This window comes from Raphanus sativus, unplaced genomic scaffold (genome assembly GCF_000801105.2).
Source record: "Raphanus sativus cultivar WK10039 unplaced genomic scaffold, ASM80110v3 Scaffold0128, whole genome shotgun sequence".
NCBI lineage: Eukaryota > Viridiplantae > Streptophyta > Magnoliopsida > Brassicales > Brassicaceae > Raphanus > Raphanus sativus.
The window spans coordinates 1023-62562 of record NW_026615448.1 but is presented as its reverse complement, the minus strand read 5'-3'; the positions used below and the strand labels follow the sequence as shown (position 1 = coordinate 62562).

At 36.1% G+C, this 61540-nt stretch overlaps 12 protein-coding genes, 1 long non-coding RNA gene and 1 other non-coding gene across 20 annotated transcripts; 7 read left to right on the top strand and 7 right to left on the bottom strand.

Moving 5' to 3' along the window:
* Nucleotides 1-3953: 3953 nt before the first annotated feature.
* On the top strand, nt 3954-5173 carry LOC108857522 (uncharacterized protein At3g17950). Its single transcript, XR_008939580.1, has 2 exons — nt 3954-4264; nt 4492-5173. It is a non-coding gene; the product is annotated as an uncharacterized protein At3g17950 (transcript).
* Nucleotides 5174-8642: 3469 nt separating this feature from the next.
* On the top strand, nt 8643-10785 carry LOC130501212 (uncharacterized). Of its 2 annotated transcripts, none has more exons than XR_008939581.1 (6): nt 8643-8745; nt 8883-9039; nt 9134-9335; nt 9418-9651; nt 9732-9968; nt 10054-10785. It is a non-coding gene; the product is annotated as an uncharacterized LOC130501212 (long non-coding RNA). The 2 variants fall into 2 exon arrangements; XR_008939582.1 differs by having other exon boundaries at nt 8678-8745; nt 8865-9039.
* Nucleotides 10786-13843: 3058 nt separating this feature from the next.
* LOC130501216 (outer envelope protein 64, chloroplastic-like) lies at nt 13844-17618 on the top strand. The gene is made up of 13 exons (XM_056996103.1): nt 13844-14118; nt 14301-14453; nt 14548-14672; nt 15194-15319; nt 15503-15685; nt 15770-15914; nt 15985-16153; nt 16243-16377; nt 16513-16713; nt 16810-16937; nt 17025-17076; nt 17157-17226; nt 17324-17618. The coding sequence occupies exons 1-13, from the start codon at nt 13916-13918 to the stop codon at nt 17404-17406; spliced, it is 1773 nt and encodes a 590-aa protein (XP_056852083.1). The 5' UTR covers nt 13844-13915; the 3' UTR covers nt 17407-17618.
* Nucleotides 17619-17753: 135 nt separating this feature from the next.
* Nucleotides 17754-18881, top strand: LOC108856193 (protein C2-DOMAIN ABA-RELATED 4). The gene is made up of 3 exons (XM_018629944.2): nt 17754-18063; nt 18144-18239; nt 18335-18881. The coding sequence occupies exons 1-3, from the start codon at nt 17917-17919 to the stop codon at nt 18623-18625; spliced, it is 534 nt and encodes a 177-aa protein (XP_018485446.1). The 5' UTR covers nt 17754-17916; the 3' UTR covers nt 18626-18881.
* Nucleotides 18882-25565: 6684 nt separating this feature from the next.
* Nucleotides 25566-27918, bottom strand: LOC108859792 (WUSCHEL-related homeobox 1). Of its 2 annotated transcripts, none has more exons than XM_018633701.2 (4): nt 27567-27918; nt 27064-27423; nt 26916-26977; nt 25566-26209 (listed from the first exon to the last, which is right to left on the bottom strand). In XM_018633701.2, the coding sequence occupies exons 1-4, from the start codon at nt 27700-27702 to the stop codon at nt 25730-25732; spliced, it is 1038 nt and encodes a 345-aa protein (XP_018489203.1). In that variant the 5' UTR covers nt 27703-27918; the 3' UTR covers nt 25566-25729. The 2 variants fall into 2 exon arrangements, with proteins under 2 accessions (XP_018489203.1, XP_018489205.1); XM_018633703.2 differs by having other exon boundaries at nt 27064-27420.
* Nucleotides 27919-30710: 2792 nt separating this feature from the next.
* Nucleotides 30711-31719, bottom strand: LOC130501213 (uncharacterized). The gene is made up of 2 exons (XM_056996098.1): nt 31594-31719; nt 30711-31489 (listed from the first exon to the last, which is right to left on the bottom strand). Exon 2 carries the CDS (start codon nt 31358-31360, stop codon nt 30956-30958), a length of 405 nt encoding a protein of 134 aa, XP_056852078.1. The 5' UTR covers nt 31361-31489; nt 31594-31719; the 3' UTR covers nt 30711-30955.
* LOC108858893 (actin cytoskeleton-regulatory complex protein PAN1-like) lies at nt 31582-33405 on the bottom strand. Its single transcript, XM_018632748.2, has 3 exons — nt 33097-33405; nt 32093-33007; nt 31582-31677 (listed from the first exon to the last, which is right to left on the bottom strand). The coding sequence occupies exons 1-3, from the start codon at nt 33403-33405 to the stop codon at nt 31582-31584; spliced, it is 1320 nt and encodes a 439-aa protein (XP_018488250.2).
* Nucleotides 33406-37466: 4061 nt separating this feature from the next.
* On the top strand, nt 37467-39252 carry LOC130501214 (uncharacterized GPI-anchored protein At4g28100-like). Its single transcript, XM_056996099.1, has 2 exons — nt 37467-38195; nt 38709-39252. The coding sequence occupies exons 1-2, from the start codon at nt 37533-37535 to the stop codon at nt 39051-39053; spliced, it is 1008 nt and encodes a 335-aa protein (XP_056852079.1). The 5' UTR covers nt 37467-37532; the 3' UTR covers nt 39054-39252.
* A 571-nt stretch (nt 39253-39823) lies between these two features.
* Nucleotides 39824-41779, top strand: LOC108857591 (peroxisome biogenesis protein 3-1). Its single transcript, XM_018631588.2, has 7 exons — nt 39824-40030; nt 40133-40294; nt 40394-40584; nt 40656-40786; nt 40886-41013; nt 41097-41324; nt 41405-41779. Exons 1-7 carry the CDS (start codon nt 40017-40019, stop codon nt 41646-41648), a joined length of 1098 nt encoding a protein of 365 aa, XP_018487090.1. The 5' UTR covers nt 39824-40016; the 3' UTR covers nt 41649-41779.
* A 2-nt stretch (nt 41780-41781) lies between these two features.
* On the bottom strand, nt 41782-44060 carry LOC130501215 (WAT1-related protein At3g18200). The gene is made up of 6 exons (XM_056996102.1): nt 43734-44060; nt 43534-43596; nt 43327-43443; nt 42841-43234; nt 42616-42767; nt 41782-42535 (listed from the first exon to the last, which is right to left on the bottom strand). The coding sequence occupies exons 1-6, from the start codon at nt 43919-43921 to the stop codon at nt 42397-42399; spliced, it is 1053 nt and encodes a 350-aa protein (XP_056852082.1). The 5' UTR covers nt 43922-44060; the 3' UTR covers nt 41782-42396.
* A 1428-nt stretch (nt 44061-45488) lies between these two features.
* LOC108856560 (2-oxoglutarate and iron-dependent oxygenase domain-containing protein CP2) lies at nt 45489-47931 on the bottom strand. 3 transcript variants are annotated; one of them, XR_001950220.2, is made up of 10 exons: nt 47336-47931; nt 47121-47168; nt 46847-47023; nt 46611-46761; nt 46447-46533; nt 46239-46363; nt 46032-46150; nt 45855-45966; nt 45688-45774; nt 45489-45618 (listed from the first exon to the last, which is right to left on the bottom strand). XR_001950220.2 is itself a non-coding variant. In XM_018630392.2 (9 exons), the coding sequence occupies exons 1-9, from the start codon at nt 47636-47638 to the stop codon at nt 45739-45741; spliced, it is 1158 nt and encodes a 385-aa protein (XP_018485894.1). In that variant the 5' UTR covers nt 47639-47927; the 3' UTR covers nt 45489-45738. The 3 variants fall into 3 exon arrangements, 1 of the variants encoding a protein (XP_018485894.1); XR_001950221.2 differs by having other exon boundaries at nt 45489-45596; XM_018630392.2 differs by having other exon boundaries at nt 45489-45774; nt 47336-47927.
* Nucleotides 47932-50738: 2807 nt separating this feature from the next.
* On the bottom strand, nt 50739-52318 carry LOC108859764 (reticulon-like protein B9). The gene is made up of 5 exons (XM_018633671.2): nt 52046-52318; nt 51699-51879; nt 51458-51599; nt 51254-51323; nt 50739-51164 (listed from the first exon to the last, which is right to left on the bottom strand). Exons 1-5 carry the CDS (start codon nt 52155-52157, stop codon nt 51016-51018), a joined length of 654 nt encoding a protein of 217 aa, XP_018489173.1. The 5' UTR covers nt 52158-52318; the 3' UTR covers nt 50739-51015.
* A 445-nt stretch (nt 52319-52763) lies between these two features.
* Nucleotides 52764-56821, top strand: LOC108862676 (CRM-domain containing factor CFM3, chloroplastic/mitochondrial). Its single transcript, XM_018636884.2, has 8 exons — nt 52764-53768; nt 53960-54431; nt 54523-54653; nt 55137-55481; nt 55591-55747; nt 55846-56138; nt 56220-56279; nt 56376-56821. The coding sequence occupies exons 1-8, from the start codon at nt 52860-52862 to the stop codon at nt 56550-56552; spliced, it is 2544 nt and encodes an 847-aa protein (XP_018492386.2). The 5' UTR covers nt 52764-52859; the 3' UTR covers nt 56553-56821.
* Nucleotides 56822-56914: 93 nt separating this feature from the next.
* LOC108862677 (NAC domain-containing protein 92-like) lies at nt 56915-58948 on the bottom strand. 3 transcript variants are annotated; one of them, XM_056996100.1, is made up of 4 exons: nt 58801-58948; nt 58501-58695; nt 57626-57891; nt 56915-57533 (listed from the first exon to the last, which is right to left on the bottom strand). In XM_056996100.1, the coding sequence occupies exons 2-4, from the start codon at nt 58652-58654 to the stop codon at nt 57051-57053; spliced, it is 903 nt and encodes a 300-aa protein (XP_056852080.1). In that variant the 5' UTR covers nt 58655-58695; nt 58801-58948; the 3' UTR covers nt 56915-57050. The 3 variants fall into 3 exon arrangements, with proteins under 3 accessions (XP_056852080.1, XP_056852081.1, XP_018492387.1); XM_056996101.1 differs by having other exon boundaries at nt 58808-58948; XM_018636885.2 differs by lacking the exon at nt 58801-58948 and having other exon boundaries at nt 58501-58772.
* Between the last annotated feature and the right edge of the window lie 2592 nt (nt 58949-61540).

Here is a 61540-nt window from a genome sequence, read left to right as displayed (position 1 = left end):
CTCTAGATCAAGGCTCGCTGCCAATTCAAGCACAACCCCGAATGATGACATCTTCACAACAGGAGAAAAGATCTCATCATAATCAATCCCCTTCTTTTGGCTGTAACCTTTCACAACCAATCTAGCCTTGTATCGAGGTGGCTTTCCATCCTCATGCTAATTCTGTACACCCACATATTAAGCAAAACCTTCTTGCCCTTAGGCAATTCCACCAACTCAAAAGTGTGATTCTCTTCAAAAAGAATCCATCTCCTCATCCATGGCTCCAAACCACAGATCCTTGTGCTCATCCTCTAAAGCTTCATAATAGCTTTCAGGCTCTCCCCCATCAGTAAGTAGCACATACTCACTAGGATCATACCTTGTCGACGGCTTAAGACCCCTTGTGGATCTTCTAACAACAGTAGGTTGGTTCTCAGCAGCTGGTGTCTCTCACCATGATCGTCACCATGATCACCATTGCCATCTTCATGTGCGGGAGCATCTGCACCGGGTGTACCATCCTGAACCTCAACCTCAACCTCACCGTGGACTGATGTAGAAGGAGTAGCCTCTATATCGATCAACCTTCATAAACCTGAGTTGGAATTTTGGACTTTTCAATGTCCTTAATCGTTTGATCTTCCATGAACACAACATCTCTGCTCCTTACGAGCTTCCTCTCAACGGGATCATAAAATCTCTGTACCCGAACTCATCCAGACCATAACCGATGAACACACACTGCCGCGACTTCATCTCAAGCTTCGATCTATCAACCTTGGGAATATGAACAAATGCCTTACACCCAAAGACCCTCAAGTGACTGTAAGAAACATCCTTACCAGTCCAAACCCTCTCTGGAATATCACCCTCCAATGGAGCACTTGGTGACAAATTCAGCACATGAACCACCGTGTTCAAAGCTTCTGCCCAGAAAGTCATCGATAAGCCTGACTGTGAGATCAAACATCTCATCCTCTCGACAATCGTCCTGTTCATCCTTTCAGCCAACCCGTTCAACTGTGGAGTATAAGGCGGCGTGAACTGATGCCTTATTCCATGCTCTTTGCAATAAGCATCAAATGGTCCAATATACTCTCCACCATTATCACTGCGGATACACTTCAGCTTCTTCCCCGTTTGTCTCTCCACCAACGCCACAAAATGCTTGAAATATTCCAGCACCTGATTCTTCGTCCTCATAGAAATACCCACAACTTCCTTGAATGATCATCAATGAAAGTTACAAAATATGATGCGCCGCCAAGAGATCTTGTCTTCATTGGACCACACACATCTGAGTGTACCAAGTCCAGTACCTCGGGTTTCCTAGAAGGCGCAGAAGACTTGAAAGATACCCTGTGTTGTTTTCCCGCAAAGCAATGCGAACACTTCTGCAGGTGCAAACCAGAGATTCCTGGAATCACCTCATTCTTAGACAACACAGCCATTCCCTTCTCACTCATGTGACCGAGTCTCTTATGCCATAGCTCTATGGCATTATCATTCTCCACCGCATTAACAGCATCCTTGGAGACCTTAGCCTGCATCCAATAGAAAGATGAAGACTTCACCTCGAGCCACAATCAAAGAACCACGAGAGAGCTTCCATTTACCACCACCGTGCAAACTGAAATAACCCTCATCATCAAGTCTTCCCGTCGATATCAGATTCATCCGAATATCTGGAACATGCTTAACATCTTTAAGCACCAACCTAGTACCAAGACTAGTCTCCAAGCAAACATCACCAATGCCAGCAACCTGAGCCATCGCATCATTCCCCATCTTCACAGAACCATAATTACCCGTAGTATAGGTAGAAAACAAATCCCGCTGTGATGTGGCATGAGTAGTAGCTCCACTATCAATCACCCAACTGGTGTCCTGGCATGCGACATTAATGGCATCACCCTCAAGAAGAATGAGAAACTGATCTTCGGTGACGGTCACCCGATCCACCTTTTCTTCTTGATTTCCTTGCTGCTTGTTTTTCAACTTCCAGCAATCTTTCTTCATGTGCCCTTTCTTATGACAGAAATAGCACTCCATATTTGCAAATCTATTAGACTTGCTCCTGCTCCTGTTCTTATCCCTCTTGGGATCTCTACTTGAACTCCTCCCCCTTGACTCAGTAACAAAGACATCTGAACGCGAACTGCTAGCATTCGACTGCCTTCTTGCTTCCTCATTAAGAACACTGTTCTTCACTGAATCCATCGAAATAACACCTTCCGACGCGGAGTTACAAAGAGACATCCTGAAAACCTCCCAAGAATCCGGTAAAGTACCGAGAAGCCATAGACCGTGAATCTCATCATCAAACTTGATGCCCATATCAGACAGCTTGTTGAGTAATCCCTGAAACGCATTCAAGTGATCTGTCATCGGAGTCCCCTCCTGATACCTCAGCTCAATCAACTTCTTGATCATGTACATCTTGTTATTTCCGGTCTTCCTAGCATATAACTGCTCCAGCTTCTTCCACAAAGAACGAGCATCCGTCTCAGTCTCAATATGATGCAACACATTATCATCTACCCACTGCCTTATCAACCCACACACTTGGCGATGCTGCAGCTTCCACTCTTCATCCGTCTTCTTCTCAGGTTTCTTCTCTCCTCGAAGACAGGAACATGGAATTCTTTAACAAAGAGCAAATCCTCCATCTTGCCCTTCCATAGATGATAGTTAGCACCATTCAAGCTTATCATCCTGCCCATATTTTCCATCCTGCCCATATTCTCCATCATTCACACAAGCAACAATAACCCGAAGTTATCAAACCCAAAGCCCTAAAACCAGAAGCTCTGATACCACTCTGTTGGGGAAATAAAGGCACACGGCGCAGCGGAACTTAACGGTCGTGTTTCCCCTGACCTTGGTGTGAACCTGTGAGGAAAATACTTCGACGATAGCAGAATATAGTATAAGCAGAAACTAAATGAGACAAGCACTTTTTACGTGGAAACCTCCTCGATGTGAGAAGGAAAAACCACGGGACCGTAGTCCACTCAACAATCCACTATATAAATGTATGTGAGTACAACCACGTCCTCCCTGTTCAACAACCTGAACAGAACAGAGACTCTAGCTACAAAGAGCTATCTCCAACACAAGATACTACAACAACAAGAGAGCAACACAAAGCTTCAAAACGGCAGCAACAAGACGACCTCAGCTCACAAGGATTCCGGCAACCAGAGACTAATCCCACCGTACAAATCCAAGATGAACAAGTCCACAACACCTCTGCCAAATCTCAGCTCAATCAGAGAAGATCTCACCGTCGGATTTACCAAACACTCAAGACAGCTCTGCTGAAAAACTGTGACGACCAGCTTCACGAAAACCCAGATAACAGAAGATCCAACCGTTAGAATCCAAATCCCTTCGGTGAACCTCTAACCCACTGACTGAAGAAGCTTCCCACAAAATATCAGCCCGATCAGATCCGTTTGACCCTCCAAATCTGCCTTGACAAACCCAGACGAAATCTGCCTTCTTCTCTCCTTTTTCTCTCTTTTGTCTTAAGAGTCTTCTTGAGTACTCTTCTTTCTTTTCTTGTGTTATGTCTGCTGTCTAGCACAAATTAGGTTAAGAGACTTTATATGGTATCTCACTAACCCTAATAACCTCCAAGGCCCAATACTAATCTCATGGACTAATACCAATGGCCCAACTTCCAAGTTTGGTTATCACCAACCAAACCCAATGGGTTTCCTCCATCTAGAAGGAACCCAACACTATGAATAAAAGATACAACAACCTATAGTAAGTTCATTTAATTTTTTTTGTAAATTTTAGTAAGTTTCAATTTGTTTGCAGATACTCCAAAGTTGAACAACAAAAGTTTCGTATGAATAAAAATAGGACCTTTTCTACGCAAGTTTCAATTTGTTTGCAAATACTCCAAAGTTGACCAACAAAGATGTTCGCATATAACTTCGGTATTCCCATCTAAAAATAATTAAATATATTCACATATCAAAGCTCAGGCAATATTCGAGTAGTAGTAAACAGATGGCAAAGAGTTTTTTCAGCTTTTAAAAAAGAATCATTTCAAAAAACAAATCATTTGTCACTTTCTCATCCTCCTTTACCTATCATCCAAACCCAAAGCAAGCGCTACTTTCCTTTTAAATATATTTAGTGTCACAAATCTCCAACATCATCGACAGGCGACTACACAGAAAAAGACTGAAAAATGCAAGATCCACGCAATCATGTTCCATCCTCTCCCACCATCTCTTCCGTCTCTTCCTCTGATCTTGATACAGAGGTCGGTTTCTTGAATTCTAACTTTAATTTTGATTAATCTAATAGATTGAACTTTTTTTTTAATACCCAGAATCAAAGTTTTCTCATTTCATTACAATAACTATTAAAGTTTTCTCATTTCATTACAATAACTATTAAAAGGTTGTGTGTTTTGAGAACTGCTACAGAAACATATATTGTTTTGTGTTCTTGATTGTGTTTCTTTAATTGGTGATTGGAGGATATTAGTCTACAGGATCCTTCTTCCATGACAGAAGCATCACACTCTCGGGACGCTCATGGGACTTAGTTTCTCAGCAACCATGCCCATGATGCCCTTCAGAGCTTCTTCCCACCGACACGTGTCACCCTCCCTTACAACCTCCGACGCAACAACTCGCAACCAGAGGAAACGTCCTTCTTCGAACTCAGCTGAGCGGCAGCGACGCCGCAAGTGGTGGCGCTTTTGCCGAGACGACGACGAGGTCCCAGAAACGTGATGCAACGCGGGGCCGGAGATTGCAGTAGACGTTCGTCTCTCGGGGAGTATCTGGAGGTGGAGCGGAGGTTTGGAGATGAAGCCGTCTACGGCTCAGCCGAGGTGGAGCTAGAGGATGCGGTGGCGCGTTACCGGAACAGCAGCCTGCGGTGGCGGAACGGGCGTTGTTCGCCGACGGGAGGGTTCTTCCTCCGGCTGAGATTGTAACCGGAGAAAGTACACCGGAGGCTACGGCACTTTGTAGATTCCCGGTTTCCTTAACCGGTATATGCAGCGGAGGAGGGTGATATATCCGTCGTCGGTCCATGTGCTTATTTGTTTCTTTTAGAGAAATTGTGTAATCAATTATCTTTTTAGAATTGTCATTAATCATATTGTTCGTGGGAAACAATGGGATGCAGTTTAATAACAGCAACACATAGTCAAACTAAAGTATTGAGAAAAGAATGATTGGCAAGGCAGAAATGAAATATGGTTACAGAAAAAGTAATTTGCGGTAAACTGAGATTAAATGCCTCTATCTAATACTGGATTTTTTTTTTGGCAAGCAACAAAGAGAATATTAGTTCTTGGCAAAACCTGAGTCTTAATTTTGTTGTAGAGCAATGGGAAGAATCTGAGAGTGTTTCCAACATGTCTAAACTAGTAGATACAACATGTCTAAAGAAGAAGCCATATGAGGAGCTCAAGGATATTACAGATAGATCATGGCAACAAAAGAAAATACAGTAGTGACAAAAAGAGAGGACAGTCTAAAGATTTTCATACTTATGGTTGGTACAAGTTTCGATGAATTGTTTTTCTTATGGTATATTGCTTGTGACATTTTTTTTCCTTTTGTTAAAGAATTGCTTGTGAGTTGTTGCGACTAGTGATGGATAACATTATATGGGACGGTGAAACTTATTGGAGTTGTGATATGCTATTTGTTTTATGAGATCCCTTGTTTATAAAGTATGTTATTTTGATATTCTTACTGTTAATAATTTTTTCCAAAATTATATATATATGAACTTTAGTATTTCTGTAAAATACTTTAACCTTATAAATATATTAGTTATTTCAATTTCACTAGATAAATATAGTTATTAGGGATATAAATGTTTTTTTTTATAAAACAAAATTGTGTGGAGAGGGCATAACATATGAGAAACTATTAAGCAAAAAAAAACAATTTGACTAAAAAAACACAAGTACATTTGTTTTGCTTATAACCAATTAATAAATATCATCTAAACATTGTTTAAGAAATGATTTGTCATATGTCATCTAAACATTATTCAATAATGATGATATGATTTGAAGATAATTGTATGACACAGATTTTTATATTTAATGTTGATTTATATTTTTGATAATTTTTTTACAATGTGGTAATATAACCTTAAATAAGAAAAATAATATATATAAAATATAATAATATTTACAATATTCGAAATATTATTTAGTTATTTTATAATTATATAAATTTATTATTAAAAAATCTTATGCAGCTTTTAGAAAATTTTAAATTTTTAATCTCAAAATCATTAGTTTTTTTAATATCACATTTTTAAAAAATATGATTTATTCTACTTTTGATAATTATATACCTAAGAAAATTTTATCTTATTTTATTAAATTAAATTTAATATATGGTAAGCAAAAGAAATAAATTAACAAAAATTTCTAATGATATAAATTTAAATGTATACATATGTACTGCTAAATATAAGTATTTTATTTTACATTAATTATTACATTGAAGTCACTAACAAATTCAAACAACTAAAACGGAGTTAAGAAGCAATTGGTTTTCTCGGACACTTAATTTTGAAAAATATTTTTAATTTTGGATAACTCTTATTTTTATTAGTTTTAGTTATTTATCTAATTAAAAAAAAATTGTTTTTTATTTTTTTTTATCTATACTATTAAAAGCTAAACTAGATTTTGATCCGCGCTTAGGAAGCGGGAGATTATTTTTGTTGACATATTTATTACCCTATTTATTTGCTCACTAATATGTTGTACGCATTTGGTTTTCAGTTTGGTTCTAATTTGTATTTTTTTTTGTTTTCAGATTCATTCCAGTTTGATTTCCATTTTTCGATTCAAGAAATATAAGAATCGTTCGGTTATTTATGAATTTGGATTTGATTTTGGTTTGGTTAACTTAGTTTTCGGTTTGGTTCGAATAACAATGTTAAGAACCCGTTAAATTTTTGAGTTCAATTCGACTATGGTCCGGTTCTTGTTTTTAGATAATTTAGAGTAATTGGGGTAAAAATGATCGAATTTTTGGAAAAATAACGGAAAATTCAGATAAATATAGATATTTTAGCTAAAGAGTAATCGAGTGATTCTATTATAGCAGAAAATTAAAATAATTTTAAATATTTTGGATAAAAAATAGTATAAAAATTCATCTTTTGGGTAGAAATATAAAGAGTTGTTCGGTTATTTATGAATTTGTATTTGATTTTGGTTTGGTTAATTTGGTTTCCGGTTTGGTTTGGAAAACCATTAAAATTTCGAGTTCAATTCGACTATGGCCCGGTTCTTCTCTTTTTTGGACAACTTAGAGTAATTAGGGTAAAATGATGTTTTTGAAATTTCAGAAAAAAATAATGGATAAGTCGGATAAATTTAGATACTTTGGATAAAAAAATATTCGGGTGGTTCTATTTTAGCATAAAATTAAAAATAATTTCATATATTTTGGATAGAAATAATAGGGAAATCTGTTTTTGTGTAGTTCAGTTTATAGATAGTATTTTAGATATATTTTATCATTTTAAAAATTAAATATAATAAATATTTAAAAATATATAGACTGTATTTTGAATATTTGGATATCCATTTGGTTTTTAGTCTCGTTTTGATTTGGTTGTAGTTTTCTGTCCCAAGATATAGGATTTGTTTAGATATTATAAATATTAATCCGGTGTTGATTTTATTTTATTTTTATTTGGAAAATACTATTACTAAGAACATAATAATAAATAAATTTATTTTAAATGTTTGGTAAATATTATATCATATAATAGATACTTTGGTTAAAAATATATTCAGGTGATTCTATTCTAGCAGAAATTAAAAATAATTTCAAAATGTTTGAATAAAAGTAGTAGGAAAATCCTTTTTTCTGTGTAGTTCAGTTTATAGATAATAGTTTTAGAGTATTTTATCATTTTAAAAATATATAAATTTTTTTGTTTATCTCGATATCCATTTGGTTTTTTATTTTGGTTTTAATTTGGTTTTAGTTTTTATGTCCCCAAGATATAGGAATTGTTTAGATATTTATAAATACTAATCCGGTGTTGATTTTATTCTTTTTAATTTGGAAAATATTATTACTAAGAACATAATAATAAATTAAATTTATTTTAAATGTTTGGTAAATATTATATCAAATAAGTATACTATTATAGTAATATTATTATACTTATAGAAATCTGTACTCAATTATTCATTTAATTAGGATTACATATTGAGAATAGTTGATATATTCTGAGGTGGACAATAAATACAAAAAAATTAACATATTATAACTTACCATATATTTTCGATTGTAAATAAGGTGGAGTCTGCAATTTATTTGGTTGTTATAACTAATTTCTATAACTTATTAATTAAAATTAAATGATAATGGCACTCTTTGTAAATAGTTTAAAAAACCAAAGGGATGTCCGAAAAATGTCTGATGTTTTAATTGTATTGATGCATCATAAAAACTAATGAAAACCGATCGGGTATTTGACACTAACCGAACCCAAACCGAACCACTTACTTCTGCGCAGCCCTAATTAAATTGTATGATTGTAGATAAATTAAAATAAATTACACGTACTTGAACCCAACCAAAGCCCAATAATATTATAAACCTAAGTCTCACTCAGTCTTGTAGGGTTTTTAAAAAGCTTCCCAGAAGAAAGAAAAAGTGAAGCAACTAGTTGTTTACTCGCTCGCTCTCTCTCTCTCTCTCTGTGCGCCTGTTTCTCTCTTCCCGCATCTGGAAGGTTAGGCCTTGCTTACATGTCTTTCTCAATCTGGGTTATAACATTGCAGAGACTTTCCTTAGATTATTCATATAGTATGAATCTGTTGAGAGTGTGGCAAAGCTTACTACTCCAATCAGTTTTGCTAATCATTGCAGATGACTAGGAAGAAAAATAAAAGTACCCCGGTGACATCAATGAAAATCCTCAAAGAGGAACCGACCTCAGTTCCAACTTTCAGTTGTTTTAGCAAAGTAAATCCTCCAAGGTACAACATGCTTCCAACCGAGACAGATCTTCATCTTCCAAAAAGAGGTAGCTTTTTCCACACACCTCCAGGATATATATATGTGATGTAACATCACTTATTTGCGTTGCAAAATTAACAATTTTGTATGTTAATGTGCAGAAGGTACATCCGTTGCTTACGAACTAGAACTTGCTAGTGAAGAACTTGTTGTCAACGCTTTAGTGGAGTGCGAATCCCAGCCGCCGAACGTGATTGCCCATCTCGCTCCTCTCAAGCAACTATTTGCCACATCATACTCAGACGATAAATTCTCTATAGCTGTGCAGCGTTTTGGCGATACCATCGTGTTGAGTCCTACTCTGTACGTTTTTTTTTCTTGTTTTTGTTTACACATTTTCGTCTACTGAAAAGTGTCAAGTCAATGTTATATTGTCTTCATGCAGAGGTGACATAAATGTGGATGAAGCAAATTTGCTTTGTAATTTTAGGACGCTGAGTTTGGTGCAGTCCTGTCGTTGTGATCCAAATAGTCACCCACTGATAGAGAGTGAGCCGCCGCCAACCATGCAGGATCTACTAAATTGCGAATTCGAGGGCTCACACTTTTCGTTGTTAACGAGTTGCTTCTGGCTAAAAGCGAAAATGGCTTAACAAGCTTGCATTTGTGGGATGAAAAGGTACAATTGTTCTTATTTTTTAGTATAATAATTAATTTCCAAATTGGTTGATAATTTTTTTTTAACCTTTTTCGCTTCAGTTTACCAATGCCACGACGTGGATGGATGCTTGGATTGGAAATGTGATAGCAAACGTGCCAGAAGTCACCGTTTGCTATCACGAGAAGGGAACAGTCATTGATTACTTGTCGTTGAAGACATCTGAGATACCTTCAGAAAAAGGAATCGTATCTGCCGATGGTATGGTTCTGCATCACGGGCTTAAAGTGCTTCGGTTTCTGCATCTGCATTGCAAAGAAGAGCGTACAGTTTATAGGGTAAAAAAATTCTTATTATTCTCTACTACCTAGTTGGAATTTGGGGTTTTTTACTTCTTCTTAGCTCTTAGCTTTCTCTCTTCAGCTTTTCCGAAAGGATGATGAGCTTTTCCTCGAGCTTCCAGGAGGCAAGATTCGTCAGTCTCCTCTTACTATACGTAGTAGTCGGGTTTTTTCAAAGATTTGCGGATAAATATTTGGACAAGGAAGATTTTGATCAAGCTAAAACGGCGTATTGTAATGCTCTGGCAACCTGCAAGAATTTTCCCCCGTCCAGGGTCGCTGTACTAGCCAACCTCGGTCTAGGTCGAGTGGAAACAATTCGAGCCGAACAGTTAGCTACCAAGGGGGCACCTGCCTACATGCAAGTTTTGATGAAGGCATCATCCTATTACGAGGAAGCGATGAGTGGTGTTCAAGCCTATCCAGACGATGATGAACTGAAGCAGGTTATTTACAAGGAGCTTGGTTCGCATTATACCAACTACGCACTTCTATTATCAGTACACACAGCGGTGGTTGGAACAGTGGAAGCTGCCTTCCAAAAAGCATTCCGTATATACGAATCAACAACTTTGAAAGAAACATGCAGAACAGAAGCTTCACAATGTTACGATTACTATTCTGTATTTCAGAGACGTATTTGCTTACAATATTTGAAGAAGAGCAAGTCGAGTAAAGCCAGCAAGGGAGCTAGAGTTGCAGAGATATATTTTCGAAAATCATTGGAGTGTATTGCAGGACCCGAGACTGACCACCTACTCTTCTCGTCCCGTCTAATAGAGATGGCTTCGCATTACTGTGACATGTACGACATGCAACCATCCCTAAGGTAAATTCTAATCAATATGAGTTTTTTATTTACTGTGCAATGCGACTGCTAAACTAGTGCAACTTCCCTTTTGCATCTGTTTTTGCAGACTCTCAAGTCAGCCATGTCAATTCTTCTCGACTGTGCTAAAATTCCGGAGGAACATGAAGATGCATGGAAAAGCAACGTGGTCTCTCTGTGGACCGTTTTGCAGAGGGTCCTAGAGGAACTATCGACCAAGCATGAATCGGGTACTAAGAAACTGTATGAAAAAGTGATGCAGGTCTCACCAAGTGTGAGCGAGTTGAAGGAAATTGAAGACATGTGGAAAACGTTGTCTAATGCATGAATCTTGTAGGCACTAGAAGCATGATGTTTATGCGTAAAGACAAAAATTTGCTCTGTTTGGTTTTCACATTTAGAAAAACATTTGGTACCTTTCTCCATAGTAACAATGGCTCACATCAAATCATTTGTTTTACTTCTCTCGGGTTCAGGTTTCGTGGGGATTAGGCCCTGTTTCAGGAGCGAAATTAACTCGTGTATACCGCCGCATTTTTCACACGTTACTTCCTAGAACTCGTGTATAACTCCATAGTAATAGTAGAAAGACACTTGTTGAAATATTTTAAGTATCTTTTAATCTAATTTATTTTATAATGAAAAGAGACAACTCTTAAAACTAATAAATTTTCAATTTTTGCACGAAAAATATAGTTCAGTTTCTTCATGAAAATACATAATTGTTAATTATATAAAACAAACCTTTATATGAAAAGACTCAATTTTATTATTAATTGAGATTCTTATTATTAGTTTGTCCTTTATAATAAAAAGACACAACCCTTAAAACTACTAATTAATTGTAAAATATATCTATTGAGATATTTCAACTACTTTTTAAACTAATTGATTTTTAATAGTGAAAAGTTTAAACTCTTAAAACTAATAGATCTTTTTTTATAAAAAGACACAACTCTCAAAAACAATAGAGTTCAGTTTTTAGTGAAAAGACATAACTGTTTTCTTATAATAAACCTACAAAAACTATGAAATATATAGCTAAGACAAATAAGTAAAAATGTAGATGAACTTTCAGACATAACTGATCGTAATAATATTTTCTTTGTAGTACTTGGTATTATAAAAAGACATAAACATAGTAATATATAAAGAATTAGAGATAACCCATTAAGCAAAACACGAGATTTTTATATATGTCAAAGGAAGGACAAGAAGACGATGATAGAGACTCTTTTCAATCTTCCCAGGCCAAGCCAGAGAGATCATTTTATCTCGAGGTGAATGGCTGTCTTGTTTAAATGCTTTGGCATTAGTAAAATTATGCTTTGAGAAGGTATGGACATATGCTAGTTTAAATGTTGCTTTTTTAAATAATACTTATATAAAGTGTCATAACTTTTCAATATAGATGGTCACATTTTTTAATATAAACAGTTATTTTAAAATAAAAGGACACAACTTTTAATTGTTGAAAACACATAATTTTTCAACTTAAATGAAGTACACAACCTTTAGAATTAATTATCAACTAGATTTTGACCCACGGTTTCAAACTGCAGGATAATTTTTCGAAACAATCTAAATTTATTTGATATAAATTTGTATTTTTTTTATTGTATCTACATTTGGATGTTATAAATGAAATATTATATTGAGTATTTTAAAAATCCGTCCCGACCCGCTGTTAAATCGACAAATTTTGTGGTCTCAATATATAATCCGGTTTAGTTTTTAATAAAAATATATTTAAAGTTCCTATAAAACCCATAATAACAGCTAATACCTAGGATTTGGCTATCGGTTGAACTAATAAATGACCCAATATCATTATTTATCACATTAATAATTAAAATATAATTAATTTATTATTAAATTTCTTATTAAATTAAATTATATTCATTAGTTTAAAATAATAAATTAGTTAGTTAGCTCCTTAGTTTTAGGCATGATGTATATTTAATATTAATTAAGTTAAATATAACTAATTCAAAGTTACAAATAATTATTTTCAAAAAATAAAAAGATCAAATGATCATATGGATTATAAATATATTAACAAAATTAGTTGATGTGATTTAACATTATTTTAATTTGTTATAATTTATTACAATTTATATATTACTTTTGGTTTATTTTGAATAAATTTTATCTTTAGTATTCACATTATACATTTAAATACACATATATTTTAAGTCTTGATATGTTTTATTTTATATCACAACTTTTAACTTGTTTAAAAAAAACTTGTTTTTAATATATTTTGTATGTGGAATCATAATAAAAACAAAAAAAAACAAAGCTAAGTATTTTTTTCAAATGTTTTTAAAACATAAAACGCTTTTTATATAAATATTTAATCAAACCGATTTTCTTTTGCACGTATGTAGGAATCGGTTGCATATCGAATAATATCTCATTATTAATAGATACTTGTTAGATTAAAAAAACATTATGCGATAATAATTAATGTATTTATTTTAGTTAGACTGTTATAACTTTTTTTGTAGTCTAAAACATAGTCGATAAATATTGCTTCTGTTTTAATAGTATTGATTAGATTAGCGAAAATTTTATTTTCAGAAAAGTATAAACATGGATTATTTATAAATTTTGAAAAGCTCTCTTTGAAAAGTCACATCTTTTTAATTTAAATAGCTGCAACTTTTATTAAAGAAAAAACACAACTTTTTAAATAGTCGCATCTTTTAATAGTGAAGAGATACAACATTTTATAAGAAGACAACTTTGACGAACCATCACAATTTTTCACAAGATTTTAGATACCTATAAAAATACACACTCTTTAGAATTAACCATGATTACTATTATTAGTATATTATTACATAATTAAACGATAATTCAAAATCAAATATTATTAGTAAATAATCAAAACTAAAAGTTGACAAAATTTTATTTTTAAATATAATATAAATTTTAAAATTTTTATTTTAAGTCTTTTTTTTTTTTTGGTAAAACGCCAGTAACCTCAGGAAACGCAACGCAACGCAACACGCAAAACAAAACAAATGAAAACTCCTTTTTTTTCTTTTTGAGTCCGTCTCTCTTATCTTAAGCAGAGCAGCAATAGAAGCGCATCAAACGAACGTCATCGATGGCGTCTCAAGCTTCGAATCTGTGGGTGCTTCTAGGTCTAGGCATCGCGGGGATTCTCTTAGCTGCTAAGAAGCTGAAGAAAACCATCCGAGAAGACTTCGGCGCCTTCATCGATAAGCTCTTGCTCCTCCCTCCGCCGCCGCCTGCTCCTCCCAAAGCACCTCACCCTCTCACCGGTCTCTCCTTCGCCATCTCCGACCTGTAAGTCCACCGCAAACTCGTTTCCCCCCACTCCACTCCTCTCGACTCCATATGTGTATTACTTTAGAGTGAAGGTTTGGGGGATTTTAGATTGAAGAATTTGCTCACTGGATAAAGTCAAGATTGGAATCTCCGTTGACTCCCTTCTTTGTTGTTTTTAAATTTTGTCATTTGTTATCCAGATTCGATGTTACAGGCTACGTGAGTGGCTTTGGTCATCCAGACTGGGTCAGGACGCATGAACCTGCTTCTTCGACGTCTCCTGTGGTTTCAACTCTCGTTGATGGTGGAGCCACTTGTGTTGGCAAAACTGTTGTTGATGAGCTTGCCTTCAGGTTTGATCTCTCTTATGTGAATTTGTACCTATATCAGAATTTCAGATACATAATTCCTTTTGTTATTTTTTTTTTTTGTTGTTTTTCTTTTCAGTATCAGTGGAGAAACCAAGCATTACGAGTCTCCCACAAATCCTGCTGCTCATGATCGTATTCCTGGTGGCTCTTGCAGTGGAGCTGCTGTTGCCGTTGCAACTAACGCTGTCGATTTTGCATTAGGTGAGCTCACTAGTTACTTTTATTTTTCCACCCCAGGACAATTTCGTGACCTAAGTTTTTGTAACAAAACATGGTTGACAGACAGTTATATCTCTTTAGGAAGATCGTGAACGGGGTCATAAACATGTTTAGTATCTACATGACATTTTCAGCAAAGCTACCACCATTGGCGTTTCTAAACAAAACGCTGTTATCACTATAAATTACAACACTTCTGCATTCCTCGTAAACGTGATAGTGAAGCTTTAGAACGGACTTTATGCATCTCAGGAACATAGCGCACGTTTTCATTAACTTCGAGTTATAATAGACTTCCGAAGAGAGAATCACACCCCCAATTTTTCTGTCTTAGGCTCTTAGCATGATATATTATTATCAAACAGCTTACTTCTAGAGGAGTCGACCTCTAGTATGATTGCTTACTTAGTTTGTTCATTGGCACTCCCATCCACTCTCAACCGTTTACTGGTTCTGGTTCAGTTTTCATAAGAATATGATTCTGATAACTTGCATCATTTCAGGCTTCGATACAGTTGGAGGTGTAAGAGTACCTGCTGGATACTGTGGCGTTCTTGGATTCAAATCTTCCCACGGGGCTATTTCAAACACAGGGATCATACCAGTATCTCCTAGTCTTGACTCTGTTGGTATGGATACAAATACATCTGTAAATTGACCTTTGTCGTAGAGAATGATTTGAATCTTTATACATACCTGATTGTTATATACGTATATTGCAAGATGACTTCGTTCATATGATAATTTACATTTTTAGCACTGTTGTTATATCAGCATTTGGTTGATTCTGATCATTAGATATTTGCCTTCAGGATGGTTTGCTCGCGATCCAAACACCCTACGTCGCGTTGGCCGTGTACTCTTGCACCTTCCAGTTGCTACACAACGGAATCCAAGGCAAATCATACTAGCTGATGACTATTTTCAACTGTTAAAGATTCCTGTGGACCGGATTACACAGGTGGTGATCAAATCAGCTGAAAAGCTTTTCGGAAGTATGCCCTTTACTCTTCCTTAGCCTTCTCCATCTCCTTCATACATCCTGTTATAATAGAGTTATCCTTTGTTTTGTTTTGTAGGACAATTGCTGAAGCATCAGAATCTGGAGAACTATTTCGAATCTAAACTTCCTAGCTTGAAAGAGTTCGCTAGAACAAAAGCCATCACTAGCACGAAGGTCCCTACATCGAGACTACTGGCAAATGTGATGCAACTTCTTCAAAGGTGTGCCTGTTGTTTGTTCACCATCAGAGGATGAGAGCATTCTATATAACAATCTAGGCTTGTATTGTAGGCACGAGTTTCTTCAAACCCATGGGGATTGGATTAACACAGTGAAGCCAGCGATTGATCCTCTGATTTCTTCACAACTGAGTGAGAACCTGGAGCTAACTAATGAAGAGATTGAGAATCTGAATGCAATCAGAAACCAGACGCGAGCTGCTATTAATTCACTTCTCAAGGTATTCCTGCTATTCCATGCGATGTCCACAACTTGAGCGACTTTGTTTATATGTCTCTTGACTAAGCTTATGTGTTCCTGTGAATAAAGGATGATGGCATTCTGGTTATCCCAACAATGCCAACTCTTCCTCCAAAACTTGGTAGCAAAGAGATAGTCTCTGAAGACTATCAAAACCGAGCTTCCAGTCTACTTAGCATTGCCAGCATATCGGGTTGTTGTCAGGTTAGATCTCACTCTCTTAGTCTCTGGACCCTCAGATAAATCAACAACAAAGCGACCACTTACCAGACAATATTTGCAAACACAATCCACATATTATATGTGGGTCTTAACAATTTTATTGGTCTGATAATTCAGGTGACTGTGCCGCTGGGACATCACGAGAAGTGCCCTGTCTCAGTGTCTTTCATAGCAAGACATGGTGGTGACCGCTTTTTATTAGATACAGTGCAGACAATGTATGCATCTTTGCAAGAGAACTCCAGCGTTATTGCAGGTCCCAAATCATCTAAAAAGACTATCAGCCCAGAAGAGTCAGCTGAAATTGCCAAAGAGAAGGTCAAATAATTTACATTACTGGTCTCATTTTAGCAAAATCACATTATGTTTTTTTTAGTTTATTTATTATTATCTCTTTGTCCTTGTACACACCAGGGTAACCAAGCATTTAAAGAGAAGCAGTGGCAGAAAGCTATTGGCCTATACTCGGAAGCTATTAAGCTAAATGACAGCAATGGTACCTATTACAATAACAGAGCTGCTGCATATCTTGAAATTGGGAGGTAATTAATTAATTATATAAAGAACCCCTTTTTGAGTGAGAGATCTTTGTGTGTGACATTGACTTTGCTAAAATCCTAAACATGCAGCTTTCTTCAAGCCGAAGAAGACTGTACCAGAGCCATCACTCTCGACAAGAAGGTAACTTTCTTTTAACGCAGAAGCTAGTTTCTCTTGTAAGAGCCTTGGAATCTCAACAAATAGTATTTTTTCTTTTTCAGAATGTGAAAGCGTACTTACGGAGAGGGACCGCAAGGGAAATGCTAGGCGCTTACAAGGAAGCCATGGATGGTAAGCTTTAAAGAACCAGATATCTTTCTATTTCGTCAAAGAATAAACAAAACAAAGTTTGAACGTTGTTTTTCTTTCCTAATTTTGAACTGTGCAGACTTCAGACACGCACTAGTGTTGGAACCAAACAACAAGCGAGCGTCTCTATCAGCCGAGAGATTGCGAAAGCTATTCCAGTGAAGCACTTCTTGTCCCTACCTCAGCGTTGAATGAGCAAACATATGTTCCTTGGAGTGAGTGAGTGAGTGAGTATAGGCCAATTTTGTTACAGTTTGTTTTCTTCTAGACAAAAAGTAAAACATTCGGATAGTTGGGTGTTTTATTTATATATACATTACGTTGTAACGAAATTTTAGCGCTCTCTAAAATTGGGTTTCAGAAATTAACGTTAATCGTTAGCACCGGATACCGAAACTCCCGGTCGTCGTCTATTCATTGTGAAATTAGGTAACCCTTTAAATACATAGTCTTTAGCCGGCTATTCTTTCCCACGCAAAAGCTTCGCTCCTAAACAAAAACAGAGATAAGAAGAGAAGGAAAAAAAAAAGAAAAAACAAAGAGACTTGCCGTTTTCTTTCTCCCCGCAACATTAAGCTTGAGTTTGTTTCTGAGACCAGAAATTATTGAGATCTAAACCGTGTTGCAGTAGAATCTCGACAAAAGATCGTAGAGAGTGAGCAATATATATAAATGACAACGACAGGTCCGGCAAGGACAAGCTCACTAATGGACGATCTCTTGGGACTCCTTAGAATCCGCGTCAAACGTGGCGTCAATCTCGCCGTCCGTGACATCAATAGCAGTGATCCTTACGTCGTTGTCAAAATGGGCAAACAGGTCATATATGTTGTTACAATCATCGAATATTCAAATATCCATCAGTACAGATAATTCAAATTAATGTTTGTTTCGTGCAGAGATTGAAGACTCGTGTCATTAACAAAGACGTGAATCCAGAATGGAATGAAGATCTTACTCTCTCCGTCACAGACCCCAGCATTACCGTCCTCTTGGTATATATATATATTTTCATACTGAATCATATTTTTAAAATTTTATGATATGATGTTTATATTGATGATAAAAGAACCACGTGTGGTATATGTAGACGGTGTACGACTACGACGTGTTTAGCAAGGACGACAAGATGGGTGATGCAGAGTTCGAGATAAAGCCCTATATTGACGCTTTAAGGATGCAACTTGACGGACTTCCTAGTGGAACCATTGTCACCACGGTTCAGCCAAGTCGTCGCAACTGTCTAGCCGAGGAGTCTAAAGTCACTTGGATCGACGGTAAGCTCGTCCAGGATCTCGTTCTCAGATTAAGACACGTCGAATGTGGAGAGGTCGAGGCTCAGCTTCAGTGGATTGACCTCCCTGGCTCCAAGGGTCTATGAAAACTTATCTTTACTAATTACCGTTACTTTTTGAGGTTTTTTTTCTTTCAAATTGAATTAAACCCCAAAAGCACAACAAGAGATCAGAACCATCTTGATGGTATAGTGAATTACAAACGCCTATTAGTCCATGAGAATATAAGGATCAAGTTGAGGAAAGTTTAGCTCTCATATGGTGATCGAGTTGTGGTGGTGGATATTGTCTTATGTATATTTGGGTTAGAAGTGCCTTAAATAAGGCCTTGATTTGACTAACACGGACAACTACTTTTTTATGTACATGATATCCATTATATATAGTAATAGTAGTGAATACACATCGTGATGCTTGGGTTGTGTTATTTTACCTTCATCAGTGTCTTCAGTTTGATATACAAACCGATTTTCCTTTCGTCTAATCATTGGTTTGTATCACAATTTGAATCAAACTTGAAAAATTATTATCAATGCGTATGTATTTGGTTTTCTTTCGGATTTGATTTTGGTAGCAATGTGGTTGGTGCAACCGGGTTATCCAAATTGAAATTTGGCTATAAGTTGGTATTTCTGACTCTGATTCGGTTTAACCTAATTTATTGGGCCATTACTTGATATATAGATTGTGATAGATACAAGGCTAAGTCAAATCATCTCCATTTTTGAATTAGGAGCTTAGTATTTTAGGCTTTGAGGAACTCGCTTGAAACTGTAACTTCTGCAAAGCTTATGATTAAGCAAGCTACGCGTCAGTCCGTAAGTTTTTTTTCTAATATGTATATTATCTCAAAACCCACAAGGCCCGAAAGCTTACTTACACAAAGAAAAATATAATTTTTAATGTAATTCTGCTCTTATGTCTAATAAAAATATAAAAATGTTAAATAACGAAGTCTTATTTAGTATACTTCACAAACTTCTATAAATTTAAAGCTTAATAAGAATGTTTTTATTCTTTTCTAATTACAATATCGTGTATGAGGATCAAATCTCATATCCAGACAAATTTTGCAAAATCTATTTTGTTTAACCGACTTCACGTATTATTAACTAATTCCCAATCAGCGGAGTTGAAGTACGCGGACCCAGCTGTGTAAAGGGTGTGGCACATGCCACATACTAAATAATATAAACATCTTATGAAGTAATCATACATATGTTATCGTTTAGCTCAAGTGGTTCAGAAGGTCAGGTGGTGCCTCATCCTTTTTGAGTTCGAGTCCACTAACCGGTTTTCTTCTCTAAGAAGAAATGATTCATAGACTTTTAATCACCTTTCCTTTTTTTTCATTTATTTTGCCACCTTCAATAATATATTTTTTTCCACAACTGTTTTCTTTCTTTCCTTTCTCTAATATTATTCTAACAGTTGTTTTTATTATTTTTCAGCACTTAGATTAAAACAAAAACTAAATTAAATAATTTCTAATAAATATTATGTGCTATATATTATTTTTACAATTACTTAAAATGAGATATTTAAAATTAGAAAAATATTTATCTCTTTTTATATGATATATTTTCTTATAAATTGTAAGCTTTTAATGACTAAGAACATCTTTAAAAAGATTCTCTGTTTTAAAATTTACAAATCTATATATTTTAAGTTTCATAGTGTTTTTTTCTAAAAGAAAAACTTCAAATTTAACTTTAAAATTGTTTGTGTGTTTAGTCTATGGTCTTTATATTTATCAAAATTATTTGTGTTTTAGTCTATGGTCCTTATATTTATCAAAATTAATATGTAAATAAACATTGTATAAATAACTAGCACATATATATATATATATAAAAGTTACTGAAATAGTAATTAATAAAATCTTACTGATTTGAAATTTTGAATTTTTTTTTGAAGACTAAAAAGTTCTATATTTAAAATTGTAACTTTTCTTTTAGAAATGCTATAATGTAATTTAAAAAAAATATATATATATAATTTAATGAAATAAATTATATTTAAAATTTTAATATATATTGTGCCACATGTTAAATTATTTTCTAGGTCCGCCCTTGCTCCTCACTGACATCTCAATTAGCTATCTAAAATATACATATCATTGAGTTAATCAAATTGCTAAATGTAATTTCACTCGTAGGCCAAGCCTTGGAGTAGTAAACAAGAAAAAAAGAAATACAATCAAATCAAGAGAAAAACATTCCACAGGCATAGCCATAGCACTGTGCATATAGACTGTGGAGGAGGTAAATAAATGCCTTAAAGTCTCACACACGAAGACAAGATTCCTCAGACTCCTATTTAGGTCTTGACCACAACCCTAGCTCTACTACTACACATATACCTACCATTCTCTTTCTGCAATCGACAGTGCCAATTTCAATCTCTTTCAGTCAGTTTGTTTGCAATATCTATCAAGTTTCCTATAACCTATCCCAACGGTCAATTAACAGCACCCACGTTAGATATTACATCATTTTAGAAAAGGCCACCATATATCTAGGTAGACTGATTGAATAAAGTAGAATAAAATAAATTCGACTACAATAGCTACTTCCCTGGATAGCTAATTAATAAATTGTATATAATAAATATAACAGAGAATTTGCTGCAGTCTTACATTGTCAGAATATTATGTAGTGTCTAATGTGAAAGATATTTTGTCTGCATGTGTGTATAAATTGTTAGAAAAAAGCATGTGTGTATAAATATATACACGTAATCATGTGACATATATGTATTATGATGACCTCATGATAGGAGAGATCACTGACAATAATATAATAGAGGACTTGAAAATAGGCTTTAATCGTTTTGTTTTGTTTTGATATATTGGTTTGTGAGAGAGAAGAAGAAACCAAGAAGATGAAATGACTCACATGACACATTCAACCAAATATAAATGCAGAGAATAAGAGGAGCGGGTGAGTCACAGCCAAGCCAACCAATGGTCCACCTCAATGCCTGTCACCATTTTGTCCCTAACAGTCTTACCCCTCCTTGTGTCTTGTCAATTCTCTCTCTCTCTCTCTCTCTCTCTCTCTCTCTCTCTCTCTCTCTCTCTCTCTCTCTCTCTCTCTCTCTCTCTCTCTCTCTCTCTCTCTCTCTCTCTCTCTCTCTCTCTTCTTCTTTTAATTTGTCTCTTCTCTTATATCGTTGAGGTTCTTCAAATTATCAATGACTAGTGTCTCTCCACTATTCGCTGATTTTCTGTTGATATATGGGTCCCTTGATATATTAGTTGTCATTTTCATATTCAAATTAGCAAGTTATCGAATCGACTTCCCGAGATTTTTCTTATAAGAGCAATATTATTGGTTATCTAAACAAATTAATATTACTATTTTAATACAATTTATTTATATAATTTAAGGAAAATTTTCACTTTTACCATATTATTGATATCATTAACCATGTTTACTTTCATTAAATGAATATTTTCAAAAATATATTTTTCAATAAAGAGGCAAAAGATATACAAATATAAACAACTATTTTCTAAATTTTTTTTTTTTGTAATTTACGAATTATAACTTTTCAAATTCATACTTTTTATAATTTTTCTTTATTTGTTATGTTCTGAACTATTCTTTTAGAAATTTGAAATTCTTTTGAATGAAGTTTTTAATTTTCTTAAAAAAAATAAATATATATATATATATATATATATTTATTAAAATCCTAAACCGTATATTCCTGGACACCTGTGATTCTTTATCTTTAAACGAAATGAAAGTCGGTTAGAAAAATCTTCAATCATACTATTATTTTGAGCAAATATGTTTTGTTTTTTTAATATCTTCAATCATCTTGAGCAAATATGAACAGTTCGTCTCAAATCAAATATTCTTGTAACACGCGCATATTGTATATGCATAGACGGAAGAGTTGTCAAACCTTGGCATTTTCTTTTACCGATCAAGAGCTGAATTAGGAAGGATAAATAAATTTTCTACTTTGAGCAAACACAATATAATATCTCAGGTTTATTTTCGCTTGATCTCTCTCCGTGTACAGTACTTACATTTGACTCATAAGTATGACTCAGATTTACTAACGGATTTCCGATTTCTTGTTTCTCTAGCTACAGCCAGGGGTTTCTCTAGCTAGAAACAAATACGAATTACATAGAGAGAAAATCCATTGTTGATTAAAATATTGCCAATATTTAAAAACTATGTATCCTTTAGAAGAAAGAATCATATATGTGCGCGCCTAAGTGGTGAGATGTTTTGGGTTTACATAAAAGAAATATAAGACATTAGTTCATGCGAATCTATATCTGAATATATACACGATCGTGTGAATTAGCATCACCTTGAAATTAGCGATCATCTTGATGCGATAATAATCTTATATCTACTGTATACGTTATACGTAAGATTCCACGTTGGTCATACATATACTATTGTCATTTTCCCTGATAGTTATGTGTTTTTAAATTCTTATTTCTTAGGCATATAGCACGTCATTGATGATATTATGATAAAACCAAAGACGTAGACGCAGATTTGTATGATCCATGGAATGATGGAAATAACCAAAAGATTACACCGTACGATTACACTTTAACATTAACCTTCATTACAATTCACGAGAAGATTCATGTTTCTCTGTTTCCTAACAACAAAATATATTACTATTGATTACTATTGTACGTCTGGTAGTCTGTTGACTGTGTGCGTACCCATATCTCTGCGCTTGCTTTTCACTTTCTCGTACAAATTGATTAAAGTTATGTTTTTGCTTACTTCCATGCATGCTCGCAAGAATCACAAAAACACAAACATCATAAAAAAAGAGCAAATACAAGAGAGGAAGAGGGAATAATAATTCATCAAAATAAGCCATATACAAACATATGAAACTACTCTCTTATCTTTCTTCTACAACTATTATTAAAGAAAATAGTCGCATTGAATCGTACATTAGAGACATAAAAGAATGAATGAATCTTTTGGAAAAGAAATGAAATTGTCGGGGCTTCTTCTATGAACAAGCTATTCAATAATTTTTGTTCTTGTAGTTTCTATTTTGTCGTGTCTCTTCTCTCCTCTAAAAGCCACTATTCTTTCCTTTTCTCACATTCTGTCTCTCATTTTGTTTTCTTTCTCCCCCCCCCCAATTTGAAAATAATGGTGGCTAGGCACATTCGGTAGTAATACTTATCTATACACTGTGCTCTAGTTTCACTTTATAAATATTTATTTTAAAATGTTAGGTTTTAATGAAAATTATAGTTGGCCCTTTTTCATATATCTTTTCTGTGAATGAGGTTTGCCTTTATCATTAAACTTTCAAATCATCCAGCAATCACAATTTCCTACATTTCACCAAACTTTCTATTATATATAGGATTCTTTATTCAAAATTTAGATTAATTTGGAACGTTTTAGATCAGAAATATATTAATATTATAAACACATAGTTGGTTCATGATTTGGAATTTATGTTTCATTTGCTTATTTACAATATTATTTTTTCTTGTTTCTCACAGTAGATATTTGTTAGAGGTGGATTTAGAACCCACGTATTAAATACAAGGTTGAAATCAACCATCATCAGTATTTTAATTAGTATTATGTTTTCAATTAATACAAAATGCTTGTAAGTTATGAACGCTGAAACTAAAAAAAAACTCTCCTTTGAATGATTTTGCTTAGACACATTAAAAACATATTCTGAAAGATAAAAAGATGTGTATTTAATTTTTTTATCAACTGCCCATATGATTAAACCAAATTTTGATCGGAACATGAATTGTTTTGTAAAATAACTCTATCCGACCATATCTATTTTACATGGGAAAAATATGCCTCTGTTCCTAGTCTTCTTTGTTAGTGAATCGGTTTGTTCATTTTTTTTCTTGGGATATGAATCAAATTGACTCTCAAAACTACTATGCAAACAGCAAAATGCATCTATATATGTGGAGAATGTCGGCCAATCTATCAAGTTTGTAGTCATATCCAATAAATTAAAGTGGTTGATCTTTGTTGAGATCGTGGAGATTTTGTAAAGTCCGCATACACGATGTTTCCCAAAAAAATTCTTCTATCTCAACATGTAAGGCCAAAAGGCTTCCTCTGCAACCACGAAGACCGAATGATTCAGCATCTATTTTACCCTTAATACTCCAACATAAACAACTAACTAAGCAATTATCGATCCATTAAATATTGATTTGAAAATTCAGAATTTTTGGAGAATCCAAGGAGAAGCTACCTCAATAAATCCATTGGAAGATCATTGAGATCATCATCCTCTTTTTGCTCTTTAAGATTTGTTTTTTTCCCTAACATCCTGTTTCGAGAAAAACAAGTTGTAGAGTGTTGAATGGATAAATGTCTTTTCCATTAAAATCTTGTAGTTTCTTGTCTTCCAAAAATACCAATGATCCATGAAAAAGTGTCGAATTATGGTTCTGTGGAACTAATTAACTCAAAAGAAATATAATTTAAACTGGTTTGAACATGTGTTTTTTGAACAGGAGTTGTAATTAATCTGATTACATATATATAATGATCTTGAAATATTTTACTTTGAAGCACATGTATAAAATAGTAACGTTGAATATGAGGAATAATGTTTATATATATAGCAAATGTAAAGGCATTTTGTTGGCATGCAAGTGAAGAGAAAACAAAACAAGTCCCAAACCAAATTCCTCCCACTTTCTTTAGTCACTTCAACATCAACCCAATTCTTTTTGTCTCTCGCACATTTATAACCAAAGATACGCATGCTAAAATTGAGACATGTATAGTATTGTAGATCAATAGATCATTTACTAAGTATATATATTAAAAAAAAATTGTGTGATACGTAGTAATTTTCCTTTAGCTTATACAGTAGTTACACCTTTAAAAAGTGTGTACTGATGACGAGTTCCCAATGTGATAAGACGTGATATCATCACCAAACACATTCAGTCACCAACCAAATTAATCAGGCAAGTTTTCTCAACCAAAACCCTAACTCATCATATTCACATAAATGTAAAACCAATGGGCGAATCGAATGTCTGTATGTTTTATTTAAGTTTTGTTTGGGTAGTTTAGCATTCAAAGAAAGTGGTCCAAAGTGAATTTTAAGGCAAACGCTTATGAATGTTAACGTCAAAACCATAAAGACGCGCCTGCCCTCACACCTTGAAAAAAAATTAAGTAGTACTAGTTCTTCAATGGAAGAAACTCATAGAAGCAGTGAATGCCACCCTCTTTCTCTTTCCCACCATCGCCACCATTGCTACAAAACCCTTCTTTTCTCAATGGAAACAGCTCTAGTGTCTGCTCTTGATGATCCAGTTCACCGTTCAAGCAATCTTCATGTTGTTCTTGATCTTTATTATCATCACAAGTCTCTGTGTTCCTTGCTGCTCTTGACCTCAGAAATAAAGGTGAAAATGTGACCGTATCTTTAGCAGCAGAAACAGTACTGTTTCTAGTGGACATGTTTGACGAAACTGTAGTGGTGAGATTGAGTTGATGATGATGTTGTGAAGAAGGGTAGAGTCCAGGTGGCAGCTGCATCATCTGCCACATGGCGTTTCTCCTAGGAAAGCTCTGTATTTCGTCTCCTCCATGACGACCATTGCGTTTCGTTGCTACCATCGCTATCGAGTCAGGCTCTTCCTCATGATGATGGTTTTTCTGATATGAAAAAAGGGAAATGCAATATTTTTAAATTTTGAATTGTCAATTAGCATCGGAAAATGTAAAACTTGGTAACAAATAAGTCAAAATCTTGACAAAGCGACAAACTTTATGCTTAAAAAACGAATCACACAGACGCAAGAATAATCTGCGCAAAATGTAATTCCAGAAAGGGACAGCGCCAAGGAGAGTGAGACCGTTAAAGAGCAGGGTCAAAACGGTATTTTCAAGCATGTGTTGATGTAAAAGAGCATAATATACAGCAAAAAAACGAAGAAGAAAACAAAATAATAAATCTTACGTAGCAGCTGTCCCGACAGAAAGGAAAGTGTCTACAGCTTTTTGGATCAATCCATTATTAAAAAATAAAATACTCAACAAAGTACAAATAATATAAATTATCTGCTAAAAAATACTTATTTTTTCCATTTCCCTATAAGCTAACCATTTTTGGTCTTTTCCGCTGCCACATATATCTTCTATATCATCATATCTTTGCCTTTGTTTTCATTTGCAAAATTACCCAAACATCCAAAAAAGGAATGCAATTATTCATAAATAGAGACTCTTTGTAATCATATGCCAATTATACCATACCATAAACCTTAATTACATTCCCTTTCATGTCCCCATTAGACATAAATATATAATATATAAAGTTAGTAGAAACAAAACAATGATATGTATGATATATCATATATACCTCTGGTTGTGTGTCGCATCCGACCGAACATATCCAGTTCTTGGTCTGTTCAACCTTGTAACCTGTGATATTTCAAATAAAAATTAAGTCAAGGTTTTAACTGTTTGAGTATGTGTCATATTCTGTTTCTAAAGTTATGGTCTCTCACCTTTTGAATCTTTCTTGTCGAATCCTTGGTTTGAGACAAGACTCGTTGTCGTAAAGACTGATTCATCGTGGCCATTTTCCATCTGTCGTCGACGCTTCTGGCGTTCGCGGGCTTTGTGGTTTTGGAACCAATAGAAAACGTTTTTGCCTTCGATCTTCCCGTACCGTCGTAACTGCGAGGTGATTTGTTGGATATGGTCGGCCGAAGGAGTTCTTGTACCTTGTTGGTAAAGTTCTTCAAGAGCCCTTAACTGATCAGGTGTCGGATTCCACCGTGAGCTCACCATTACTGGTGGAGGCTCTGAGTTTAGCATCATCAGCTCCCTCTTGTTCTGCTCCGCCGTCATTGTCGTCACCACTGCTTTACAAATCATAACAACCGAAAAATTGAGCATTGACCTTTTTCTAGATGTGGAAAATTATTAAAAAAATATTAAGAAAAAAAGAGCATTAATGGAAACTAGAAAGATAACTATTTTGTGGGGGCGGGGGAGAGAGAGATACCCATATTAAAGCGGTGGTCGGCGTTGGTGTTTGCGGCGGCCGTGGGGCAAGAAGAGAGGCGTGGGATGAGAGGACGAAGCTTTCTTCCTCCGTTGAAGGAATCTGCACCTCCTTCATTGTAACCCATCATCCACATTTTGAACCTTTTTAATTTTATATATGTATAACTGAGCTGAGAGTAAGATAGCAAGTGAATATTAGGGCTTTGTTTATTTATTGAAATTTAGGAGATGTGAATGTTATCTTTGAATGAGGAAATTGACAAATAGTAGAAAGTGTTATTGGCTGTTTTTAGTTTGGGTATGAAGAAGAGTGATAATGTTGAGATATCTTTTGTGTGAATGTGAGAATGGGAACATGCAAATGGGGTCTTCATAAGCACAGGTATATGTATGTATATATAGTACCGAGATATATATTTTCTGTATATATATATATATATATATTTTGCAAACTAACATTATCCGTATGGACAGAATCATATGCTTTGTTTTCTAAATTCTCCACCAAATTTCAAAAAACAATAACATTTTTTATATAAAAAGAAGTATAACGTATATAATAGAATTATTATTGAGCAAAACAAACCATAATACAATTATTTTCCATATAGAATGTACTGTATTATATTTCATACTATATAAAGCCTGAATTTATTACATCATATCATTGTAGGATTACTTCGTTATGGTTATGGCTTGTTTATTATTTATTTATTTATTGATAAAGGGCTTATTGGCTTGCTATTTGATGGATAGTTTATTTTTGAACCTATAAGAAGTTACGACTCATGAGTGCTTATGTATATGGTACTACGGCTGGTATGCTATGCTAAAGCAAAATATTATAGGGAAACCTATTTTTTGCAGAGTTACATAGGTACAAAATCAATCAAGATAAAAGTTTTAAGTTGATAAATAAGTAAACATGTTGTTTGTTTTTGTGAATTTATATAGAACAAAACTTTCTTCTTTTCTTACAGAGAAAATTTTATCCTCGGATTATTATTTTCGTATTTTTTCTTTCATTTCCTTCATTTTTAATTACTCTTTAGTAACTCTAATGTTCACCAATCATACTCTATATGTAGTACAAAAATAGTAAAACGTGGTTAGTTTGCAGTACACTTCAGCACAAATTGACATATTCCAAGAGGAACACAGAACACTACTAAGTAGGGATTCAACAAATGCATTAATTATATTGTCTCTTTGGGAACATCCGATAAAATTAAAACCAAACATCAAAAAAGGAACATCATGACCATTACTACGTAAGAATTACAAGCACAGACAGAGAAATGAGTTCTGATTGACCGATTTAGGATTTCCTTAAACTAATTTTGGTATGATGTAACTACATTCTTAGTTTTAAGCAAAAAAAAAAACTACATTCTTAGTTTTATGAGAGAAAAAAAAACTACATTCTTACAGCGATTGTATTATGAGAGAAAATTGAAATGAAGAAGTTGAGATTGACTAGTAAGAGGAGAAAGAGAGCGTGGAATTCTGGGGATATGAATGATATGGGGAGATGTGAAGAAGCTCAAAACGACGTGACATTCTCCCATCTCTCCCCATCACTCCTTTTCTTTCATTCTTTATTTTCCAACTATACTTCAATTTTTTTTTTGGTTTATACGAAATATGAGAGATAAATGAATGTGTGGTGGCTTTCACTATTATTCTTGTGCTCAACTGCCCCATTGCTTTGTCTCTTTTACACTCTTCACCTCATCTCCTTTGTCTCTCTCAAACCCACTTTTCCATAAAACCCTTTTCTTCTCTTTGGGATCTTAAATCTCCCTTTTCTGTCTTTTCCCAAGCCCTAATCCATTTGATTTTCTCGATTCTTGGAAATTTATAATATATGTTAATCCTTACTTTGTGAAAGATATGCTAATAATTTATGTCCTTTCTTTACTGGTTGTACAGATCATGTGATGGGAAAGATATATTAGACCATTTCTAAATTTCTAATCCACCTATATTTTTTCCTTTTATAGTAGATAAATTTTAAATAAAGATGAATTTATTTCTAATAAGTTCATTTATAATTGAAAAAAATAGATCGGTGAGTTCTACATACAATGTGCCTCGTTTGATGAGACTTAATACCTAGTTTTTTTTTTTTTGAGAAAACTTAGCCAGCCTCAAAATCTAGTTGTTATAGTGATTATTGTAAGACGGCCTGAATTTTTTTGTTGGGATGAATAAAATCTCCTAAACTCAATAAAATAGATTTCTTAGAAGGTGATTAGAAAATCTCCTTCACTTGTTGAAACTAAAGTAAGTGAATTACTAAGCTAAGTCTTTTGCTTTTGTTTTCTACGCTATATAAATACGGGTTCCATTAAAAGCCACGGTGCTTGCATACTGATAAATTGAAAGAAAAGTAACTTTATATATATACATACGTATATACATGTATTTATAGTTTTTTCTTGTCAACACGTATTTATAGTTATTTATCTATTGTTTTATAATATAATTCCAGACATTTAAGAAAACTTTAAATGGGTTGGGCTTACATACAACACAACACTTTTAAGCCCAATACATCGAGCAGTAAATAGAAGGAGAAACATCGGTAATGTTGTCGGCATATAAAAGCCAGTTTGAGAAGCAAAAACAGATACACTTGGCGGCAAGCCAGAGAAAATGGCTTCTGTAATACCTTCTAGTTCTCCTTCTCTAAACCCATCTCCACTCTACCTCATCTGCCTCCATATTACAGCTGCAGAAAACTGATGATCATGTTGTTGAACTTGGAATACACTCGGAAAAAGAAGATGATGCAATTGAAGCAGACCAGCGACCAAAAGCAGGTTGCTATAATCCCAAGCTCTTATGATACAAGTCACAAGATGATCACACATCCCACTAGCAATCTAAGAAGTGTTCTAAAAGACTGAAACAATTGTTGCTAACTTGGCCGAACTGTTTCCATGGTTGATGACTTCTCTATGTATTATACTGAAGGACTAACGTTTAAAGTGAGTTCAAATGTAGCTGACTAGTTGATTTAAACTAACTGTAGACATGGAAAAGATATGAAGATATTACTAAAAACAATAATTAAAATTCAGATTCGACCTCAGTGAACTAACATATAAAAAACGAAAACAGAATATAAAGAAAAATGGAGAAGAAAACACTTAGATTGATAAAAAGAGAAAACATCCAACACTGGAAATATCCATAGACAAGAAACAAACAGACCAGAGTATCAAAAGGTTTTGTCTCTTCTCTAGCAATCTGTTAAAAATAAAAATGTCTTACAGGTTTTATTAAGAGACGATCCAACACCCAAATATTAGATGAACACTCATAACCACAAACACCAAGGCTATGGTCTAGGCTGTTTTTGTTGGATCGTTACTTCAGAAATCAGAGCATATCTTCATCCATTGCCTCAGCTTCTGTATTGGGCTGAATCTGGGGCAGGATACGCGGCTGGGGCTGGGTCAACGGCAGAGGCTCAAGCTCAACCAGAGGCTCAAGATCAGGCAGAGGCTCAAGCTCAGGCAGAGTCTGAGGCTCAAGCTCATGCAGGATCTGGGGTTCAGGCTCGGTCAAGGAGAGGGTTTGAGGCAGAGGCATTGTCTGGGGCTGAGGCTCGGACAGGGTCTCGGGCTGAAACTGGGGCAGGGTCTGGGACTGCTGCGGCTGGGTCATGATCAGGGTCTGGATCTGTGCTTGTTCTCCTCCTGCTTCACTTCCTTGTCCAAGTTCCATTCCTTGTATTTCAGCTCCAGTCTGTGGTTCAGCCTCCTCCGGCTGCACTTCTTCCATGGCATGTGGCTCCACAGTCAACACCTTTATCAGTGCCTGCAGCCCTTGTGAAACTTCCGCCACTGCCTGATTGTCCCCGGTTGCAATACCAACGTCCAACACATCCAAGATCTCTTTTACTTTCTCGCTCTGAAACATTCAAAGACCAAAACCAAACATAAGAATCATGAATTGAATCTGAAAACGTATCAAATAAAGACAAGACTGATTATTATAATCAACTATATATTTACAGCAATGTCAATCTTTCTCTTGAGTTCTCCATATGCAAGCTCTTGGATGGTCCCAGTAGCCCTCGTGACTGGCCTTGGTGTGTCCTAGGTTAATACAACAAAAACAAGTTAGATATATGTTCATCAAATTAAAGACGGACAATAATTGTAAAATAAAACAGACAATGATTTAGTTTAGTGCACAAATGATTGCAATAAAATAATGAAGGTACAAGAAACAAGACTGTGATTATCGAAATGAAAAATAAAACAAAAATAAGAATTACACACGAACATAATAAAATAAACTCAGGAAAAAGGTGGTACTAAAAAATAAAAAAATAAAATAAACTCTGAAAACTAGTCAGGTTTTAGATTCTCTCTTATACACTGTCGGAAACAGACAAGACACCAAATGATTGCAATAAAGTACGAACCTTTTACACTCCTAACCTAGATATTCCGAATCTACCTCAAACAAGAACACACAGATTCTGACATAGGGATAAGATATTATTACCTGTACGGGTCTAGCTGCTGCACGTCCACGTCCACGCTTAGGTGGACGTCCTGGTCCACGCTTCATCACAGCCGCAACCGCCATAGCTTCTTCACCAGCTGGAGCAAGGGTGGCGACCCCGCCAGATCCACCGACGTCAGGAACCACAGAGTCAGGAGCCGAGACAGATATGGGCTCCCTCTCTCTCCCAGAACCTCTACAACTCATTGGCCAGCCCCTTCGTTTCATCATTACAGCCAGACTCGGAGTTTGAACGCTCGGACCAGATCCGTCTTTCCTTGGACGTCCAGGGCCTCTCTTTGCCGACTCCGTAACCACCACGGTCGGATCGGTTACAGGCAACTCGGGTTGCTCCTCGCTTGGCTGGACATCGCTTGGTTCAACATTGATGGATGGTTGCAGCGCTTGTGAGATCGGTTGAGCAGCGATGGGTTGCTGCTGTTGTGGAGCTTCGGTCTTAGGCTTTGGTGGACGTCCACGACCTCGCTTCAGAGGCTGAGAAGCCGAGGCAGAAGCAGTGACAGCCAGCATATCAAGCGAACGAGTGTCGGTTGGAGGGATCTCAGATCCGGAAGCCACCACCAGACGTGTATCGACAGCAGCAGCCGAGTTAGCCAGCATATCAAGCGAACCGGTGTAACCCGGAGGAGTCTCAGATCCGGAAGCCACGACCGGACCTGCATTAACAGCAGCAGGCGCAACAGCCACGTTCTCCGGAGGAGAAGAGTCAGCAAGCATGTATGATTTCCTAACCATAGTGAGAATGCCACATCTCTTCATGACCTCGAGATGGTGAGTCATCAAAGCCTCATGACCATCAGGAAGATTAGGGTTCAACCTCTTGATGTAGCTTGAGATTGCCGACTTGCTGGAACCCCTAGGTTCGTTCAACGCCACAACCGCTTCGTAAATCATCTGCACAAAGAGAAAAGGTTTAGTAAATTATTACAAAATGACCAAAACATAATTGAGTTGAAAGAAAAAGACTTTAGATCCGAGCTTACGTCTGTGTAAGGACGGCGGTTTGAGGAAGGCTGCGCTGGAACAAGAGCTGACTCAGAAGCAGCATGAGGCTCAACATGTGGCTGAACCGCTGGCTCAACATGTGGCTGAACCGCTGGTTCAACATGAGGCTGAACCGCTGCCTCAACACGTGGCTGAACCACTGGCTCAACATTTGCCTCAACACGGTTTAATTCGTTAACAGTTTGTGTAGTGGTAGGGGATATATTCGGAGCAGTGACGCCCTCGGGTACATAGGTGTTGGTGATGGTGGTAAAGTCAAAAGGTTGGTGAGAATCAGAAGGATCCATGATATCTTTTTTTTTTTTTGATAAAAACAATGATTATTGCTCTTTTGATTATTATTTGCTTTGTGAATATAAAACAAAATTATTGCGGTATAAATAGGTAAAGTTAGGCTGGTGTGAGAGGCTGAGGATGGAGAGGTGCAAGATTATGATATGGTAGAAAATTGTATGGCCTTAAAGTGTTAGCGTTGAATAACATTTACTGAATGATATTTACCTTAAGCCTACACGTTTGACTCGCCAGATTTTTTTCTATTTAAGTTTTGTATTTCTTACTTTTTGGACTTTTTTGATCCAAGAATGTTTAGCAAATAATTAAAAAAAAATGAAAAATACCGCCAAGATTTTAACAAAGACCCGCCTAGATTTCAGTGAATACAATTTTGTAAAACAAAGATATATGATCTCTTAAAAAGACAAATATATATTCTCTTACAAAAACAAAGATATCATTTTCTGTCTCATGCATGAACTGCAGCAAACATCCACTGTTGCATTAAGTTACCTATGTAACAAACTCCATTGAAGAGCGAATGATAAGCAAATCTAAGGACGGCTTCCATAAGTAGGTGTATTGATTGAGTTGATGTATTAGTATATTGATGCTTAGAGAAGTGTTAGGGTATTGCCATTGATATATGGAGCATAGGATGCATATTTGCAGAATGGTCACGGGTAAGCCATTGTTTAGTTCCTGGTAAGAACGTGGAGTACAAATTGGATTTTATGACTGATTTGATTGGTATTCCTTCACCAGAGGTATTTCAAGGGTTAGTTAGTATTAGTCAGTTTAATAGTTTAAAAAAGTTGTTTGCTACATTTTTCTCTTTGATATCTTATGAATCATGCGTTAAAGTTTTATAACCTATGACTAGTTGTTTACTTGTGCTTTCCAGCCATTGTTATATGGCAAGTAGTTTTTTTTTTTTGGTGAAATATATGTCAAGTAGTTTAGGCCTAGCTCGTGTTAGATTCATATTAATTGGTAGGAAACCTCATGTTGTGGAACATAATTAGACCAGGTTGTAATCAGTTTTGAGTTTTGAAAGAAGGAAGATAACGAAAGAAGACGTTAGGGAACTGATCTATAGAGAGGTACAGTACTAGTCACTGGATTGGTTTAAGAGACAGTTTACACATCTGGAGGAACATTACGGTAAGGGTGAGAGAAATGGTACTCTTCAACAACGACATGCTTCCTTGCCTAGGTACACACTTTCCTTTGTTAATATCTTTAATAAGTTATGATAAAAGTTTTCAGCTTCACTTTCGTCGTGTTGTGTTTAGTACCTTTCTGTTTCACAGAGAGAGTCCAATTTCTCCTAAGGAAGAGAATGGTGCCGTGAACAGGCCTGCGGCTTATTTAGCCACAAGGGGTCATATTACATGAATGGAATGAGCCGGACGCGTTACAGTGTCAGAAGCTTGCTGAAAAGTGTTAGCATCAGTTCATCTAGATGCATTGGCGTGAAACAAAGAAACAAGTCCGAGGTAAAGATCAAGAAGCATTTATATATATGTTATAAGTTTGTACACACTTATTTCTTCACATTCTTGATTTTTGTACCTCGGGGAATCGAACAATGATGCAGCTCATGCTCTCCACAGTTGATTAGCACACCAGGGAGTGAAATATTGGCTGATTCATATACACATCTCTCACAGATAAAAAGTGGAAGGTGGTATGTGTCTCTCTGTACTTGAGATATTTACAAACTAATCTTGGAAGATACTGAGAGACATGAGTGTCTATGAACAACCTTAAAACCTTCAATTTGCTCACCGAATCTATTTGTATTAAATGAAGGTAGCTGCCACTAATTAAAGAATATTTCAGGAAGCGGCTCAGAAGTTTGGTTTTATTACATGTTACCCCTAAATTTTTTGTTTGACAACTATTTGGCCTTAACAGATGACAGACATAAATCGGTGAAGTTGTGCTAAGTACTTCTTGAACCTAAGGTCGGCTTGAGTACTAATTTTTATGTATGCATATTTGTGTTGTATGATGACGACATCATCTTCCAATGATAGAGAATCATTTCTATTGTGTTCATTTTCTTCTTTGTGGTTGCCCCATTTGCTTTTGCTTTGTTCTCTTTTGGTTAACCAATCGCTTTAGAGCTGGTGAAAATACTTTTTACTGGCTGCACATATATTTGTGCACAATACGATAATGTTGTAAGAATGTTTTTTTTCCCTTTAGTTTAGTAGTTTCTCTATATAGCCTATCCCAACTGACTGAATAAGACATTATTGATCTGACATCTGAACACACTGAGTTTGTATATCTTATGTTTTGTAACTCCTATGCAGCAATCGTCTATCGTCCTTGTGAGTTGTGAATGTGATGTAGATAGAACTAAAAGGTGAAAATCCACTTTGCATTTTGTTTGTTATGGCGTTCCCGAAAAAGGGTTAGTGGTGTTTTTCTTTTAAGCAGCTTTCACTACAACCATTCGCATGCCTTAAGTTACCTTTTAACATGGAGCACCCCCACTTATTTCTTCCTTTTACCCTTTTAGGTTTTTACTAGTCAAAAGGAGTATTATGAAAATTATACTCCCTCCATTCGGTAATAGTTGACGTTCTAAGTGTTTTTTTTTGTATCACTATATTTGACGTTCTCAGAATCCCAAGCAAATAATGACAGAATATGACTTATTTTACCCTTATAACTAATAATGATACGAAATCAATTTTACATTAATCACTCATGGAAAGGGTTAAAACAGAGATTGCATCATCTTTTTAATTGATGTGCAAAGCTGTTGAACGTCAAATAATAACAAACGGAGGGAGTACTTATTTTTCGAATATGCAAACTACAAAATAAAACTAAAACAATCCTTAAAAATGTATTGGAGTTTAGAGTTATAAATTAAAAAATCACAGTGAATCTGCCGATCAGTCGGTCATCTCTGGTCTTTCAAGTTTCAATGCAAGGAATAATCATCCCGTGATTCACATATAAAAAGGTTCCACTAATTAAGTTATTAAATACTCTAATGTTTTTTGAGTTCTTAAACATTTCTAAAAACATTAAAAACAGAGCTCTATAGAAAAAAACACAACCATTTATACATTTATCATTGGTCATGGGTTATTTTTCAAGAATAATTAAAATTTTATATTTATCTTAATTACATTAAAAATACTGATTTTATGTGAGTGAGAATGCAAAATGGGTTTTTTAATCATTGAAGGTGCTCTTATAAACTCATAAACTATACTTAACCTGAATTTAGAGGATTGGGATTTAAAATCTTTATATTATCAGAAAGCATCAAAAATATTAGAGGACTTTAACTTTAAACAGATGAGATTCAACAGTGTATTAGATGAACAATATTAGTATTACACCCAATCACCCATATACATATTGAAATTGTTGTGGAATTCGTGGTTCTTCTGATACCACTTGTAGAGTCAATCGTAACTCTAACAAGACTTCCTTAGGGATTCGTATCATATAGGACCGCTCACTACAATCCCCTTGTCCCTTTGATCTTTCCCATTGATTCAATCCTTGTTCATGATACAAGAGTTTTTCACCCAGTTCGCGGCCGCAGCACACTACATCTGGGGTGGATCCAGGATTCACAACATCCACTATGAAATATCGGAAAACATTTCCGATATGGTTTACAAGATCATAACTCTCTCTCTGTTCCTGGGTATGCAAACCCTAGAGAGTATAAAGAGATTACAAGAGTAGTACATGGCTAAGAGGTAAGACTAGAACAACATATCATCTCTAGCTTACTCTATCTCTCTAAGAGACGTCATGGAAGCTCCCTCTGGATGCTTTGAGGCTCGTGCCTCCCAGAAGCTTGGCTTAGAGATCTCTGTCGTGATCTCTCCTTCTTTGTATTGTCAGCATTTAACCTAATGGCTTTATCGATTAGGCCCATAGGTTGTCCACGCGTAACTTGTTCAACTCGGCCCAGCCGATGAACAAGTCCGATGGGCTTGACCAAACCTCACAGAAATGTACGAAAATAAAATAAAATAAATAAAAACCAAGAAAAGACAACACGTAGTATTAAATTGGTATCGAGATCCCATTTGCGATATTTTATTACAACATCTCTTCAACTCCCTCTCTCACTCCTTTGTTCTCTGTCTCCATGCTTCCAGCGATGTTCCGACACGCGCCGTCTTTCATTTCCCTCACCGTCTTCTTCACCATTCTATCACCCGTAACCCCAAACTCAGACCCGGTCGCCCTCCAGCCATTCCGGATCAAATCATGCCCACCCGACACCATACCCGCTTTCCCGGAGCAATCGGACTTCTCCCGCTGCCCGCTCGATCTACCAGAAGACCTCTTCCACGGCATCAAATTAGCATGCACCGGCAAAAAGCTCCACAGAGCAAAATGCTGCCCCGTGCTAGGCGCGTGGCTCTACTCCGCCTACTCAGCCACCGCTCTAACCCGTTCGGTTTCAAGAAACGCATCCTCCGCCGCGACGACTCCGGAAGAAGAATACATGCCTTTGCTTCCCGACGACTCGGAGACTTGCGTCGGCGGGTTGGAGAAGTCTCTGAGAAGGAGAGGGATTGAGCTTCAGAGGCAGAACGATACGTGCGACGTCGCTTACTGCTACTGCGGAATCAGATTGCATCACCTGAGCTGTTCCGAGGCTTTTAGTGTGGACGGAGAAGGGAGGCTCGTTGGAGACGAGAGTGTTGATAGATTAGAGAATGATTGTTTGAGTGGAAGACACGCCAATGGTGATAGAGAATCTACTCTTGGTAGCTGTAACAAGTGCTTGAACAGCCTCTACAAGGTACTGTTTAGATTCACTGTTATAATCTGTTGTTGAGGAAATCATATGGAATTAGATTGAAAGATCGAAACTTTGCTGCAAATATAGTAACTTTAGAACATGTTTTTGATGCCCTCTTTCGTGATCTGGTGTTTGATCATTTTTAGATGATTAGAGAGTAATCTAGTATCTAATTAAGGTATACTCCAAAGTTGATGACTTTTTAATGATTCTTTTATTTGGTGTTTAAAGATTAGGGTTTTACTAAATGAGTGAGTGGGATTTGGAATAATTTGTTCTAGGATTCTTTCGTGATCTGTTTCCAGCTTGGCGGATTAAAGACAGCTTTTGTTCTTTAGCTTTGTCTTTGTTCCTTTTTATCTGACAAGTCTAACATACACGTATACGCGCGTAAAGGTCCCGTGATCCACACGCGTCCTTTATTTTACTTAATTACTTCCATCATAAATATGATTACATTCTTGTGTATCTTAATAACCAACCGCCTTGTGGTTCTTTTTGTTTTGATTGCAGCTAAACCCGAAGAAAACTTCAGCGACAAGAAACCCATCGAAGGAGGACAGAAACAGGACCACGAAGATGCATAATAAAGACTGTGTCCTGATGGGTCTTACTTGGCTTCTATCTAAGAACCGTACGGCTTATTTCCACACTGTCACTTCTGTCCTCAGAGCCATCATGCTCAACCAAAACGGCGAGCCACGGTCATGTTCTCTCGGTGGGGACGGCATGCCTTTAGCTGTTGACTCTTCCGAATTCTCCAACGACTCATCATCAGCTTTACTCGAGTACCCGCACCACTTGGTCCACTTCTTACTTTACAGCGTCATCACATTGGTATTACTAGGCTTGTGGTGACTTTAAGCTGACGTGGGTTTGGCATTACGTGATTGGCTGATAGAAGTTAAGTGAAAATCAGATAGAGAGAAAGAGAGATAGCGGTGATTGTCTTGTCGTCTTTTGTAAATTAGTTTTGCTTTTGTTCCTGTTGTCGCTCCATTTTGTTTAAAAATGCGCATTTTTTTTCAAAATATAATCTCAACTATATCTTTGGTCAGATCACATTATATGACGGCAATGCAATCAATCAAGAAAACTATAGCAATAAGAATAATTGAGAAAGGCATGTGAGGGATGGGGACGAGGTTGTTTGGCTGGTTTCAGAGAGATTTGTGACAGCTTTGTTTCCACACAAAACTATACATTATAATTGATAATGCGACCAAGAGAAGTGAATCCCCACGACTGACTTTTTATTTTCTCATACACTCGTCTAATAATTTTTCATTCAAAGTTACGATTTTTGCAAACGATATTTCATAGAAACATCTACTGATGTGCCCAAGCCTAATGCAAACGATTCACTGGAACCGCATTAATGCAAATTTGATGGGTTGGGCTCAAATAACTCTCCGTGGGCCTTTTATTATCTTCGTTTGGTATAAAAACCATCTCTCACCGGACTGTAAACCCAATGCCGACCACCACTAGCCAAAACCATATTCAAATCTGTTACGATTATTCTAAACCGAACACATATAAACCAAAAGAACCGATCATTTCAATTAAAATACGAAAAATAAAGTAGAGAATAATATCGGTTTGGCTTCGAAGTGATAACATTCATTTAATTCAGTAGATCGGAACTAAACAAAAAGGAACCATATCTCGCCGGAAAAGTTGCATCACTTTTTATCCTTTTACCTCAAAAAAAAATCCAAAACGACTGATAAGCCAACCACACCTTCCTTTCCTATCCCATCCCATCCCTCCGACAGAACCTTCATTAGTTCGTTGGTTCGAATCCAAAAAAAAAAGGCCATGGATTTAATCAGGTTTCTTCTTCTCCTCCACTAACTCCATCCGTGTGTTCATCTATTCCTTTCTCTCTCGCTATTGGTTTATCTTCGTTGCGTTTTTGTTTGGGCAACGTTTAGGGGGTTATGGAGGAAGCACAGAAGGAAGATTCTGGTGACTACGACCTGTTTAGGAAGTGGCTACTTGCTTTACAAGCTATACAACGCCCACACTCGTAACCTCGCCGACCTGGAGCGAGAGCTCGCCGACGAGCGTCACAATGACGATATCATCAAAACCCAGTTACCTTCTTTGAACCCCCACAGCATAAAAAGTCTTTTCCTTTTTTTAATCTCAGAACAGTTTTCTCAGTGTTTCTGTAACTATTTTTTTTTTGGTAGAATGAAGGCTCATTTCGACAACATTCAGATGATTGCTGATATAACTACATTGCCTCACGCCTTGCGCCGCTTGAGTATCCGCATTGCTGAAGAGATCCATGTCTCTTTTATTATGGAGACGTTAAGTAAAGGAAAAGGAACGCTTGCTCCTTCTGAGAAGCTTCACCTTTGGAATGAGCTCAAGATTTTGAGTGCGTAGCTCCTCCTTACTTGTCCTCTCTTTGGTTCTCATTAAAACGCTCTTTTTATTTTTGCTTTCCAGGTTTCACGAGAATGGTTCTGTCGCTGTGGTCAGTGACTATGCTTAGTTTGTACATTAGGGTCCAAGTCAACATTTTGGGCAGACACTTATATATCGACACTGCTACAGGTCTTACCACCTCCCATTTACTTGTAAGCCCCTCTTTTTGTTATCTCTTTTATTTATCAAAACCCACTTGACTTGTTCTTCTGGTTGTAAAATTCAGTTTGTTATTTTTTTTTTCTCCACAGGAAGAGATAGATCTCATAGATAGAGAGGACGAGAAAAAGTTCTTGACAAGTGCTGATTATCTTGCAACCAATGGCATTCCTAGTTTGATTTCCAATATCAAGAGTGCAGTGAAAGAAGTTCTCAAGGGGTAGTTACATTTACATTTACATTAGATTTTATCAAAGTTCTTAAAGGATGAAATCAATCTAATGATGCCTGCTTTGATTGCAGAAAGCAGTTAAAAGATGTGTTAACCACAAGAACTCTTGAAGAAACTGTGATTCGGATTCTTGATGTGTTTATGAGCACTGGAAGTCCACATCACTGGGTTGATTATTTAATGATGGCACAAGACACGACAATGAGTCCAAGAGACAACCCCACTGATGGCTCCTCTTCAGATGTAACTGGCACCAAGCTTCATCGACTCATTAACGAGACACGGGAAGTACTCACAAGGTAGAATAGAATGTGTTATGCTCTTTAACTTGCAAGTCCATTTCTTCACACCCTTTGTCCTCATTTCTTTGTTGTTGCAGCACTGAGTTTACAAATGTAGCAGAGATCTCGCTCAAGTCTTGTACCGTAGCGTTAGTAGAGGAGATGGAGAAGCAGACAGGTTTGGCTGCAGGGATGCAACTGGCGAAGCTCATTCCACAGATTGAGAAGACTGTGCCGGAGATTTCAGCTGTACCGGAAGAGAACCGGTTCTTGCAACTCATCAGAGATTTGCCTGAAGTTCAACACTTTTTTACTCTTTTATACTCAAACATGCCACTATAGTTGCAAATTGCCAAATTGATTTTATGTTATGCATTTCAACAAAGTAGACACATACCGAGAATAATTGTTCAATATGAATCAAATCAAGATGAACAGTAAGGTTATTAGCCAGTACTCTACATTGCTTGCTCCTTTAGCTTGTAGATGCAGTTCTTTCGGTTATTGATCTGGACAAGCCAGAGATAGTGGATTTGCTTGATATCAAGATTGTTAAGTAGCTTGGTGAGAGTGGATGATACACACTGACACTGTGAAAGGTTTGGTTTTTGACAAGAAGGGGAGCCATGCTGCTGATGTACATTGATGCTTTATGTGTTGTCAGGTGTCTGGTGAGCAAGAGGTTCCTGATTGCAGGTGGTGGTTCACCAGAGACTTCAAGTGCTTCGACTCAAATGTTACAGATTCGTTGTATAAAAGCTTAATATACAGTACATAGTTGCATGAATATTTAGTTTCACCAGCTCATTGGTCTGTCAACAACCAGACCAAAAACCAGAACATAAAATACTATTTTACCTTCTTCATTGTCAACTTTGATTCAGTTTTAATCTTCTTTTCATTTTATTCATTAATTGCAACCCAATTTTGATTACAACTCAAAAAGTAAAACGACTAGAATATTGATTCATTGTATGAAAAGTGTAAAGACCCATTTTGACCCCAATAAAAAAAAAGACCCACTTGAGGAGCAGCTGTCTTGGCCAAGTTCTTGTGTGTGTATGTACAGAGAAGTGTAAACAATTCAGAATCAGTGTTCCTCGAGTAGATGTTTGGTTAGAGACTCTGGATCTTGTTGACTTGTCTCTTCAACCTTCTGTCTTCTTTCTTCATTCTTTCCCCAAAGAACTAAGTAGAGTCCCAGCATTATGAACACTGCACCAAGAACACTGTAAAGCAAAGATTGAGTTAGAACCAGAAACCGAGAAGAACAAAACTCGTTAACTATATAGCCTTTCAAAGTCTTTACCTTCCAGAGTACAACTGATCACCAAGAACAAGAAACGCCATTGCAGCAACAAGAAGTGTCTGGAGAGGCTGGAAGACTGCTACAAAGACAGGACCGCCTTTGTAGATACACCATGTCTGAAGATAAACTACTAACCCTGACGCTATTATTCCCTATAACCACAACCAAGGGAAGATTCATTTAGCTAACTTCACCGATTTAGATGAAGGAAAAGAGAGATCTTACAGCATATAGGATGGTGAAGAGCTCTTCCCAAGAGACAATGATCCAGTTATTGAGATCAGTTTCCACAAACAGAGCAATGACCAGAAACTGAACCAGGCCAAAGAAACATGTGAACGATGTTAGTGTAAGCTTTGCTGGGTACTTCTTTAGCACAGGAGCTTGAAGAACCATCCAACCAGCCCATGACAGACAATGTCCCATAAGGTATAACCATCCCATTGTCCAGTTCTGAGATTTGTTAGATACTGTCTCTTCATCCTCATGCAAGTTAAGGCCCTTGTGAAACATAGGAAACCCTCTGTACAATGTGATCACTGTGGCTCCACCGATGCTCACTAGGGTTCCCAATACTTTGGCCACACCGTGTTTCTTCACCAAGTCTATGTGCTCCAACCTTGATACACAGAGAAATAACAATGTTTTACTCACAGAAGAACATGACTAAAACGATATTTTCAGAAAAAGAGGTTGTTAAATGTTAGGTACCGTAGGGCACAAGCCATGATGAAAGTGATGGCAGGAACAGAGTTTTGCATTGCGGAAGCAAAAGTTGGAGTTGCATAGTACAGTCCCAATAGATAGAATCCTTGGTTTGCTGTGATTCTGATGTTAAAACACACAAAAGAGTTAAACTACATAAGTAATGATTTTAGGATTAAGGAAACAAATGGAGTCTTGTTTTGTTCTGCTTACCCAATGAGTGCCAAGAGGAAAAACTGAACCAGTAAAGAGATAGTGAGTGGAGGCCTTTCCTTTCTGTTGAAACAAATGCATTGTTAACAAATAACAATTTTGAATTTTACTCTAGAAGTTACATAATAAACCCATATGAGAAACAAACGCACCCTTTTATTCTAGCAAACCCTAGAACTCTGAGAGAAGAAAGGACTTACTTTTCAAGGAAGTAAGCGAAAGGACCTATAAGGAGAAGGGCAAGAAGATTCCTATAAACAGGGTACACAACTTTGCTGACACCAATGTTAAGAGCAACTCTGGAGACAATGTGGAAGCCTGCAAAACAGAACTGAAGTGTGATCAATGCCACCACAAGCTTCATCTTCTCTGATACTACTTTGGCCATTTTCTTCTTCTTTCTTATTCTTGAGCTCTTCTCTTTTTTTTTTTGGTGTTTGGTTAGCACATCAAAGGTTTGCTCTTATATGAATGTGTGTAGTGGTAGACTTGAGATTTAAACACAGAAAATAATCATTACTGTTTATAATAAATCAATTGGATGATTATTGGGTTTAGTGGTAACAGAATGGTCCATCATTTCTTCAAGTAGGGTACTTAATTTATTTGTAATCAATGATTATGACTAATCATATATTGGTGATGTAAGATGGTTACTTGACTATAATAATACGATTTGGAGGTTGAATGTTTATGTGACTTAGATATGTAAGGACATGTATATGTTGATAGTAACATTTCTACGTTTTTTAATGTTCTTCAATTCCCACATACACTTAACAGTTTTGAATTTGGATTATGTCTTGACCGTGAAAATGAGACAACTCTCTTTAACTCCAGGAGTTCAGGTAACTTGAATCTTTCTTATGTGCGAAGGCAAAAGCAAGTGAAAGCACATGTTTGTTTATTAAGCATTCATCTTCCCTTGTGGTACATTCATCTTCCCTTGTGGTACATTTCTGTTACAGTATATTTTCTTTTGTAATAATGCCTTTAAGGAATCGAACAGCATGTGATCTAACCTCACAATTAGGCATCTTGTCTTGAATATGGAAAAACCATCAATAATCAATCCATTTGTATATGAATAATTTGAGTAAGATGTTGAATAATAAAATATTCAAGGAGCAACCACCGTTTTTTCAGTTAACCTGGTCTTTTATCCATGTCATTAGAGTATACAAACGGCTGCAACTATATGTACCATTAATCAGCTTCAATATAAAACTATGATCTTACCAAAATATATATTGAAATTTATAGTTTACTGAAATTTTAATGTGACAACTGACAAGGAACTATATAGTTCTATAAATAATTTTATGATGATCATAATTGAAGTAACTAGTACTCTCTAGCCTTTTCTATTATTCGTGGGACACATGCAAGATTCTCTCCATTTCTCAGCTCATGATGGGAAAAACCTCTGCATTTAATTATATATTCAAGAGATCTCAACTTTGTTTCCAAAGAATAAAATAAAAATCAAGAGATCACAACTTAAACACAATAAGCAGAACAACATCTGATCACCAAAGATCAACGATAAACCGGGAAACACCGAGAGACCAAATCTTTTTTTCTAGAACATCAGATCAACAAGAAACCTAAAAGATACCGTTTCACATATACATATCGTATAAACTTAGATACTCAAAAAGATACCGAGAAATCAGAAAATGAATGCAAGTAATACAAATAAACAAAAAGTCATAAATAAACAGATTCACAAGGATTCAATGAAACAACCTAAAAGTCAAACTCAATCAGGTTGGTAGTACCGTTTCACAACCAATTTCGATTTGTCTTGCCATAAACTAAGTAGACAGATACAAAACACATTCACATCTTTACTTCTCTCTTCCATTATTTAGGTCAACGTTGCAAAGTAAGCCCTAACACTTCTTTCCATTCAACAGAGACCACAAAGGTAAAGAAGAAGAACACACTCACTGTTAACGAAGTTAACTCATATATGGAGCTTTTAGAGGTTCCTTACACTCGCAACAATGTCAGATAACAATACAGCTCCTCTTGTGGTATAGGTGAAGCTGAGACTAAAACTTCATGTACATTACAAAACAGCTGAGAAAAAGTTAAAATAAGGAACCGTTTAGCTCAAATGATTTCTACACAAGCTCAGTTTTAAGTCACCTTAAAACAGGAGCAAATTCTTTAAGCGTCATCCAAATATAAGTTTCTTCATCAATCTTGGGGTGCACGCACTGCTTTAACCAATTTCTGCAATAGCGATAAGGAGCACATGTATTATATTTAACACCTTATGGTTAAAGAGACTTGATCAATTAAAATGATTTTACCTTTCTTAGAGCATCAAGCGCCCTTCCTTTCTCCTCTTTCTTTTCACAAAAGCACTCTCCGCACCAGCTTGAGAACTCCTTCTGATGACTTTTGAGCTCTCTAAACACAGAGCTGCAAGGAAAAGCTTGATAAGAAAGTGGAAATTAGCAAGACTCATTTGGTATATTACTACTTACCTTCTGCACCATAGAAGCATATTGACTCGATGTCCAGATGTTGTGGCTCTGGCACCATGGCGGTGGCGCCCACGGTGAAGCACAGCTTGCCCCGGTACATGACTATAATCATATATTTCCTGGTTTTTGTAATAAAACACTTGTTCAAGCTTTAGATGTAAAATGTTATGCGAGAAGTAAGCAACTTAAAGAAAAAGAGTAGCATACATCTGACTTTGTTGTTGTGTTAACATGTCTCTCACACCGAGTCCCACGAAAAAATAACTCCCCACCCACAAACTGGTTACCCAAACAAACATTCAGTGTTACCTCTGAATCGTCCACATGAAAGCCTGCACAATTTATAATTCAAACAGAAATTTTAAGACAAACTAGTAAGGTCAGTTGAAAATTCTGCAGGGTAGGGGTCTCTCACCTAAATCAAGATCCCTATCTTTCCCATATTCAACAACAAACCCATGGTGAGAGTCCAGAGTTGCTCCACCTACATCACTGAAGAATACTACAAAACAAAAAAGATGTGGTAAGTAACTTTTTAGCCTTAATAATAGTGTGTATTGGATTTCACTTATATATTGCCTTTGGTGATGGGACGTATATAAGACTCCATGAGTTTGTCAAGCATGCTGTCCAAGCCAAAGTCATCAAGCACAGCACCGTATTTATTCATGGTGTTTGGTCTCATGATTCGGAACTTTGTCTCACCCACCCATTTCTCAAAATTTTCTACCTGCAGGGTCAAACAGTACCACATGAATAAAACATATAAAGACAGGGTCATAGAGACACAAAAAAAAGAAAGGATGCACATTAACCTCGGCTAGCATCATCTCGCAGAAGCTAGGTAGGAGCATGTCAAAGACAAAAACACCAGGAGACGGTTCAGATATGATGCTTCTGAAGCTTTTCTCGGAGCTCTCATTGATCGCCTTCATGAAAGAGGGGACGAAGCAGTCCACAGGAGATAGAGTATACAACTCCTTATGAAGTGGCTGGCAGGAGAAAAAAAACATGTTAAAAACTACAAGCTGAATGAACTGGATCAGCGCCAATATCGAACACAGTCAACATCAAGAAAGGGATTCACACCTGATAGTTAGTTATTATCTTCTGCCTATAGACGCTGTGCCTATGAGCCTGTACCATAAGGCATAAGACAAATAAGCATACTTTCTCAAAGGTCAAAACTTTGAGCAAACAAATCATAAAGTCTTCAACTTTCCAAAAGTGTTCAGGTCCAATCTACAAGAAACTAACAGACCCATGTGAAGAAGTCAAGTAAAGGTTCAAACTTTTGAACTCACTCTGGAACGCTCTCCGTGGGGAAGGTGCCTGAGCATAATGTCAGTCATGAATTTGACTTTCTCTTCCCTGTCGGAGGCCAAGATTTGCTGCGGCAAGTACTTCTCGAGACTAGAGTAGACCGCGCTGGGGAAATCGAGCTTCAGGTCCTCGTAACTCTCAGGCCTATGCTCGTTGTTAGGGTTTATCCTCAGTCTCTGAGAAGAAAACGTCGTCGCTCTCATCGCCGTAGTTCCGCTACCGTCCACCGTCGTCGTCGTTGTCGTTGTCGTCTCCTGCTGAGCTTCTCGCTGGTCGCTTGACATTACTGTGGAGAGCAGCAATTCAAGTGAGAAAGTTAGGGTTGTTGAGCAGAACAATACATTTCAAAGAATCCAAATCTGGGGGATCTTGATTTTGGGTTCCCGTTGAAGTTAGGGTTCCCTCTGAAGACTATTTCCTCTTTTTTTTAATAATTAAAATTACGCACGAAATCTCCTATCACATGATTTTCCGGCCCATTTCGAGGCCCATAATATCATTCCAACCCGTTGCTTGGTACTATAAACTGATAAATAAGGATTACCTGTAAAGATATTAATTAGAAATTTATACAGAAACTTTGTTTTAGTTCATAAAACTTTCTTGAATAAGGTTTAACTAAATAACGCACTTGTGCAGATTTTTATTTATTTAAAGTATGTTGATTTTGGATCGTTGAGTATTAATCACTAATTTTATTATCAAAACTAATAATTTAGTCTAAAATTATGATAAACATGATAAATTAGCAAAAATATTTTTTAAATAATAGTATATGGACTTGTGACAAGAAAAATTATAGTCTAGATAAAGTTCTATACCTTACACAGACTAGCAATATAGCTAACAAATTTTAATTTATAATGTTAATTTTTTATTTAAACCTAAATTATTAAACTAGTATCATAAATTATCTAATTTTAATTTCCATATGGACAATTGTTTTATTAATCTTTTTTTTTTCTTTTTTTTTTGGCTTAACCTGATTAGTATATGTGAGATGCATGAACCAATGTAAGTATTGAAGCAGAAGTGTGAATGTATATATGTGTGTATAGATATAGGTAAGAGAGAAGATGAAATAATGGTGGTGACAGAAGTATAGAGAGCACAAAAGAGTAGACATGCAGGCTCTTTCTCATTCTCGTTCTCTCTCTCTCTTGAATTTGTTTCACATCTTTTATCATCCACAGGCGGGTGTGATGATGATACATATATATGTACTTGCATGTAATCCTCAGTGCTCTCTATCTTCTGTCAACAACCAGCATCACTCTCAAACCTATACTTGTGTGTGTATGTGAATATATATGCAACATCATAAAGTATACTCACATATATAAATGTGTAAACATATAGACGATAAGGAATCATGTCTGAAGTGATAAAGGGGTTATGGAGTGGTGTGTGTATATATAGGAGAAAGCTGAAAGAGCTCTACCACAAAAACTTTGACTCTTTCTTCATGTACGTTCCCTTTCACACACAATTCAACATAAAATCATATGATAATTAAGTAATTCTGATTATGATTTCAAATCTTATGAGATTGGCTTGAATCAAAAATCAATAAGCACAACGTTGGAACATAAGTTTATGCATCGACTAGACAAAGTGTATATATTGTTAGAGTTTCTAATTTATTGCATAGATCAGAACACTGTTCTTTACAATATTTGGCATGCATCTACTTGATCGAACATATTTTTTTTGTTTGTATCAGCGTCTCTAACAAAGCTAAAAAAACGAGCCAATCAATGTGATAATCATGTGGGTTGTGGATGAGATATTTTCTAGGTCAAAGTTTGGCTATGCCTGCCAAAAACCCTACCCACCAGCTAACCGTACGTCTTCAATGTGAGAGGTGGATAGGTCACAATACCAATTTAACCTGTCCAACAAACTCTTAAGAACAAAAAAAGCAACCTTTCGTGTGTTTCAACCGACAACCAAAAATAGCAACTTTTGGATATAGTAAATTCGTGACTACTGTCTAGCATTCAATTATATAAATGACCATAAATCTCTAACAGTGTCTTAGATGATCATAAATATTTTTAATTTTTAAGTTTGTTAAATAATTTTAATTATCCTAAGTTGGAAAGACTCTAAAAATATTCACTTTGACGTTTATTTAAGATTTACGATTTAAACTCTTTCATAACTTTTTGTTGGATAATTACAAATGTATACTTTGTACTTTTCTTAGATATAGAATCAGTTTTAATCAACTTTCTGACAGATACATAGACATTGTAAACCATGATTTTTCATATATAGTAATGAACTTTAAAGTCTGGTAACATTGAAACAGTCCCAATATTGTGGAGTAAACGGTATAATATAATTGACTAACATATATAGTTTTTTAAAATGGTTTGAAAAAAACTTAGTTTTTTAAACACGATCATCTTAAATATATTTAAATCTTGTGTAATTTTGCCAAACAAATATTTGTTGGGTCAAATATTATTTTTATTTTAAGTAGGTTTTTTTCTAAATATTGTTTATTAGCTAGAACTATGTACTTTGGGTAGAGATGGGTCTGTCCTCTTTCTTTGTAATTATCGTTTATTTTATCTTCTTTACTTACTCTGGGTAAAATGTGAAACTCCATTAATACCAAATCTGGGAATATACATGCAACTTGGAGAAAAAGCGAGGGTGAAAATGTTGGAACTGATAGTATTTTTAGTTTTCCTATTGATGAGAAAGAGAAGAGGTAAAAGAAAGGAACTAAAACAACTTATAATGTTATGGAATCTAGAGAGAAATACAAAAGAATTAAATAAGTGGGGAAGAGTACTATAGTGATGAGATAATCATTATTGATAATTGAAAATGGAGTTTTCATTGCAGAGTGGCACATGTGGTAATAATAGATTGAAATTGATCGAGAGGGATGAGTACCAGTATTCATTTAAAGCTGCAACTTGTGTGACCCATTTTCTCCATTACAGTACCAGTTTGTGTCTTGTTGTAGTGTAGACTGTAGAATGTATGTAGACCATTGAATTTGAAATTCATATTTGGTGTACTAGTCGATCGAGAGACTTTGTATCGTTGAAAATGTTTTTGTCTTCTTCGATACTTCTGATATTGTTATTATTTATTTTGTCAGTAAAGAATAGTTAAAGATGATGTATTAACCACCCACGAAAATTCTCATGGTCTTTCCATTATATAAGTTATAACCATCTAAATGCAATATGGATGGTGGGTGCATTTCGACACACGTTAACGCATGTTAGTCATGTATCTATTCCCAAATAATATATAAAACGTTTTAAAAAGCTTACGGATTTTTTACAAAAAAAAAGCTTATGAATACTTGCAAAATTAAGAGTACAAAAACTTTTGACAATCATATATTGGAACATTTGACAAAAGATCATATATTGGAATAACTGATGCCATATTATTGGACTGATTTCATTAGGAAGAAATCACAGTTGATATTTGGCTAGAAGTGGATTCCACTCAGGGAACCATTAGAAAAGGATAACCAGTATAGTGTGTATGTCTTACAGTTACAGAATTGTTGCCGCCTTGCCGGAAAGCAAGTCCGGCCCAGAGCATAGGCATAGTTAAGCAATGGATTAGGGCACACAATATATGCATAAATTCTGATTATACATGAATTAATATATAAAAAAATATTTTAAGTATGTTTCTTGCTTTTGACAGTTCCTCTTGGGATCTTGCTAAGAACGTTCGAGTCAATTTTTCTGTACAGCTTCCTCACCACTCTATCAACGTCATCCTCGTACAGCTCGTACATAACCGGCAACGTTTGCATGCTTATAAACCCTAAACGGCACAATGTGCATTAATTAATCTTCTGCTGATAATCAATAGTTAAATCTATACATGTTCTAATAACTAACTATAGTTCTTACCTATGAACAAAAGATTCATAAAGTTGAAATATGTCCCGATGATGGAGATGATATAAAGTGAGACGGTTGTCTGAAAATAGGAAAATAATAGCAATTAGAGTTTATTGGTATATATATATATAATTGAAAATATAGATGTATTGAGATGATTAATTCAACATTTTTTTTTTGAAAAAAGGATATATGATTAATTTAACATCTTACGAGGAAAAAGAGTGGAGGATCTCTTCCACAAGCAATGTCTAGAAGCTTGGAGAGGATTTTGTTGAATCTATCGTGAAAGCTTCTTGTTAATTCCTTGAAAGAAGATTCGTCTAGTACCACTTCTGGTATAATTGGCCTTTCCCTTCATATATTTAGGAATAATGCTCGGAAATTTTATATATATATATATATATGTTTTATGATTGAACTCGAAAAGATTAATGAAAGATAGATAAATTACCAATTGAGAAAATCAGAAGCAGTGGACCAAATAAAGAAAAGAATCATAGAAGTCATGGAAGCATGACAAATTAGGGGTATGAAATTGTATTCCACTACTTCCATCAAGAACCAGAAGAGACTAACTCCTATCAGCAAAGTTGCAGCTATTTTTGGCTCTCTCCATAACAAAATATCCGCAACTGTAGTCATAAATATAAATTTCGTGATTGACTGCAATATCATTTGTAGGAAACATGAATGATTTTTCGAATTTATATGCACATCTAGCTATATATATTCACGTACATATACTCGTCATGAGTGACTAGGCCGATATAAAGTTAGAGAAAGGAGAGAAATAAATACATTTGCCTCCTCCAAATATAGAGTGAATTGATCGTTGGCGATTGAAGAACTTAGTCGTTTGATGCATTGTTCTTTCGTCTTCAGAATCAGAAGATCCCCCAAAGATTGGCATGATTGGATGAAAATATGACCGCTTACAAATTAAATTAATGTTCTGATATTGATATGTATATGTAAACTCGTGGTGATGGGTTTGAAAAAATTGAAGGGGAAAGCAAGAAATATAACAAATTAAGCTAGGTAGAGAGACAAGAGAGGTTCTAGGCTTGGGAACAAAGGTAACAACATCTCTTCATAAAACAAGCAAAGAATTGGGAATGGTTTTTCCCCTATTCCTTCTCCCATGTGTTTCATGTTCACTACATAAAGAATTCAAAACCCCCTTTTTTTTTCTTTTTTTTTTTTGTCATCCAAACCCCTTAATTACATAAGTTCCTATTTTGCATGTATATTTTAGACGCATCACAACATCTCCTATATATTAATTCCGACGTTACTACATCTTTTTTGACGATCATATGTTACTAGTTTCTCTTAAGAAATTAATTCGAATTCATACTAAAGTAACAATATCACACAAAAGCCCAAACATTTACGAGAATTTTGACCAATATATATATATACCAAAGCGAAAGTAAACCAACAAGGCCCATTAATAGTCTTGTTTTCATAAGGCCCATTAACAGTCTTATCTACAAGGTCATGCGTCTTTTTTTCTTCTCCAGCTTATCCGCCTGCAAACTCATATATTCTCGAAATCCAAACGATGGCTAAGAAGACAGTTCCCTGAAGAAGATAACTTCTCAACAGTTGAATGGCTTTGATTCCGACTAATATTACAGAAATGCCACTGAGAAGCTCTCTTCCTCTGACCTCCACCTCCCGCTACTACTCTTCTTCTTCCCCTTCGCTCCACGCGTTGATATTCCACTCGCTAACTGCGAAACCTGCGCGTCACATCATTCAACCGTTCTCCTCGCTCCGTACGAGCGAGCGCAGAAGCAGCAGCAACAACAGGAGCCATAACAACCGCCGATCGGATCACCGGAGCCCTAAACCCACCCCTCCTTGGATAGACAAGTGGCCTCCATCTTCCGAAAACCACGCCGGGAAGGAGCGAGGTAAAATCCAGTCGTCGGAGGAGGAGGAAGCCGCCGAAGCGAAACTACGGTATCTGGAGAAGGATAAGGGACAGAACGCGATTGAGAGGATCGTTCTTCGCCTACGGAACTTAGGATTAGCAGCTTCTGACGACGAGGAGGTGGAGGAGGACGACGATGTGGAGGATGTGAAGCCGGTGACCGGAGAAGAGAGGTTGGGTGATTTGTTGAAGAGAGAGTGGGTGAGGCCTGATGTGATGCTCGCTGAGGGAGAAGAAGAAGAAGACAGTGACGATGAGGACGATGTGTTGTTGCCGTGGGAGAAGAACGAGGAAGAACAGGTGGGGGAGAGGAACGAAGGAGATGGAGGAGGAGTGGCGATGGCGAAGAAGAGGAGAGCTAGAGCTCCGTCGCTGGCGGAGCTTACGATTGAGGATTCTGAGTTAAGGAGGCTGAGGAGAGACGGAATGTATCTGAGGGTGAGGATTAATATACCGAAGGCTGGGCTTACGCAGGCAGTGATGGAGAAGATTCATGACACTTGGAGGAAAGAAGAGCTCGTGAGGTTTAAGTTCCATGAGGTGCTTGCACGTGACATGAGGACGGCTCATGAGATTGTTGAGGTCTCTTCCCTTCCCTTTCATTACTTGATTGATTCCTTTCAACTTAGTTCTATAATAGAATGGTCCTAGATCTTTAATTAGAACAGTAGAAGCTTAGTAATGATCTATCTTGGGATTAGGAGTTCAGTTTTTTTGAGTTATAGGAGATGTTTATTGGTAACTGATATGGATTTACTCTCTTAATGGGGCAGCGTCGAACCGGTGGAATGGTGATATGGAGAGCAGGAAGTGTGATGGTGGTTTACCGTGGACGTGACTACCAAGGACCTTCTGCAATCTCTAATCAAATAGCTAGACCTGAAGAAGCACTTTTTGTACCTGATGTATCTTCTGCTGGTGACGAAGCAACAAACGCCAAAGATGGTAATCAAAATGCACACCCGGAAATCAAAGATCCGATTGTCAAGAACCCGATTCGCAAGGAGAGTATGACAGAAGAAGAAGCTGAGTTTAACAAACTATTAGACAGCTTAGGCCCACGTTTTCAAGAGTATTGGGGTACTGGTGTGCTACCTGTGGACGCCGACCTGCTACCTCCTACGATTCCTGGTTATAAAACACCGTTCAGGCTTCTTCCTACTGGGATGAGATCAAATTTGACTAATGCTGAGATGACAAATCTGAGGAAGATTGGTAAAACTCTCCCCTGCCATTTTGCTCTTGGTAAGATATGCTTTCTAATTTGTAGATGAATTTCTAGATTGGAGATCTATTTGGTGTGCTAAAATGTACTCTTGAATATGCACTTTTACAGGTAGGAATAGAAATCACCAAGGATTGTCAGCTGCTATACTCAAGCTCTGGGAGAAAAGTCTGATTGCAAAGATAGCCGTGAAGCGAGGTATCCAGAATACAAACAACAAACTGATGGCGGAAGAGATAAAGGTTTTCTTTTCTCTTCTTCTCTAATGTCAAATGACAGTGAAAAGTTAACTGCTGAGATAAAAAGTACTAACACAGTCTCACATATTGATAGAACATAGCAGAGAAGTATTTGTCATTCCCCTAAGCCCAATTATTGTCTGGATATTTAGAAATACACTCATATTCCAATCTAATGATTTATAATCATATTGAAATTCAATGATTCATCACAACTTGGTGGTTAGCGAGAATTAGAAACTTGAAGAAGTGTTTTGTATAATTGTTCATCTATTGTTTCTAGAGTCTAAACTGGTTATTCCTTGAGCTTCGATGTTAATATCTAAGCTATGGAAATAGAAAACTAAATGAAATATAAGACCCATGCATGTGAATGTGAGCTTTTATTGAACATTTGTTAATCCGTTTGCTTAGGCAGCAATAAAGCAGAAATTTTTCAGGCAGAAAGCTAAGTTTCTTCACTTGTTTCTCGTCTTTTCGTTACAGACATTGACAGGTGGTGTATTGCTGCTCAGAAACAAGTATTACATTGTAATATACCGTGGGAAGGACTTCCTTCCTTCAAGTGTCGCAGCTACTTTGGCGGAGAGACAAGAGTTGACAAAAGAGATTCAGGACGTGGAAGAGAAGGTAAGAAATCGAGACATTGAGGCTACTCAACCTGTTGGAGACAAAGTACCAGCGGAAGCTGGCACGCTAGCTGAGTTTTATGAGGCTCAAGCCCGATGGGGGAAAGAGATAACTCCGGATCATCGGGAAAAGATGATTGAAGAAGCTTCAAGGGTCGCGAGTGCCAGAGTTGTTAAACGAATCCAGCACAAACTCAACCTTGTAAGTAGACTTTTTTAATATGTAACTTTAAAGTCTTGTGTGAGATATTTAGTCGCAACTTTCATAGTAAAAGTCATTTTTGTCTAACTTCTCTGTTGGCTTGTGACAGGCACAATCGAAATTTCAAAGAGCAGAGAAACTGTTGTCCAAAATAGAAGCCTCGATGGTTCCAAACGGACCTGATTATGATCAAGAGGTCATCTCTGAGGAAGAAAGAATCATGTTCCGGAAAGTGGGATTGAAAATGAAGTCTTACTTACCCTTAGGTGAGAGTCCTTTTAGACTAATCACTTCCTCTCCTCAGTTTGTGCAGTGTTAATATAATGGAACAAATTTATATGAATTTAAACCGTTTCTTTAACAGGTATCCGTGGTGTATTCGATGGAGTCATCGAGAATATGCATCTACATTGGAAGCACAGAGAACTGGTGAAGCTTATATCGAAACAGAAGAGTCTTGCGTTTGTTGAAGACACGGCTCGGTTACTAGAATACGAGAGCGGTGGGGTTCTTGTGGCAATAGAGAAGGTTCCTAAAGGATTTGCTCTTATTTATTACCGTGGAAAGAATTATCAGAGACCCATTAGCTTGAGACCAAGAAACCTTCTCACAAAAGCAAAAGCATTGAAACGTTCCATCGCAATGCAACGCCATGAGGTTCGTAATACCAAGCTGAATTCTATATTCTCAAAAAAATTGATCGCAGCTTAACATTTCTCTGTGATGACACTATTGCAGGCACTTAGTCAGCATATCTCTGAACTGGAGAAAACAATAGAGCAGATGCAAAATGAACTTGTAAGTGGTCTCACCTCCTAATATCTCGTTACTTTCACTTAGCACGCATGTTCTCTGCTCTGTATCACTTCATTCACTACCTACTGGTTCTTGCAGACTGCAAAAAAACCGTCGTACAATGAATCAGAATGGGAGAATGATGATGATGACGACGACGAAGATGGCGAGGAGGAGAAAGATGATTCAGAGGATGATGAGAGTGACTGGGACGAAGAAGCTGATAGTGAATCTACAATATCTAGTTTAGAAGAAGCTGATTATCCATTACGCTAAAGGATGAGGCATGCATCGTTTTGTTTAATCTCAGGAGGAGAATGATCTCGGAGGTCTGTCCGAGTTTTGAAACAGAAATGGTTATATGTGCGTTCATTGCTGGTAAAAGAAGAGAAAGTAGAGATTCATCATCATCATCAACTTGTGTTAAGTAACAAGGAGCAATTTATTTGTTTTTCTTTTTTTTTACGAAAAAAAATTGTATGTTTATTTGTCAATGTATTATCGTACACTACTTAAAAAGTATTTAACAAATGTTTAGTGATGTATATGTTTGGGCAACAAGTTTCTGGGAATAGTCTTTCCTCTGATCGTTAGCTATATAAGTTCTAAGTTCTAACATATAAGGATGTGGACATGAATATTGGAAGCTTAATTTACTTGACCTTATAGATGATCAGCGTGTACATGTAATGATACAATTGAGTTTAATGGAGAATGCATAAATATAATAAGAAGTTAGAGATTTCAAATTTACTAGTGGTTTAAATCCCTTCATCACCAAATGGAGTCCATATTAAAAGCTTCCTCTTGCGGTTGGGGTTGAGAGGAACTTGAACCTTTTGGCATAATATTGGAGACTCCTTGTTGATGAGTAGAAGGATTGATATTGGTGAAACTATAAGAGTTCCTAATTTGGAAAGCCTTGAGCAACAAAGAGTTGATTGGAGATAAAGGCTGACCAAGTAGGCTTGTTGTTGACCAAGACGGGATATCAGTAGCCATGTTCATGTTGAGACCAGCCTTCCTTATAGTATTGTCTTCTGAATAATAAGTACCGTTTTGTGAATATTGATGAATATGGTTGTAATCGATGGTTGATGAGTTTGTATTCATATTTTGAATCTCTATATCTTCAAACTCATTTGCCATTGATGAGTTTGCATCACATGGAGATCCAAAAGATGATTGAGGTTGTTGTTCTTGTGGTTTCTTTGTCGCTGTACTCTTCTCGAAAACCCTACACACTACCCATTCCTCCTGGAAATTAAGATGATATTCAAGATCATGTATTGGATTATCATTATGTTCTGTACTTTTATTTCATACAGTTTTATGTTAGCATCTCTAACCTTAGCGGATTTGAAGGGTTGTTTGTTCTCAAGCCTATACTCATGCATAACCCAATTGCTTTTCTCACCCTTTGGAGCTCTTCCTTTGTAGAAAACAAGGGTTTTCTTCATCCCAACCAGCACTCCACTTAGGTATATCTCTTTATCTTTACCTGTGGTTTTCCAATAACCGGCTTCAGTTGCTCGGTTTGTTCTTAAACCGGTTGGATATTTCCGGTCTCTTAAGCAGAAGAAATACCACTCTTTCTCTCCCATTGAAGCCTTGGCTACAAATATGCAAAAAGTATTAGCACATAATTTTAGTTACATACATTTTGTGGTTAAGTGCAACATAATAGTCCAGTTTAATATTGAGTTATCAACGAACTGTATGCCATCTAGCTAGAGAATTTTTATACATACATATACATGTAGTCTCCACATGTTTGGTAGGCTAGATACACCTACATATATAACCTAGTTAATCTACCTAAGAAAACTGAAGAATTCATATGATTAGTAAAACAACTTTAACAACCCATGGTTTTACATCAAGTGGTACACCTTGTCATCTATCAATATTAAATATGGTGTGAGCAATCCATTATATCAAATTTGCAGAAGACATAATTGATATTATTACATTTTCCCTAAAATTATTAAAAAATCATGTAGACAACAACAGTATGACAAAAGGAAGCAAAGTGCATATTTTATTATTAATATATACACAATTGAACATAAGCTATTATCTGTGGGGTGTATCTACCCTTATATATGTTTAAAATGATTCGAGGTTAATCAAAAGAAAGAAAAAAAAAGTTAATTGAAGATTACATAGGAGAACATATACACAAGCATATGATAGAGTACATAGATGATTCAAGTATAATTACCTGGCAAATCCCAAGGTTCACACTTGTTGAGATCAACGTCAACAACAGCTTTACCTGTGAACCCAGTATCGGAGACTTTCCGACAAAGATACTGTGTTATCAGCTCCTCGTCTGTAGGATGAAATCTAAACCCTGGGGGAAGTTTTTCTTCCATATTTTTGCCCTCTTTTAAAGAATGGTTTTCTCTCTAGCTCCCTTGAATAGAACAAAGGAGATCGACAGCAAAAAGCTTTTCAATATATATTGTGACATAGATGGGGTTTATATATATTCACATATATAACTAAAAACTATATGTACCAAATACCGATCTTGAGGGAGAAGCATCCGCGAGTAGTCTTTTTCGACTGTTGATTATCACAGCTAACATTTTGACAATTCAATGTATTTCATCCACGTATACGTACCGATTTTTTTATGATACTATAAAACATTGGGATAACTGTAGCATTTAATAAAATATTTGTCGGCGTATATATTAAGGTTCCTTTTAGATTACATTACTATGTTTACAAAATAACATCCGTCTTAATATCTGCATAAATATAATTATTATAGGAACATATAATGGATTTTTGTGAGATTTGTCCAACCAACTTCACCCAATGCTACCCACTATGAAAGAAAATAAGAAATCGTAATGTCCAACGTAATGTGAACATGCGTGCATGGCTTCTCCTTCTTTGGTCATATCATTGCATCCATCTTACACTATTGACACTTGTCTTTTCGCTTATCTCACGGCCATATTTATACAAATAAACAACTAAATGTTCCTTAAGAAAACATGCTTTCAAAATATACGCTCCAATCGATTTTAAGAGATCAGATTGCGTTGATATTCCCTTATATAATATAACTCGCGTTGTCTAACTAATACTTTATGTTAAATTGTTTCGTGTAAATTTTTCCTCTATATCTTGATGTTAAATTGTTTCGTCTAACAAAAATATTGATTTAGTGGACCCAATATCTTGATTGGAAGATTAATGAAAATGCCTAATCATATACTTGTATTTTACCGCGTCGAAGGCGTTAACCAATACCAGAAATGCCGTCATCTCGTCCAGAGCTATCTCGACTCCACTCGCGGGATCGGTTGGGGAAAAGACCACCGCCCTATGTCCCTCCACGGTGAACTTTCGCGCCTTCATCTGTTTAGTGGCAAATTGGCCATGTCATTGAGGTTTTGGTTGATGTTGATGATCAGGTCCCAAGCCTGAAGCTGTTGAAGCTGAATAGTACTTTTGAGCCTGAATCTATCTGAGGTGAGTAATTGGTTCTCGCTCGGTTATGGTTTGTGTTTTACTGCGAGCATTGTTTTCACTTTTATAAACGATACAGCATTAGAAATTGTAACTCCTTGTTCACAAATATTCTCTCTCTTTTTTTCTGTGAGGCAGGTAACAGAGCTCTTAATACAAGATAGGGAGTCGTCTTTGGACTGTGCAGATTTGCTCTTGTTTTTCATTTGGTGTTGGAAACATGTCATGGACTCATGGTGTCTTTGAACTGGCGGGTTCATGTGAGGGTTTTATAAGCTTGACTAATGTATTGCCACACTAAACATAAGTCTCTCATTCTGAATGATACTTAACAAGTCCCTTTGTTATTGTTTATGATACCACATAACAAATCATGGATATATAAACAAAATAAACCTCAAATGGTTGAGTTTCAGTTCAACATAGAACACTTGCATTGATATTTTGTCATCAGAAAATAACAAACAGCCTAATTTCTCAGGGAAAAATAGTGAAAGTTTTCACATTAGAATTGACTACTTGAATGGGCCAAGAATCAGCCCATCCGATTTCATATACATTTAAGTTAAATATTTGTAAGCCTGTTTAGGATCAAGGCCCATACAAAAGCACTAACGTCTAAGTAACCCATTTAAGAAGCCTCGTGCAATGAAAAAGGAAGTTAACAGGAAAGAGAGCAAAAGGATCAAAGATTTGGGAACAGAGATGGGATTACGCTAATATTGGCGTCATGTATTTTATCAACGTGACCGCAAAATCCGCAATGCTACAGTGTCACGTGTCGTCTTATTGTTGGGTTGAAATCCTACCGACAAACAGATTCTAATCGGGTCCACGTGCGTAATGAGATCACTTCAATGTCCCTTTACTCTCCTGTCCCTTTTGTCTAATTACGACGCTTAAATTTGTTAATACATCACCTCAGTGCAATCAATAGTTGCTATACATCACTCAGTAGTCAGTGTACTGTGCAATTATTCCCAAATTAGTGTTTTTTTGGTAAACTTCCCAAATTAGTTACGTACATATATGATTTTAAGCTAAGAAAACCTACCTTCGAACATTCAGAAATCTTTGCGAAGGGTCTGATTTATCAATTTGTCATATTAAATATTTATATTTGACTATTTTATATATTTATATTTGACTATTTTATATATTTTCAAGTATTTAAACCAACCTAAAATATATATTCTGGATGTTTTTATATACATTAAAACTAAAAATAATTAATATATATAAGTATATAAATCTTTTTCAGATACATATTGATATCCAATATTTCGGTTCAAATTAGTTATAGTTTCAGTTGTTTAAATATCAAATTTTGAATAAGTTGGATATTTAATCAACTTTAGTTCGGGTTTGGTATTACTCTTTCGGATCGGTTTGGTATTATTCTTTCGGATTGTGATCGTTTGGTTTTTTCAGATTAAATTTTTTATCCTGTTTTAATATTAATATGAAATTAAATAGCAATATATTTTGAAATATACATCCGCACGAGCGTTCGGGTCAAAAGCCCTCCACAGCCCAAGATAGAGGAAAAAGGACGAAATGCCCAAGAAGGGCCTCAATGTCCATTAGAACTCCAATATTGGTAGACCAAAACATCTAATCTATTAAAACTGAAGTACAACATATGAATTAACCCTGAAATAACATTTTAATTACATCCTAATGCCATTCAATATTCCATTTTAACCATAATTAACTTAATAAATCAAACTCAAAATAAGTAACAAATATTAGTTTTCTTAAAAATTGTACTCTGT

Coding starts and splice junctions, on each gene's coding strand:
- LOC108862677 (XM_056996100.1), bottom strand. CDS start 58,654: ATGGAAGAAAAACTTCCCCCAGGGTTTAGATTTCATCCTACAGACGAG. Junction 57,892..58,500: donor TGAACCTTGGGATTTGCCAG/GTAATTATACTT, acceptor GCATATTTGTAG/CCAAGGCTTCAATGGGAGAG. Junction 57,534..57,625: donor AACCCTTCAAATCCGCTAAG/GTTAGAGATGCT, acceptor CTTAATTTCCAG/GAGGAATGGGTAGTGTGTAG.
- LOC130501215 (XM_056996102.1), bottom strand. CDS start 43,921: ATGGCCAAAGTAGTATCAGAGAAGATGAAGCTTGTGGTGGCATTGATC. Junction 43,235..43,326: donor ATCATGGCTTGTGCCCTACG/GTACCTAACATT, acceptor CTGTGTATCAAG/GTTGGAGCACATAGACTTGG. Junction 42,768..42,840: donor TCTTCACCATCCTATATGCT/GTAAGATCTCTC, acceptor TTGTGGTTATAG/GGAATAATAGCGTCAGGGTT.
- LOC108858893 (XM_018632748.2), bottom strand. CDS start 33,405: ATGGATCCTTCTGATTCTCACCAACCTTTTGACTTTACCACCATCACC. Junction 33,008..33,096: donor ACCGCCGTCCTTACACAGAC/GTAAGCTCGGAT, acceptor CTCTTTGTGCAG/ATGATTTACGAAGCGGTTGT. Junction 31,678..32,092: donor CAGCAGCTAGACCCGTACAG/GTAATAATATCT, acceptor GTATTAACCTAG/GACACACCAAGGCCAGTCAC.
- LOC108859764 (XM_018633671.2), bottom strand. CDS start 52,157: ATGCCAATCTTTGGGGGATCTTCTGATTCTGAAGACGAAAGAACAATG. Junction 51,324..51,457: donor ATCCTCCACTCTTTTTCCTC/GTAAGATGTTAA, acceptor TCCTATTTTCAG/ACAACCGTCTCACTTTATAT. Junction 51,165..51,253: donor TATGAATCTTTTGTTCATAG/GTAAGAACTATA, acceptor TGTGCCGTTTAG/GGTTTATAAGCATGCAAACG.
- LOC130501216 (XM_056996103.1), top strand. CDS start 13,916: ATGGCGTCTCAAGCTTCGAATCTGTGGGTGCTTCTAGGTCTAGGCATC. Junction 16,154..16,242: donor CTATTAATTCACTTCTCAAG/GTATTCCTGCTA, acceptor CTGTGAATAAAG/GATGATGGCATTCTGGTTAT. Junction 16,938..17,024: donor GCATATCTTGAAATTGGGAG/GTAATTAATTAA, acceptor CTAAACATGCAG/CTTTCTTCAAGCCGAAGAAG.
- LOC108856560 (XM_018630392.2), bottom strand. CDS start 47,638: ATGTCAAGCGACCAGCGAGAAGCTCAGCAGGAGACGACAACGACAACG. Junction 47,024..47,120: donor AGATAATAACTAACTATCAG/GTGTGAATCCCT, acceptor TTCTCCTGCCAG/CCACTTCATAAGGAGTTGTA. Junction 45,967..46,031: donor ATGCTTCTATGGTGCAGAAG/GTAAGTAGTAAT, acceptor TTTTCCTTGCAG/CTCTGTGTTTAGAGAGCTCA.
- LOC130501213 (XM_056996098.1), bottom strand. CDS start 31,360: ATGGAAGAAGTGCAGCCGGAGGAGGCTGAACCACAGACTGGAGCTGAA.
- LOC108856193 (XM_018629944.2), top strand. CDS start 17,917: ATGACAACGACAGGTCCGGCAAGGACAAGCTCACTAATGGACGATCTC. Junction 18,064..18,143: donor TTGTCAAAATGGGCAAACAG/GTCATATATGTT, acceptor TGTTTCGTGCAG/AGATTGAAGACTCGTGTCAT. Junction 18,240..18,334: donor CCAGCATTACCGTCCTCTTG/GTATATATATAT, acceptor TGGTATATGTAG/ACGGTGTACGACTACGACGT.
- LOC130501214 (XM_056996099.1), top strand. CDS start 37,533: ATGCTTCCAGCGATGTTCCGACACGCGCCGTCTTTCATTTCCCTCACC. Junction 38,196..38,708: donor GCTTGAACAGCCTCTACAAG/GTACTGTTTAGA, acceptor TTTTGATTGCAG/CTAAACCCGAAGAAAACTTC.
- LOC108862676 (XM_018636884.2), top strand. CDS start 52,860: ATGGCTTTGATTCCGACTAATATTACAGAAATGCCACTGAGAAGCTCT. Junction 56,139..56,219: donor TCGCAATGCAACGCCATGAG/GTTCGTAATACC, acceptor ACACTATTGCAG/GCACTTAGTCAGCATATCTC. Junction 56,280..56,375: donor AGCAGATGCAAAATGAACTT/GTAAGTGGTCTC, acceptor TGGTTCTTGCAG/ACTGCAAAAAAACCGTCGTA.
- LOC108859792 (XM_018633701.2), bottom strand. CDS start 27,702: ATGTGGATGATGGGTTACAATGAAGGAGGTGCAGATTCCTTCAACGGA. Junction 27,424..27,566: donor CGACCACCGCTTTAATATGG/GTATCTCTCTCT, acceptor TGATTTGTAAAG/CAGTGGTGACGACAATGACG. Junction 26,978..27,063: donor CGACAAGAAAGATTCAAAAG/GTGAGAGACCAT, acceptor GAAATATCACAG/GTTACAAGGTTGAACAGACC.
- LOC108857591 (XM_018631588.2), top strand. Junction 40,787..40,885: donor TTACCACCTCCCATTTACTT/GTAAGCCCCTCT, acceptor TTTTCTCCACAG/GAAGAGATAGATCTCATAGA. Junction 41,014..41,096: donor GTGAAAGAAGTTCTCAAGGG/GTAGTTACATTT, acceptor CTTTGATTGCAG/AAAGCAGTTAAAAGATGTGT.